Source organism: Fistularia commersonii, chromosome 30, assembly GCF_037954325.1.
Source record: "Fistularia commersonii isolate RoL2024-O1a breed Wild chromosome 30, RoL_Fcom_v1.0, whole genome shotgun sequence".
NCBI lineage: Eukaryota > Metazoa > Chordata > Actinopteri > Syngnathiformes > Fistulariidae > Fistularia > Fistularia commersonii.
The window spans coordinates 6,451,119-6,523,207 of NC_141313.1; the positions used below are offsets into that span (position 1 = coordinate 6,451,119).

The 72,089-nt window shown below is 40.0% G+C and overlaps 3 protein-coding genes across 4 annotated transcripts in view; 2 read left to right on the plus strand and 1 right to left on the minus strand.

The window, feature by feature from the left end:
* The first annotated feature begins 228 nt into the window (after positions 1-228).
* On the plus strand, positions 229-30,922 carry fam91a1 (family with sequence similarity 91 member A1). 2 transcript variants are annotated; one of them, XM_086178518.1, is made up of 24 exons: positions 229-539; positions 2,298-2,382; positions 3,038-3,189; positions 5,478-5,535; positions 7,643-7,710; positions 7,991-8,104; positions 8,700-8,790; positions 10,993-11,055; positions 12,346-12,452; positions 12,600-12,638; positions 16,502-16,614; positions 17,173-17,282; positions 17,897-18,009; positions 18,327-18,413; positions 18,595-18,724; positions 20,956-21,104; positions 21,647-21,781; positions 23,324-23,437; positions 23,561-23,633; positions 25,602-25,748; positions 26,171-26,272; positions 26,918-27,041; positions 27,134-27,203; positions 28,118-30,922. In XM_086178518.1, exons 1-24 carry the CDS (start codon positions 468-470, stop codon positions 28,301-28,303), a joined length of 2,502 nt encoding a protein of 833 aa, XP_086034644.1. In that variant the 5' UTR covers positions 229-467; the 3' UTR covers positions 28,304-30,922. The 2 variants fall into 2 exon arrangements, with proteins under 2 accessions (XP_086034644.1, XP_086034645.1); XM_086178519.1 differs by having other exon boundaries at positions 17,900-18,009.
* Positions 30,923-34,602: 3,680 nt separating this feature from the next.
* lratd2a (LRAT domain containing 2a) lies at positions 34,603-38,648 on the plus strand. The gene has a single exon (XM_086177951.1). The coding sequence runs from the start codon at positions 35,017-35,019 to the stop codon at positions 35,836-35,838; it is 822 nt and encodes a 273-aa protein (XP_086034077.1). The 5' UTR covers positions 34,603-35,016; the 3' UTR covers positions 35,839-38,648.
* Positions 38,649-68,715: 30,067 nt separating this feature from the next.
* Positions 68,716-72,089, minus strand: part of trib1 (tribbles pseudokinase 1) — a 7,422-nt gene continuing 4,048 nt past the window's right edge. The window contains exon 3 of the mRNA XM_086177599.1: positions 68,716-71,245. Coding sequence (XP_086033725.1) covers positions 70,771-71,245 — 475 coding nt within the window. The 3' untranslated portion in view covers positions 68,716-70,770. The remainder of the gene's footprint in view (positions 71,246-72,089) is intronic.

Here is a 72,089-nt window from a genome sequence, read left to right on the forward strand (position 1 = left end):
CTGCAGGTAACCCCTGTCCCTCCCCCCATTATCGATCCCCTTCCGGGTATCAATGCTTGCAGAACAACACCACGATGTAATTAAATTACCTGACTTGGAAAAAAGAGGGGATGTTATTGGGGGCCGGGTTGTGCTTTATGCAACACCGGCCAGGTTCAACAACATCACGTTTTTTTTGCCCCGCACCACAGCTCCATTCACGGCCACCGTCACGCCTCGACAGGAAGTGACGACAGTAGCCACGAGCGTGACGAACGGCTGGTTCGAAAATACAACAAGGAAGTGAACGTTTATTGTCAAGGAAAATAATCGCCGGACAGAACAGCTTTCCAAATCGGGTCCGGTAGTCGTTCTGCGTGGGTTTAGGGTGCCGACGGGTGGAGGGTGAAGTCACCGTGGACTTGCCCGACAGCCCGTTACTACTCGACTCTCGGGGATTCTGCTTCCAGCCAGCTAGCTAGCTAGCGATGAACACGGACGTGGAATTTCACATCAGGCAGAATTACCCGTGGACCAAACTGCCGGCTAATGTCAAACAGGTACTGTGTTTAACACCGATGCGGGGGGAAGGGTGAGGAGGGGGAACCCCGCCGTGTGCCAGGAGAGTGGGGGGTGGGGGGTGGGGGGTGGAGGCGTGGATGTGTGTGTGTGTGTGTAGGGGGGATCTGAACCCGTCAATGTCATCGCGGTGAAGCAGCTCTTCCCTCCGCAGGGGTCTCACACACTCACCATCGTGACATTACTGCCTTCAGCGTCACATGACAGGATGTTTGCTAGGTAGTGCAACATGATTGAACCGCGTGGATGTCACTTGGAAAACACGATCAGTATGTTTTAGGCTATTGACATACCGGGAGATTGCGTCTATATGCATAAAGAAATGTCTTCCCACTTTGCATAACGTTAGCAGATATCTATACAAACCCATATTGTATTTTTGTACAATTTGGCTGAGCCGGTTAAAAAAAGGAACAAAAACACGTGCAAAACAGAATTACAGAGCTATGCAGCAAGAAGTCATTGGCTCAGGCTATTGTTTCAGAGCACCCAGCAAGATTGGATTTCCTGTATGTAACATGATTTGTCGGAGAAAAGCCGAGCAAACTGGGAAGTATCTTTTGGTCAGTGCACATACTTACATTGCACCAATGTACGTATTATTGCACTTCCAATTTTCTGCACTTTTCTGATTAATTTCTTTTTTTTTTTTTGGTCTGACATGAATGCCAGTATAAAGAAACAACGTGAAAAAGAATTACTCATTTTCAATATACCAGTCAAATTACTGAGATGATTGTGCACAGATGTTTGCATCAACATAACCCAGTAAAGGTACGAAGAAGTCATTCATTGTATTAGCATCGTTTATAGGCTTGTAATTGAAGGGTATTTATCATCCACTTGCATATATTACCAGCATTTGGCAGTAAGCTTTGTGTCCAGACCAAAACACATTGATCCAGAATATGTGTGACAGGACTGCATCAGCCAATATCATTTGGGAAATTGAAATGAGCGCTTTTCCTGTTGCTGCAGTCAGAACTCTTCTTAAAACTTAAGTAACTGAAAACACTCATTAAAGAAAATATGAGGGTTCATTTATTACAATTGTGCTATTCATAAATAATGTAAATTTAATGCAAGTTGGGTACATCATCGCTGCTTATTAGGCAGTATCACATTCTGTGCCAAATTTGGAATTAGATATGTAATAAAACAAGTATTCAAATGATATGCGTAATTTTAATTTCTGCTGTGGGGAAAACACTGAGTGGAGATGAATACAACTAAAAATGTATTTTATTACCATTGCATTTTTTTTGCTTAAAAGATTATGCAGACATTTCTCTTTGCACAGTTGCAAAGGTCTCGGTCCTTAAAAACACAGCGTAAAGGAAAACAAAATGAGAGCTCCAATAAAGAAGACTCAGGTATTCAAGATAAAATGGCTGTATCCAAACATTATTTTTACTGAATGAAGTGTTTATTGGTAGAAGAGTCATAAACATTGGATTATCCTTTACTAGAGTAGAGATAGCCTCAAAGAGATGCTTGACAACACAAAAATTAAAGATGTTGTTTTTAAGACTCACTGTTTCAGACTGGTGTTTATATATTGCATATTCAAAGCTCTTGTTTTGAATGAATCCCACATACAGTTAATCTTTAGTAAGCATTCCAAAATAGAAAAAAAATCGTGTTTTCCCTATGGAGGTAGTACTAAGGAGGAGGTTTTATATGTACTTCAATTTGTTTCATTGGTCCTCACTATTTTCTGTTTGTTTTTTTATGTACAGAGTCTGGGTAACTCGCAACGTGAATATGAGAAACATGTGCTGCTGTACAGCATCCGAAACCAGTTGCGGTTCCGCAATAACCTAGGTGAGTGTCTATTCCTACAACAGGCATGAGGCCCATACAGTATTCCGTAGACAGACTGCGATGTTTGGCATGAACGGGGTGCTACATACCCTGAAAGTGGAGGTCTAAAGTAACACAGAACAGGCTGAGATACCTTTAGCTTGAGCATTAGTCCCAATGACAGGCTGAACTGTGTGTATGGGTTATTAAGTTCTCCTTAGGATCAATGTGAGATATTGTCAATACTTTTTTATGATAAATCCTATGACCATAAAGTGTATAAAGTCAGTTGGTTGAAATAGGTGTTTTTTTTTCTACAAGTCGGCAAATTTATAATTCAGCCATACAGGTTTTAATTTGTTGCTGCAGCAGGAAAACTAATAAATCCCCTCCATGGTACAAATTAGCTGTTGTATCCTGCACACAGTTACAATGAATGCATCCATCCTGAAAGAACATGATTGTCCTACTAAATGTCATTAGAGTAACTAGATCTACTTTCCAGATAGTTCTGCAGTGTTAAAATCATCTGCGTGAGGTTCAGGATGTTGTTTCCAGTCAATATTTCCTTTCCTAATCTAAGATGGTTCCTGATTGTCCGGTTGAAAGTATTATTAGTATTATTATCATTGCGGTATCCTAATAGCTCTGTGTGTGTGTGTGTGTCTTCGAGCAGTCCGCCATGTGAGGAAGGATGAGCGAAAGTATTATGAAGAACTGCTGAAGTACAGCAGGGACCACCTTATGCTGTACCCCTACCACCTGTCTGATATCATGGTCAAAGGCTTGCGAGTCACTCCGTTCTCATATTACATTGGCATAATGGAGGTAAGCAACCTAAATGCAGAACTGAAGTGTTGAAAAGGGTGTTTAGATGTGGCAGAAGTGTCTTCCTTTTTTAGAACCATTGTTGTGCAATGACAAAGTTGTCAGGAAGCTACTCATTCCCTGGAACAGGTTAAAACCCATTTTTTTATCATGGAATGCCACAACAGAATCAGCTTTTTTGCATCCATAACAATTATCTTGGTAAAATAAGCCACAGTAAAACAATCCAATTTTTTCCTGCTTTTTCTTCTGCAAGAGATTCTGTTATTGTTTTTCTTTCACTATGTAGCCTCTGTTAATCACTTCCTTGTTCCTGTCAATTGGAAATTAATAATGTCTTCAAATTTGGTAAACTACTGCAGAAACACAGAACAGGTATTTACACAGAACAGGTATTCAAATGAATCCTGTCAGAATCCATCAGAAGGATCTCAGGTTCTTGCAAATTATTTTATTGTATGGCTGGAGGATGTTGAAGGATAATGAATGTCACAATATTCAGAAATGTTTTTTTAATGCAATCCTTGGATTTTAATATAACCTTAGGTCTTATGTTAATAATGCAAGATACTATGAGTACATAAAAACATAGTAAGGTGCAATTCAATATTATTATATTGATTTTGCATAAATTGAAATGCAGGATGCAGAATTATTTTAAAATAAATAAATATATTTCCATCAGACATAGCAGAGGTATTGTTTTAATAATGAAGTATTATATAATCACAATTTTTGAAAGACTTCTTCAGGTAAATTCCTTGTTTTTGTTGAGTTTCTCTTAAATTGATGTATTTTTATTTCCAATTTTTAAAAATACATTGTTGTGCTCATTTTATCGTATTTTCTTCCTATATTTAATTATTTTCTAGCTTTAAAAGAAGAAGAAAATATCTCTTTTTGTAAAGAAGTTCTAGTCCTTATGCCGTATTTATTGTGTTGTGTATCAGACATGTGCTTTTCCATAGCTAAGCATAGTATGATAAGAAACAAATGTCAAAGCTGACTGCTGAGGATCTGAAAATATTACTTTTTCTGCCCCATTACCGATGTTGAGAGTTAGTCACTAGATGTCAGTCAGCGCCCAGTGAAGCCTCATGGGTGCCGTCTTAAGGACTTAGGGCTGATCCCAGGACAAACACACCAGAGTCTTTACTCTGCAGTCAGGTTGGAATTTATCTGCATTACAGCCATAAAGCTCAATCTGTTGTTTGAGCCCGACTCACTATGAATCAATCACCTAAATTTGACCATCCATTATTCTCCTCGCCTGAGTCAGTATGGACACTGAGCCTGTGTGATCACAAGGATTTGATAAGTAATCTGTACTGCTTGTCTTCTGAGATATGTAGTGAAGGGAATTATGTGGTTTTCTCAATCAATTAGAGCTGGGGAAGTCATCAATACATCTCAGAATCATTCAAATTTGAAATGTATCTTTTTTTTTTTTTAATGCCAAATATTTTAAGGTAAAAATGTGATAAAAAAACTACAGGGAAACGAAATCACCCAAAAAAATCACAAGAAGTAACTGGGTGTGAAATATTAAACAATTACAAGATTATGATCGGAAAGTTATTGTAGAATTAAAATTAAAAAAACAAAAACATTTGTTTTATTCATGTTTGAAGGGTCACTTAGCTGTGTCAGATTTCTTAATGCAGCCTTTGGAAACCTTCCATTGGCATATAAATGAAAGTGGATTTAAAACACCTCTTCTTTGGTGGGGACATACTCAGGTGATTTTTTTTATTTTTCTTTTAGGTATTCATCTTGTTTTTTTCCCCTCACCAAAACAAATGAGGTTTATGCATATTTATATTGAAATACTTGGCTCTGAATATTCATATTGCCCAGGTACCTCTGCCTTATTTTTGTCAATTTGCCAAGAAATTACAGTTACCTTTCCTCTGTCAGTGTTTTGCTTTTTGTTTTCTTATTCTTTTGGATTGCAATTTTTTTTATCCCAACAGATGTGACTAATTTTGTTCCTTCTTAGCTTATGAATATGAATAAAGACACTTTTTACCACTTCCCTCAAAAAGCATTCACCCACTTTCTGATGCATATTAAACTAAACCAGACTTGGCTTTGCTTGTGGACACAAATTTGCCAAAGGCTATGTCATATTTTCATAATCCGTCTTAAGCACTTAAGCAAAATGGGGAGGACAAATTAGCACGCCTGCTGAGATCTGCTAATCCTGTTATTAATCAGAGGCAGGGGACATAAAAAAAAGTTTTAATTCTCCCTTTCCTTGTCTTTTTTTTTCTAATTTGCACCTTCAGGACATTATGAACAGTGAGAAGAGTTATGACTCGTTGCCGAACTTCACTGCTGCTGACTGTGAGTTTTTTTTCTCTTCCTCTCCTCTTTTACTTAAGTGGAGTAGCCTGTTCCTCATGTCTCCCATGCCTTCGGTCTGTGATCTTCATCAGTGCTTCATCTTCCCTTAGCGCAGGCGGTGGCGTAGCAGTCACTGAGAAAGCTGCCCAACCCACAGGAACTTCAGGGATTTGACTGATGGTAGTGAGGTCATAGTTGGGGCGCTTCAAATCCAGTCTAAAGAATTTGTATTGGCAGTTAATTTACCCACATTTGAATGTAGAAAACCATCAGCGCAAGACTGACAATATTTGTTCTTTTCGTTTTTTGTTTTTTATAAACTACATCTCCAGTACAGACTGTCAATAATACTGATAAGAATTGCACTTCATGAGAGCAGAAAATACCTTGAGATTAATAACATTTTTACAAACCTCTCCCAATCTTTAAACGTTTCCTCCTCCATCAAGAGCTCCTGAAAATTGGCATGTTATCTCTTGTGTCATCCTGCTGACAATTCCATCTGTTCAAAAAGTAAAAAAGCAAAACCAAATTCATTTAAAAAAAAGCAGCCATTGTATTTATTACATAACTAGAAATGCCACAGATTCCTTTGGTGTTTGTTTTCAATTGTAGCTTCAATTGTAGCTCTTGTTGTGTTGCAGTCTAGTTAATTGAATGTTCCACAGAGCATTGACCCTTTCTCTCTCTCTCCACTACTTGTTTATCCTTTTTGGTGTTCTTTTTGCGTAAGCATGCTGACAGTAGAGGCTTGGCCCAGTGCATGCCTGTGCCAGTGCCAATGTTTTTTGTTATGTCCCCATGAATATGAAGGAGTCTTCCTTGGCCCAGAATTCAACCCACCACCCACGCCTCCTTACATGTTTCATGCATATTTTGGTTGGTATTTTTTGTCTAATCCTAGTGACAGTCAGACTGACTGTCTAATATGGCAGAAAGTGCCCCCTCCTTGGCAGAGGTGAACAAACAAAACCCTGGCATTGCCAAAAACTAAGTGGGGTTTGGATCAACTGATTATAAATCCCTTTTTCATTGCAAATCAATATTGCTTCTCAGACAACAAACTGTTGCCCTTGGAATGTTCTGCCAAGCATAGTTATTATTGCCAAACAGGCAGTTTTAGGGTCTTTTGCCTTGGTGCTGTCAAGTGACACAGGCTTATTGGCTGGTAAGTGGCTGGCAGAGCAGGACCTTCATACTGTGGGGACAGAAGGCTGCCGGCAGGTTGGTAGAGCCAAACTCGGCAGGGGCCGCTGCTCCAGTCTCCCTGAAGGAGGCTTGGAAGTGTGTCATGTTGAAGGGGGTGGATAGAGAGGCGGTGGGAGAGCGTGTGATTGAGTTTAACGTGGGAGGATGTTTATGTGTGTTGTGTCTGAGTTTGTGAAGCAGCAGGAGACGCATGTGGGATTTTGCTGCATTAGGAGGCTCAACATCCTCACTGGTCCCACTTGGTTTGGCAGCTGTCCCAGCTCATTCCGCTCTGCCCTCTTTAAGACTCCTGCCTGATGACAGGGTGGAATGTGGAACTAAAACTTGTACCGTTTTGCATTGTACTGATTATAAAACTTTGCTACATGGTCCAGTGAAGGACAAGTCAATATGGTGAAAAATGTATGTAATTATACAATTATACAAATAACCATCTGTTTAGCTGTCTCTTTAGAATCAGCTCTCTCCCTCGTGTGTGTATACACACACACACACACACACACACACACACACACAAAAATGTATGCATAAATATGTATATATGAAAATCTGGGTTAATGTGATATTTAATTGCTGATTATTATGCATGATCCCGTCAACCCTCAAGTATCTCGGTGGACCGACAAGTGCTGATGTGTGGGTGAAGTTGTGACAGGTTATGTTCTCTGAGACACGGTGTTAGTGTTCTTGTGGGCCTTATCCCTCTGGAAAATCCCTGTCATATCTTGTGCAATTTATTTCAAATATTAGTTCCTAAACATGAATATATACACTTAGTAAAACTCATTTTGCCACTTAATTGATTTGTTGTAGTTTTCGTGGTGCAGTATTTACAATTTTTCACCCAGTTGTGGAGGCATCAATAAATGTCACTTACCCATTTCCCATCATCCCTCAGGTCTGAGGCTGCTCGGTATCGGAAGAAACCAATACATCGATCTCATGAACCAGTGCAGGTCCTCCAAAGTGAGACATATTTCTAATGAGCTTGTTTTGTATTAAATTATAGTATTCAGAATCTGGATTTTATGTTCCTGGAATTTCTTGTTTCTTTTGGTAGCTTAATGTTATCATTAGCAACAAACCAGCATAAAAACTGAGTATGAAATATTTCCTCTTTAAGTTTTTTATGACAGCCATTCTTTGTCACAGGTGAGATTTCAAATTGATTGCCCTTGTTCTAATTGTTATTCATGTAACAGCAATTTTCTTTACTCAAAATTAACTCTTGGTGTCCATTTGTCAGAAATTCTTCCGCAGGAAATCTGCCCGTGACCTGCTGCCAGCGAAGCCGGTAGAGATCTCCGTTGAGCCGTGGTGGGTAGCACAGACAGGCTACATCACCGAGGATGACATTCGGGTGAGATACAAGCTTTCTGCTACACGAGGATGTTTGTTAAGATGTTCTATTTGTTTTGCGACTGATTGGAAATGGAAGTCATACTTTGACTGAGAGGATGATTTACATCAATGCAGTCAGTTTCTTGCAGTTTAATCTCCCATGTTTTTTCTTTTTTTTACATTTTGCAGCGATTTTGACCTGTTACTTGAATTTGTCTGTCAGACACAGACATCCCTGACTATTTCTGAAACTATTCTGGCAATAGGAGGATGTAATTTATTTTTGTGAAATCCTACCCTCAACCCCCACCCTACCCATCAGGCTAGGACTGCTCATCTCTTTAGCCACTGCACTGCTTATGAGAATTTAGTGGAAGGAAATTGAATATTTTCATGGCAACAAAATTAAAAAAAAACTAAAAACAAAAACTGGTAAGTGCTGCAAATAGCTACGGAACCCACACTGCTATAAGATACAAACACATTCATACTCAGAGACCCCATTTTCACTGCTTCTCACTAGAGGGGATGTTTGACACTCATGGGGAAAAAATTACAAGTAGATTTTCACTAATTTACTAATTTTGTATATTTGTGTGTGTGTGTAATTACAGATCTGTTCTCCAGCAGAGAAGAAAGCCATTGATAAGATGATAGATTCTGGTCCCCAACTGGCAGGATCAATGGAGTACAATGTGGTGTTAAGTAAGTTTTCACATATCTTAAACCCAACATAATAAAGTGGAAAGGTTATTTGCTTTGCAGTTACGTGGAATCAAGTTTTACTTGTCTCTGCATTTCTGTTCCACCACTTAAAGTCTCCAATTGTGATTTCTGTGTTCATTTGTCAGTTTCTAATTACACAAAAGCTATCCAATCATCTGCCTTTTCTATAAAATAAATTATTAAGTTGTTAAAAAATTGCCTTTAAATTAATTATTCCAAAAACAATGAGGTTTTTGTCGTTTGTGTAACTAAAAAAAATGATTTCCCCCCTTGTGATTGTAAATGTAGCATATGTAAAATATAATACAGACCAGTGTCGCACTATGATAGCATAAAGTGTTTGCAAAACCAAATAGACCTCATTTATGCTGGCAGATAGCTTCTGGATTTTATTTTATGTGATTTTATTAACACCATGTTTTGACATGTATGTCTATTTTGTGCATCGAGACCAAGCTGAGGCGCCATAGCTGTGCATCGTTTCACATTTCTTTACCCTGGTTGAAACAATAACAAAAATTAGAACCAAAATTTGAAGATGGTGGGTTGTAGCCTGAAACTTAAGGAATCAGGGTGAAAACATGGCCTTGGGGGATGCTGAGGGTGCCACCATTTTTTTTTTTTTTTTAGCCATGGGCAGCACCGTGGCAGATTCCTCCTAAAAAACAAACACACAAAGAGCATATTAAAGCTAAAGATTACATTTACACCTAGATGATGCTGCCTTAATTAAATTCTCATCGTGAAGACCCCTGACTGTGATACTTCTGATCTAGTCCCACTCCATATGCAAACTATATTGAATCTCACGTAGCATTAGTAACATTGTGAGATAGAGAGTTCACATTATAGTATACAAGGTCTTAGCTAGACCTTGCCTGTACTCTGTCTTCTTCACCCAGAAACCAATACAGTATACTTGTCAACTCCAAAAGTCAATACGCAAATATTTGAGCTTTTCAAAACTAAATGAAGACAACTGAATGTGGAATTTGAACTTAAATCTCAACATATGTTGTGTTTTTTTTTTTTTAAATAATTGGCTGTAACTCACAGCGTTGGTTGTTTTTTCTGTTGTAATTGGCTGAGAGCCTCTTGTTTGTCTCACCACCTCAAGCTGTGTTTATGGGATGTGGCTGTTTTCGCAACAATGCCAGAAACTGTCAGAATAAAAGATGCATTTAGAGTTAGAGACTGCGACATTTTCCTCTCGTGATCCGAACTGCATTCAGTGATCAGGAAAGGCCAGCATTAACACTGACATTTCAGTGATAACATTATAGTAACCTGATGATGAAAAAAGTCTAATACACATGAGTCTGGACAGATATCTACAAGATATTGAAGCGGCTGACCGAGGCAAACAACCGCAATGCAGTATTTTTCAGCTTTGATTTAATCTCCGTTTTTTATTTCCGACTGACTGAGCGCTGGAAAAGCATAGCCATGTCTCGCCAGTCAGGCGCAGCGTTATGGGTCTCTCTTGGAACAGGGTTATGAATTGACAGGTGCAGTGCGCTGCTCTATTGCTTGTTAAAAGTCATTCTAGCTCATCAGTCAGTCGGCTCTTGCTGTTTCCCTGTAATCAACTTGAACAAATAATAATCCATCCAGACCATCTGAACAAGATGGTATTTACTTAAATAAAATCAACAGAGCTGGTCAAGTTTTTGCTGGATTTGAGTGATATGTTGCCAAGTTCAAACAGTAATAATCACAAGCTTTCAAAGGGACCAGTGCAAGTTAAATTAACATGTTAGATCCTTGGATACTGAAAATATTTTGCCATAATTTTCTCATCATAAGTGGGCGCTGGAGACGCTGGTGGTCAAGATGCATTGTAATCCAGGTGCAAACACTTGCACTATCAGCAGCCACTTGTGATTAGATTCCCTGAGATAGATGTTGATGTCGGGTTGAACGGGGCCTCAGAGAGTCGTGCTCATCTGCTGCTGCTGCTGGAGTGGTGACTGAGTTGGAACAAATACAATTAAATACAGGAGAATCAAGTAGCTGTTTGGAATGGAAATTTATTGGCTTGGGTTATTCTAGCACTTTTTGCAGCTCCAAAATGTCCATTAACTTGATACTTTGTCAAGCCATAATGAGTTTCAGGATGCTTTTCAAGGACTGAAGGACAATTATGGGAAATGTATTATGATGTTTGATTTGTCACTCCAGGCTTGTACAACCGAGGCTTCATCTACCTGGATGTTCCAATTTCTGATGACAGTTGTATCTCAGGTAGGATGTTGTGCGTGTGTGTGTGTGTGTGCGTGTGTGTGTGCGTGTGTGTGTGCGTGTGTGTGTGTGTGGTTATGTGTGTGTGTGTGTGTGTGTGTGTGTGTGTGTGTGTGTGGGGGGGGGGGGGGTTCAAGTATATGTCATGTTTGGGGAAATTCAATCGATTTAGATGTCTACATTTTAAGTCTTCTCAAATCTGGGACAACAACAAATTCCTCATTATGTGCATAATTAGAATTTAAATTGTTTATTTTATGTCAGGTTAAGGTGGGTGTTATTTTGTGTGTGTGATTTTCAAATTCTGTCCAATTAATTAAAGGCAAATGCCAAGTTGGGGGAAAGTTTGTAGTTGCACACGAATCTTTTAATGATGCTTGCATTGGTTTTGAAGTTTTGAAGGCCATTCTGGGTCAGGTCAACCCAAGTCCATTCAAGTATGCCGTTTAAAAGTTGTTCGGCTCTATGTCATGTTTTCTCATGACAAAATAATTCACATTTATGAGAATCATCATCATCATTTTGTTACAAAGGCATGATTTGGAATTAATATTGCCAATTAAATATACAATCAAGCTGATGTTTTTTTCACAGACGAACCATCTGCGCGGGTTGCGGGGTCATGTGGTAGACCTGTGGCCAGCTGCTTAACTCTAATTAATTCCGGCTTACTATATGCCTTAAAAAAAGCAACGCCCTGCCGTTTTCCATAATGTTTTTAATGAAATGTTTTAGTGCAAGCCACAGCATGTGACATACTAGTTTTCTACAGTGCTGTAATGATGTATTCGATGACTTTCAAAGACCGTTTTCTATCAAAACCAAAGGTGACCATTTTCTGTCCTAATAGCAGTAGAGATAGATTTGAAATAACTTTTCAGGCAGAGGTGGTATCTTATCTTTCCGATTTTTATAAAGAGGTCATGGGAAATAGGTGAATTTCTCAAAAAGTTGATATGGCTCTTTAAATATCCTCGCTATTTTCCACTGAGGTTAGTCAGAGGTGGCTCGGAGGATAAAAGCACAGCATCAGCGATTCATCCAATTCACAGTGGTTGGAACATGAGTAAGTGTTAAGAGCAGTAGAGCAGCTCTTATCTGAAAATCACATTCACATTCATAGCAATGTTTCATATAAATATCTTTTTGGGGAGGAAAAAAAGGCATTTATCCATTCCATTGCAGCAGAAAACCATCACATATATATATATATGTATAAAATAAAAAAATGATGTGGAGATTTCACATCATTTCATTAGCACTTCATTTCATTACCAAAATTCTGTTTTTCAGTGCCCCCGTTGGAAGGCTTCGTTATGAACCGTGTTCAGGGCGATTACTTTGAAACGCTCCTCTACAAAATCTTTGTGTCCATTGATGAGCAAACAAACGTAGCAGAGGTAGGCTGAAGAACCAATCTGCCTGTGCTCACTGACCTACTAAGTATGTGTGCGTGCGTGCATGTGTGCGTGGATGGGTGTGGGTGAGCTTTTCAAATCTGTCTAATATTACTTTTTGATGCCCCTCCTTCCACGAATCTCTCTCAGCTGGCGAATGTGCTGGAGATCGACTTGGACCTGGTGAAGGTGGGTGTCCTGTCGCTTGTGCTACTTTAAAAGATAGAGCAGCATCTGCAGATGGCAAATGGTAAACAAGAAGTCCAGAATATGTGGACCTGGCTTCCAAAGAAATTAGATGATTTTCTTAGCCTCTAGTCTCTGATCCAGTGTTTGGTGGGGAGATTGTTTATGTTGGTTCCACATTCCTCTCAAAGACCTGCTGTGCTGAATTGTTGGCACACTGCGAAGCAGGTGAATAGCAAATTAATAGTTTTGCAAATAATGTTGGGAAATGTCAGCATTGGCAGCTCTTATTGTAATCTTATACATTTAGAAGAAAGCTGTTCAGTGATATGTCTTTTTGGTGGAAAAAAACTTTAATTTAAAAGTAAGGTCATCAGAAACAATTTTACTTTTGATCATTTCATTGCAGTCACAGACGGACTATCTTTTAGTTTCGTCGTTGGCATTTTGTGTTATTTTTTGATAGTTATGGGATAAATGAAATGTTAAAAACAGTTTAAATTTCAAGGAAATAAACAGGCTGAATGTCATGAAACTGATATAAAATGGTGTGAGTATTGAAAAATGTTGATTATTGAAAAATGCGAAACATCATTTCTGATTTAGTTTTTGCCATTATGCTAATTAAATTACTTATTTTTGCTAATTTTCCAATTGCATTTTCCCCTCACGAAATATACTTCACTTTTCTTTTTTTAAAATTCTAATCACAATCTCATTAAATAAATTGGACAATAGTTTACTTTCTGAAAAATCTGCAACAGAATGAACCTTAAATAGTGAAAATAAATCTTTGGAAAAGTAGGGAGAAAATATAAGTCATCAATTGAAAAATAGTACTGTCAATGCTGTGACTGGCTGCTTAGTGTAATTGCATCGTATCGTATGATTGGCTGGAGACCTGTCACTCACTGAGTTACACAGCAAAATGATACAGAAAAAAATGTTATATCTATTTTATCTGCAGTGCGCTCACTGCGCTGGATATGTTTTCTTGTGTGCTGTGAGTGTGCGAGAATTGCGCAGTTTCGCAGCTTAGAGGAAACATTGCCTACATCTATTACCATTTATGTTATTTTGTATTGTTTAGCCCTTCAATCAACACAATGCTCAAAAACAGATGATTTAAACTTTTTTTTAAATAAAGGGCTGAATATCATCTATTTACGGTCTGGTGGAGAAGCTGGCTGTGACTCATGCACATTGTCTCAGATTTGATTCGTCATTCCCCGCGACACTCCCAGATGGCTGAGGAGCCATGTTGCGTTTGAATTGTTGCTCGAGTTTATACTCCCCTGCACCCCCATGTTTCCAATCAAGCCTCTTTCAGACACAGAGCTGACTCATGTTTAAGTGTCTTGACCCTCGGTGTGACGACCTGAGCTCAATTGTCTCCTCTGTCTCCTCTTACTCTGGCTAGTGTACGCAACACTTATAAAATGAGGAAAGGGGTTGAAACCAACAGTAGCAGTTGTTCTCACTGAGAATCCCTGCAACTTTGGAGAGGATTTGTACAACATAGTGATCTCCTTTGTGCTCAACTGTTCCCACTGTCACTGGAGGTTAACTTGCTCCAATGTAATGACTACCTCAGGGCTCGAGTCACTTGAACAAATTACTTTGTTATGTCCCTTTGGAGATGAGGAGGGCAAAGACTGACCTTAGATTGGAACTTCGGGGCACAGCAATGTAGAAAGCAATCACGCCTAACATTGTTGACTGTGGTGGTCTGTTTATTTTGAATAAACCAGCAAGCCAAGTTGATGTCTGCACATGGTGCCGAAGTAAAGATTAAACAGATGGAATAAGAGGAAGATGTTGCCTTTTCTTTCCCCCTGCTGTTGTTTTGTTTGCAGTTTGAGTTGTATTTCCTCAGTGAGAGGAACATGCCATGGCTGAATTTATGGCATACGTCAAATAAGTTCCAAAAATCTACTTTCCCTCCAGTCAATGTCCTCAATGTTCAGCACATACCTCCACTTCAGAATTGCAGGATAATGAGGATCGCTATCTCTTGACTAGGCGGCGTGATGGCTTGTCAGATGTGGTTTGCCATACCAAAGCAGGTTTCAAAAAATGGGATTCCGAACATTATGTTTTTTCAATGTTCCAGAGCATCATTTCACTTGTGGCTTTTAACATACTGGAAAAGCAGAGTCATATTGTGTATCTATAACAGTTAATACAGAAGTTTCCATTACTATTCAATGAGCATCACATCAGACAGATTGATAGAAACTGATGTGCTCCAACTACAGTAGGGTCACACTCCTCAGCCACCCTGGTAAGGTCTATTCAGTGGTGCTGGATAAGATGGTCCGTCGGGTCGTTGAACATCAGATCCAGGTTTGGGAAGTGTGGTTTTTGTCCTGGCCGTGGAACAGTGGACCAGCGGACCAGCTCTATATCCTCGGCAGGGTCCTTTAGGGGTCATGGGAGTTTGCCCAGCCACTCTACATGTGTTTTGTGGATCTGGAGAAGGCATTCGACGGTTCTCCGCGGGTAATCCTGTGGGACATGCCCTGGGAATATGGGGTACCGAACCCCGCCATATGGGTTGTTCGGTCCCTGCATGACTGGTGTCGGAACGTGGGCCACATTGCTGGTTGTAAGTCGATTCCTGCGAGAGCTGGACTCCGCCAGGGCTGCCCTTTGTCACCGATTCTGTTCATAAATTTACGAACACAATTTCTAGGCGCAGCCAGGACGTCTAGGGGATCCAGTTTGGTAGCCACAGGATCTTGTCTCTGCTTTTTGCAGATGATGGGATTCTGTCGGCTTCGTCAGGCCATGATCTCTAGCTCTCACCGGAACGGTTTACAGCCGAGTGTGAAGCAGCCAGGATGATGGGCACTTCCAAATCCGGGACCTTAGAGCTCAACCGGAAACAAAGGGGAACCCCACTTCGGGTCGGGGAAGAGGTCCTGCAGTGGAGGAGTTCAAGTATCTCGAGGTCTTGTTCACGAGTGAGGGAAGGATGGAACAGGAGATCGACAGGCGGATCGGTGCAGCATCTGCAGCAATGGAGACTCTGTACGGGTCTGTCGAAGTGAAGAGGGAGCTGAGCAAAATGGCAAAGCTCTCAATTTACTGGTCGATCGTTTCCACTCTAACCTATGGCTACGAGCTGCGGGTAGTGACCAAAAGAACGAGATTGCGGATGCAAGTGGCCAAAATGAGTTTCCTCTGCAGGGTGGCCGGACTCTCCCTTAAAGGTGAGATGTTAGTCATCCGGAAGGAGCTCGGAGTAGAGCTGCTGCTCCTCCGCATAGAGAGAAACCAGATGAGGTGGCTCGGGCATCTGGTCAGGATGTCGCCTGGACACCTCCCGGCAGAGGTATACCAGACATGTCCATCTGGGAGGAGACCATGGGGAAGACCCAGAACATGCTGAAGAGACTGTCTCCGGGCTGGCCTCGGAATGCCTTGGGGTCCCGCAAGAGGAGCTGGACCATGTGGCAGGGGAGAGGGAGGTCTGGGCCTCACTGCCCCGGCTGCTGCCCCAGTGACCCGACTCCAGATAAGCGGGGGAAGATGGAAGGATTGATGGATGATGTGAACTTTAAGATTTTTTTGTAGAAATGTAAACTTGAGGCTCATTCTGGGACACAGTCACTAAAGCTGAATAACATTATTAAATCCCAACCTTTTGTGGGCTCCTTGTTGCTAATTGCTCCATTGCAGGATATCCACCTTCTTCTTTTGGTAACTTTTGATCAAACTTTTGACAACCTCACAAAATGCAGTCAAAAATAGGGATATTTATGGAATAAAATAACGAGATTTCTGAAAATTTGTAACCTGATAAGCAGCATTTTCCTGTTCGCTTTGTCACAGTGTTGTCACGTTTCTGCTGTCTTCATTAGAATGCAGTGTCCATGTATTGTCGCCTCGGTTTCGCCGTGAAGAAGGGTCAGGTCTTCAGCTCAGACCAGCTCCACCCCACCTGGAAGAACGCCCCCTCTGTCAACAGATTGAAGTATGTGCTGCTGGCTGTCCTGCACTCTATTGAAAGAACTATCTATTGAATGAACAGCGTATTTAATTAGCAAAATATGTTTTGGTATCCCTGTCTGAGCTGCACAGGCATAGTTTTCTAAGCAGAGATAGGAACCCCGCTTGTATTATTCACAATGAAGGATTAAAGTTGTGGATATTAAAAAACGGGAACTCCAGAATTCACTCTTTCAACTAGGACATCTCGCAAATCCTCCTTTCTTCCCCCAGACGATGTATTAAAAGAACAACATTGAAGGATGTCTGGGTGATGCTCTCCAAACTGAAATAAGTCAAGGACAAATCACTATTTCCTCAACTTATTTTTGCAGTCAAGCAATTAATGCCAATGTTTTGACTTTTTTCTCCATTTGATGAAAATTGTAAATGATCTGTCAATATCAATGCTCATAAAACCACTGTACTAAAATAACTGAGGGAAATACAAAAGATAATGTTTATGTTGAGAATTGCATGTTGTTGCTTTCAAATGCACAAACAGCACATTTAGGTGTTTGACCCGCGGTGTCTCCTATGGCAGGAGTACCATGGACCCTCAGAAGATGCTGCTGTCCTGGGAGCAAGGTAGTCCTGTCATGGAGGGAGGCTCCTCGGCCACTGACACCGACACCACCAGCCTGGAAGACCAAGGTCTGATTGCTGTCTTGTCCCATGTAACCTCTGACCCCTGAACTGGCTCAACATCAATTTGACCGTTCCAACAGAATGCCGATTTCAAGCCCAATTGTGACATAAGATTTAATATCTTATTTCCCCATGGGGTCAAGCATTTTTAGCTCCCAAATACACCCTTTAAATGTGTGGTTAGAAACCCCTCACAGACTGCACTTTATGCAGTATTTTCAAGTTAAAACAAGATGGACTCTAGTTCACTAAGCACTTTTTCAATGTTTGTTCAGAAGTGTTTAAAACCCCAGCTGCTTATTTGTCACTTAATAGTTCAGTCTCGCCCCTGAAAATAATTTTTATGATTCATGATAAAGATGTCTAACTTAAATGTAATTACATTTCTTTAGCAGATGTTCGGGTGTGACACATCAACATGAAGCTAATGGGCTTGCAAAACTATTAAAGTGTAAAAAACAATTAAATTGCTTTCTGTGCATTGCACTTTCCATTTCCTAAAGCATACAGCTCACTGTCTTGATGTTTTTTTTTCCTCTTTTTTTAAATGACTTGACCTGAATATTAATGCATCGTGTTCCATCACAGAAGGTTTAGTCAGAGATTTCCTGTCTTTACAGCAGACACTGGAAGTGTCAGCAGCCTGAGCATCCCGGCAGGGCCAACCAAGAGGATCGCCTTCCTCTTCGACTCTACTCTCACAGCCTTCCTCATGATGGGAAACCTGTCTCCAGTTAGTAATCGGATGTGAACATGTGCCAATACACACACATTCACGCACACACTTTGTGGCGTCGTGGCTCATGTGCTTGGTTTGATTCATTAGCTTGTCTTCTGCTGCTGAAGTGTTGGTGAGCAAGACACTAAACCACTAACTGCTCCCCAGGCTGGAGCAGCCTGCTGCTAGTGGTTCATCCGTGATGGGTCAAACAAATTTCCCTGATATTGTTATATATATATGACTGAGCAAAATGAAGGCAATTCTCTCTTTAAGCTACTGATGAAAACATATAGAACAAACTGAAAGTGTTGTGACTTTTTCCTCATCAGAACCTGAAGAGTCACGCGGTGACTATGTTTGAAGTGGGAAAGCTCTCTGACGAAACTCTTGACAGTTTCCTGGCTGAGCTGGAGAAGGTGAGACCAGTGGTGGAGTTAAAAAAAGGAAAGAACATTTGATTGATGTATTTTCTTTAAGCCTTGATCAAAACCCAAACCAATAGAACTTCATAAGCCTGTGGTTTATAGCTTTTGAATTACAGATCTGTATTTCCAAACGCTCACATAAACATTTTGCCCTGGTTCCTCTGTTGTCCAGGTGGAGAGCACTGCAGAGGGAGAGGCTCAACGGTACTTTGACCACGCTCTTACTCTGAAAAACACCATCCTCTTTTTACGCTACAACAAAGAACTCACTCAGGACCAGGGGCCTGATATCCCAAATATAGGTAATCACAGTTTTTTACACCAATATCCAGTAGGTATCCATAGGTAGCGTTAGTCCTTAATATAACTTTTCACTTAATTCAAATATTCTGTATTAAATTAATTTTTAAGTAGTTTTCTTTAAAAAGCAGCATATTACTACTACTATGTTTGTAAAAAATTATGGAAAAAAAACTTGTTGGAAAAAAAACATTATTGTACAGGGGTATGTGAAAAATTTAAAGGGGAAGTATGCAAAACTTTGTAGGATAAAAGATATGATGAAATAATTATTTACTTTGACATATGTTTTCAGAACACACTTACTTAAGGTTGTTTTACATGTGATTTTCTAATATGAAGGAGATGTTGTAATGTAGCTTGATATCTGAAAAATGCTTTATGGACTATTTTGTATTATTTTCTTTCTGTGTCATTGATAAGCTTCAGATGATCCTTTTGCATGCTGTACACTTTGCTTTTCTTGTAATTTTTTTTCGTTTTTTTTGTGATAGAAGAATGGTTACAATCACCAGAACATAGCGTGTTTTTTTTGAATGTTTTCAGTGACATTATCAGGTTCCAGAACTAATCATCTAAGAATTCTTCCCCAATTAAAGTTTTGAACCTTAGTAACTCCAAGGAAGAGAAATTCAGAGTGCTACGGTGCCGCACTCAGCAAGTCAAATTCAGCAGGGTTTTCGCCTGCATACCGAAGCATCAGGTGTTGTGTGGCACTGGTCTGCTGGGGTCTGTAGGGGGAGCAGCAGATAGTTAGTGCGTAGCTGCCACTGAGCAGACAGATGCTGTTTGTTTGCTTTGGCTGCGTGCCACACGTCTGATTGTATTATCTCTCAGTTGCCGTCCGCTGCTGCTGCTGCTCCAGGCGTCTGCTGGGCAACGTAAGCCTGCCTACCGAAGCCGCATGAAGCAGCAGTCATACGAGGGGCCCACAACAAACAGCTCAAATATAACCAATAATTCAATTGCTGTTAAATTCCTTGAACAAAGCAGTAGATTAGTGATATGATGTTTAATTTTGAGGTCTCTCATGGAGGTGGATTTTCATAAGATTACTTTATCAGATAACTTCTTTATAAAAATACTCTTGGTTAGAGATTTAATCATTTACTGTTTCACAACTCTGGTTATCACACTCCAGCTATCTTCAGTGCAAGCTCAAAGCTAAAAATCCAATTAACATTCTGTAGAATCGTGCGGCTCACCAAGAGATTATTATTCCATGTGCACAGCCTCTGTAAGAATGGTCACTCATACAACATATTGTCAGAAAGATTGTTGTGACATAACTGAGCCAAAGCAATTCGACATACAATTTTAACAGCGGGCACTCATGACTGTGGCTCCTGTTGATTTTCCCCTCCTGCTAATGAGTTCTGCGTAGCCTGACTGCGACGGCTGCTAATATGTCTGTCAAACCAAGCTGACAGTTATCAAGAAAAGACTTATAGAGAAGTTAATTTCTAGTCAGAACTCAATTTTCAGCAAAAAGCTATTGAGTAAACCCTCCGGACTGCAAAATATCTGCAGGTATCCGTCCTGGCTGAGCTGAGAACCTTTAATTTCTCTTCCTTAATAGGCTGATTTACCCCAGCTGTGCCTTGAGCAGGTATTGTAAACTCCTTTTGCAGGTATTTGAAGGAATAGTTGAAGGGACATTTCCAAAATTGAATCATTTTAAATTTGTATAATCACACCATCAAAAAGTGATCATTAAAAGAGGCCTTGATAATGAATCCATAAATCTTAAAGATGTTGTCTGGCTCTTGTGGATTATCTCGCATTTTATTTAACAAGGCAAAAAAGATGAAACCTCATTTACTGGCTATTTCCAAACACGGTTTATTTTCTTATAATACTGATTTATTCAGGTCATCTTCTGCAAACCCTCTTTTTTCTAAATGTCAAAATCTCAATTTTGATAATTTGATTGCGTTCAAAGTAAAATATAGAAACGAGGCAGCTGTAAATACCATCATGAAATGACCTTAGGCAGGAAAGGGAGGAAAAACAAGAAGATGAAAAAATTGGCAAGAAATCAGCTCAGAAGTACTTAGGAATGTTAATATTAGCCTTCTAGTAGGCCTGCTTGAATTGACTGTCTCTCCATGAAGCTCCTTAGTCCATTCTCCTGAATGGCCTTTAAACTATTTTTAAATACTTTGACTCCATTACTGTGTATTTTGTGTACCAAATCTGACAATGCCTCTGCACCCTGTTTCACCCTTCTCAGGTTTCCCTTTGGACATGTTGCGGTGCGAAAGCCTGCTGGGTCTGGACCAGGCCACCTGCAGCCGCGTCCTCAACAAGAACTACAAGCTGCTGGTCTCTATGGCGCCTCTTAGCAATGAGATTCGGCCCATCAGCAGCTGCACGCCACAGGTACGGCACCTGAAGATTACAGCACATTACAGAAGATAATGTAAATCCAACTGCCCACTCTGTGTGTCTGTGCGTGCGTGCGCGCTTGGATGCATCTGAGAGTCTTGCTTTCTGCAGGTTATGTTTGTACTCTTGCTGCGTGTACACACTTGTGTTCCCAGAGTGATTTGTGAGCATGTATGAGTTTGGCACACTCAGCCTACAGTTGTCCTTAACAACGGGACTGCGGGAGTGGGAGGGGAGGAAGGGGAAACTCATCAGCAAATCCTCAGACTGGCAACACTCCAGCTCTCTGGCTGAGCTGAGAAAGACAGAGGGAATGAAGTTAAACTCTTGTTGTGCCATTCATGCTGCTGTTTATTCTCACACCGCTGGGACTCTGGAAGGCGGAATGAAATGAATTGTTTTCTTTCGCCTGAAGTCATGAATCGTTGCTTCAGGTTTTATACTCCTTTAGCAGAAACAAAATGAATGAGTGCTCCTTCAGCTCCCCCTCTGTACCTTGTATTGTTTATATACGTTTGTCTACTTCTTCCCCGCAGCACATCGGCCCCGCCATCCCTGAGGTGAGCTCCATCTGGTTCAAGCTATACTTGTACCATGTGACCGGCCAAGGACCGCCGTCTCTGCTGCTTTCCAAGGGCTCCAGGCTCCGCAAACTGCCCGACATATTCCAGGTTGGGCCAAATAACACCTTATCGGGTGGGGGTGGGTTGTGGCAGTCAGTGTAGGTTCAAAGTCAGATAAGAAAGTATGTTGGGAAGAGAGTAAATATAATAAATCAAACTCTGTAAAAAGATCCACACGTGGACTTTGGGTCGGATCTCTGTCCGAATGACTGCAGGTTATTCATTTTTGTGGTGCATTTTGAAGTTCAGACTTGAATTTCTGTCTAAGGGGACAAGTTGAGACTCACAGCACGCAATAGCAAAAACTTCAGAATGTAGAGATATCAATATCCCTTTGAACAGTTTCAATATCTACCTAAGAATTGAAAATTACAACTTAATGAAACTACAAACATACTTCATGAGTGGAGGAAAGTAAGGAGCAATACTTCAGTTCCACACAACCTCCAAATACTTTCAAGCGTTTCAGGAACAGAAACTACTGCAGTGCTGGACTGAATTGAAATGTTTTCATTTCTGTGACAGGGTTTTCTGGGTTACCATTTTTCCAGTAACTGCTCATCAATTTCTTACTTATTTCAATGTAGATTGCTATTGTAGTCCATTTCCTGATTTATTTCTTGTGACTTTTAGGTAGTGTTTTATTGATTTTAATTAATGGCTAAATGGCATTTTCTCATGACTTTATCAACAATCCAGTGAAAATACTTGCAAATGAGCAAAAAATTGATTAAAAAAGTAAAGTGGTAATGAGCCATGTCTGGATGAATATAGTGACATTATGTGTCACAAATTCTGACTGGGATGTAATATAGAGGATTTTTTAAATTACAGAATGATTGATTTTAATATATTGTCCAACTTTAGAGACAAATATTACATTTCAAGGTTGGTCCTTCTACCCATTCAAACGTCGTCCGAAAACAAGACAGATATTACGTTTCACCCACAGCTCCCTGGTCATCTTGGAATGAAATGGAATATGAGACAAAGAGAATTGGATAGCAGAAATATCCAGGGGAAGATGGATAATATCATGCAAATGGGTCACTTCCTGCGCCCATAACAAAAAATATGCAGTGATCTTTTTTTTCCTCCAGCATAAAAGTTGAAGAATTCTTTGGGGGCAGGGGGAGAGAGTGGGATAAGACATCAGGTTCAAAACTATAAACCAGGGCTTATGGAATAAGGGACAGTCTGGTTTAAAAACTTGTGTGTTTAAAAAGAGATAAATAGACTGAGGTTAATGATTCGAGTAAGTGAACGTTTGGCATCGTGGGAGGCTGATCGTTGACTCCTCTGAGTGAGGCGGAGAGGAAACTCTTTCTCTCTAACTTTTTTACTTCTTAGACAAGAAAATTTCTTTGACCAACAGTGGGTGTGAAGTTGTGTTTTTGATAAGATTTTCCACTTTTACAGACTCGAAACTCACCACGACTGAATTGTAAATTCATTTTTGAAGTGCATAGTTAAATTCCATAGAAAGGGCCGTTTGGTATTATTCCTTTGAAATATTATTTACTTAAATTATGAAAGCAGCCATTTAGCATCAGACTTCTCAACCCACTTCTCAATCTCTTCTCTCGCCAGGTCTATGACAGATTGTTGATCACTTCCTGGGGTCACGACCCCGGCGTGGTCCCCACATCCAATGTGCTGACCATGCTAAATGATGCCCTGACTCACTCGGCAGTTCTTATCCAGGTAGGTGGCTGGTCTTTTTCTTTCGATTCTTTATCTCTGACTTTGAAAATTATGCTAGACAAAAGCTCATTCCCATCGCTGTTGTCTTTAGAATATTCAAAAAATGTCCGGTCTTACCGGCAGGGTCACGGAATGCACGGTCATGGAGAGACCGTTCACATACCGTTCCCTTTCGATGAGGAGGATCTGAAAGGAGGTGAGTGGATGCTCCGCTCTGCTGCTGTTGACCTGGAATATTTCTATCAGTCCAGCAGATTTCAGTCAGTCTTGCCTCTTTTTCTGTATCAGGCTGTTTTTCTCGACATGAGAAACAGAAAAGGAGACTTGAGAATCTGCAGATAAAATAAGAGATTAATTCACTATTACTGTACATTTTTGAACAGCGGGACATTTGCCCTTTACTAAAGTGAGTTTTCTTGAAATACACTTACTTCTGCCGGTATCTTAATATAAACATTAATTTTGACTTCATTAAGAGCCTTCATTTTTTTCTCCCTTGTGTTCAGCCTTGGAGTTGTGTGTCCTTCCTCACTCCTATTAACAATCCCAAAGTCTGTGTTTGGTGAAGATTTGCAGGCTAGAAATAGGGTTGTGTAAATATACCTATAGTGCAGAACAGTACAGAACAAGTATTTGATATGCTGGTAATTTTTCAGCTTTTCCCACTTACAAAGCATGACGTGGTCTGTAATTTTTATCATAGGTACTCTTCAACTGTGAGTGACAGAATCTAAAACAAAAATCCAGAAAATCACATTGTAGTAATTTTAAATAACGAATTTGCTTTTTATTGCATGACATAAGTATTTGATCACCTCACTAAGAATTGTGGCTCTCACAGACCTATTAGTTCTTCTTTAAGAAGCCCTCCTGTCCTCCACTCTACCTGTATTTACTACACCAATTTGAACTTGTTACCCTTGTTACCTGTTTAAAAAAACACCTGTCCACACACTCAATCAAACTCCAACCTTTCCACAATGGCCAAGACCAGAGAGCTGTGTAAGGACATCGGGGATAAAATTGTAGACCTACACAAGGCTTGGATGGGCTACAGGACAATTGGCAAGCAGCTTGGTGAGAAGGCAACAACAGTTGGCAAAGTTCTTAGAAAATGGAAGAAGTTCAAGATGATGGTCTCACCTTGCGGGGCATCAATGATCATGAGGAAGGTGAGGGATCAGCCCAGAACTACACGGCTGGACCTGGTCAATGACCTGAAGAGAGCTGGGACCACAGTCTCAAAGAAAACCATTAGTAACACACTACACTGTCATGTATTACGCAAGTCTGCAGTGTATGCAACGTCCCCTGAAGCATGGAGATGGAAACCTCCTTCTTTGGTGATGCTTTTCTGCAAAGGGGACAGGACGACTGCACGGTATTGAGGGGTAGATGGATAGGGCCATGTGTCGCAAGATCTTGGCCAACAACCTCTTCCTTCAGTAAGAGCCTTGAAGATGGGTTGTGGAAGAAGCACCTCAAGGTTCTGGAGTGGCCTAACCAGTCTCCAAACCTTAACACAATGGAAAATCTTTGGAGGGAGCCGAAAGTCCATACTGCCCAGCGACTGCCCCGAAACCTGAAGGATCTGGAGATCTGTATGGAGGAGTGGGTCAAAATCCCTGCTGTAGTGTGTGCGTACCTGGTCAAGAACTACAGGAAATGTCTCTCTAATTGCCAACAAAAGTTTCTGTATCCAAAATTAAGTTGTTTTTTTTCTGTATCAAATACTTATGCCATGCAATAAAATACAGATTAATTACTTAAAAATCATACAATGTGAGTTTCTGGATTTTTGTTTTTGATTCCATCATTCACAGTTGAAGAGTACTTATGATAAAAATAATTTGTAAGTGGGAAAAGCTGAAAAATCAGCAGTGTATCAAATACTTCTCCTACTGTATGTATTGGTCATATATATATATATATATGACACACAAACACATATGTAAGATTAACTAAATAACTTTCAATCAAAAAATCAATATCGGCATATTTGTCATGGAATAGATAATTAACAATTCCTTAGTTGAGCCATATACTCCTTTCAACCGTAAGACTACATTTTTCATTTACTATTTTTTTTAACCCTTGCACTATCCTGGCAGCAAATAGAGTTTTGTTCCCACGAGTGTCTTTCCTCTCACCTTTTCCTCCGCAGAGTTTTCCTACTCCAACATGTGCGTGCACAAGTCGCTCCAGAAGCTGAAGGAGTATGTCGATCTGGAGCATCAGTGCGGCTACATCACCATGCTCAACTCTAACAACAGGCATCGCCGCAGGGCCAGCGACACTACCGAGTGCAGAGGTGGGACCACCATTTAAAAATTAAATAAACTTATGATAATGTGTGTTCCTTGTCACTGTGTTCTTACGTGAACATTTTAAGAAAAACAGTCATTGGATCAGTAGCCGTGTTTGTACCTCTGATGCATTTGGATGTTGATGGTGCAAATTAGGTGATTGCTGGCTCGTATCTTATTCACATAGCCTTTGTAAAGGATGTGAATTGAACATTATTAATTACAAAAAAAATCCCTTCACCATAAATTCCAGTTTATATCATTTTAAAATCTTTCCCTTAAAATGATATATTTGGAAAAGGGAAACCATGTGCATCAAAAGAGGCATTTTAACAAAAGGTCCTTCAGATTGTAATCCAAGGTTTGATCAGCTTCCTAGAAAATCCCTTGTGTCTGCGTACTAATGGCGGTTTGTCACTTCTCTAAGGAGACACCCATCTAGGTGGAGGCCTGGATACCAATGGCAGTACTGAGTCATTTGAGCTGGTGTCGGAAGAGAACAATGGGGAAGGCAAAGTAAAGACAGACAGTAAGTCTACTGTTTTTGTTACATAATGAGGGTTCCCTGCACTGCCTGGAAAACGGCTGAGCAGATTTCCAGTCAAAGGAAACGCATGGGAGACGAGACAAAAAAAGGGTGTGGGGACATTGGAGATGAAGGAGAAGCGAAATGTCATGTAAAAAATAGATGACATTATTAGAGAATTATTCCTTTCTCAGAGGGTTCTAATGTTACCCACAAATGCTCCAATACAAACAAAGAATTTTAATGTAATGTAAAAATGGATTCAATTTTTTTCCTGAAACCAGAATGTAACATCCGTGACAGTTATCTTTTTTTCTTAAATTGATGTAAAAATGTTTTTTATCGAGTTCATTAATGTGAAACTACTAGTTTTTCCAGGGATCTGTAATCTTATCTCATTTTTTTTTCAAAGACTACCGGTAATTTAAATTCTGCCAAGAAAGGTAATCATTTTATATTTTCATTTGACTTCTATGCTAACTCCTCAAAAAAAGTGTGCGGTAACTCTGTTAATGTATTTAAATACAGCTGAGCAAGTTCACTTAATGGGAGATTTGAGAAAGAAGACAGTAAACGTTGCAGAGTGATAGGTTCTCCAACTTCTAGCGTCTGTATGACATTTGCTCACTCTCCCATCTCCTCTCTCAGCTCTGTCATCCGAGGATGAGTGGGTCCCTCTGGAGCTGTGCTTCGGCATGCCCCTCTTCAGCTCCGAGCTCAACCGCAAAGTCTGCCGAAAGATTGCCTCACACAAACTCTGCAGCAGTGAGAGGTGATTATGACAGTTTTGTTGAAAAGTGTTAAGAAAATAAGGTTAGAACTTGCGTTGGAATTTAGTGCTTGTGTTTTTTTTTTCCCCCCCAGCCTTCGAGACCTTCTGCACTCGAGCCGAAAGCTTTCACTGAAGGTATTGAGCTTCGTTCAGTCATTCCAGGTAAAGATATTCCTCTTTCTATTCCCCCTCGAGAACACCATCACATTACTCTGATGTAAAACAGCACAAACGTATATAGTCGGCCTCTTCCATTTTCAACAATTGGATTTTCAAATGAAATTTACTGTAAATAATCAGTTTTGAAATAAAAGCTGTGAAGACGAGATGTTGTGCCTTGCACTGTGTCACCTGGCCGCCAGGTGCACTCGGGCGAGTGTTGGGTTCCAGGGGCCTCTTTGGAGCTCTCATGACAGGGCAGCTTTTCACTTACAACGTGAAACAGGATACTGAGAAAAGGCAGCAGCCAATGATAGCCAGTGGCTGAACCTGCGGTTGGCAGAAAGAAAACCACGCACAGTGTAATAGCTCATGTTTCTCGCTAGAAGCACCTATAATTTGCTATCTAGTTAGCCTATTTGATTCATGAGCTGCAATTGTGTCACATGTTTTATGCTGTTTTACTTGGTTTAACAAAAAGTTGTTTTTACAAATCATAATTGTCAAGTTTTTACAGTTGAACTTTTTATTGCTTATCATTTCTACCACTCATCTTTTATCATGACTTTTCAATTAAAGTTTGCCTGTCAGTGTCACCAGCTTTTTTATTGATCATTGATCAAGTAATTCTGATCGTATTTATTGTTTTAAACTAACTGTTTTTTTTCCCTGCTATTTTCCATGTCACATGCACTGTTGTGCTACTTAATGTGGGTTTTTGTTGAAGCCTCGAGAAAACGGGGGGCACTTGTACATTATCAGGAAGCCCAGACTTTTCCAAAGGTGGAGCCACAAGCTGTAAATCAACATTACTGATCTTGGTCGTCCTTTTTCTAACCCAGCGATTTTAGCCTTGACCCACATGTTGTCTGCTCTGCCTGCTGTTCTGATCTATGCGATTGGCCCTTTCTTGGCAGGATGGCAACCAGCCCTCTGACCCCGACAGCGGCGTGTCAAACCCTCTCAGTCAGCCCCCAGCGGAGTCCGGCGTCCCCCTGCCCGCCCTGAATCTCCTCTACAAGGACGGTCAGCTGAAGGAATGGAGCGGGCGGGTCCCTCCTCCCCTCGACATCTCGGCCCTGCAAAAAGACCTCTCCTCTTAACCCACTTCCCAAGACGTCTGCTTTCGGTCAGAAGAGAAATATCACAGAGGAAATTGGGATTTGAGGTCCAAATCTGCCTCTTCTTATCCGGTCATGAAAACTTACCCGCATTCATACTCTTCTTCATCAATATCAGTCATGGGAAAATTACCTCCCCGACCCCAGCACTTCTTTATATACCGATCATGTGAGGAATCAGCCTTCTGACAGTCTTGCCAACACTTGCTATTCCCCCCTGTTATTCCTTGTATTTGTAGCAAGGCAGCGTTATCTGTTGGATGGTGCTATTATCTCAGTAAATAACAGTGATGCAAGGCAATGACTGATAATCACTGGAAACGCAAGCGCTGATGCCCCCCTGGCCCCCCAACCATCAATCATTGGATGTTTTTGATCAGTTATGTATGTGTATGTGTGTGTCTATGTATACCTATACACACACACACATACATAAAGTCACCCAGATCAACTGACTTCTCCAGAAATCGTACCCGTTCTAGGACCAAGTCTTCGCCCAAGTCTAATTGGGCCACACCCTGAGTCTGGATCCAGACCTGCTGCCTCCTGTGTTGTCTCACGTCAAGTGATCCGATGCATGATAATGTTGCACAAGTTGTACCATAAACGTACTTTTCCTCTTCACTTATAATCAATTTTGGGGGCATTTATTGTTTGCACTGTGCAGGAGTTCCTGTGGATGAAGTTGTCAGTCAATTATTTTCAGGGTTGTTTTTTTTTTGTTTTTTTTTAATATTAGATCCCTCGTAGTGAGACCATAATTTTTAGAACTCATGTTTACCAGGAAGAGTTTCCTCTTGGAAAACTAGTAAACACTAGAAAAATGTTGCATTATTTCTCAGAGCAGGAAAGCACCAAAGACCGCTGTCCCATATAATGATGTTTCCCTGCCTTTTTATTTAATTGCCTTATTCCTTTCAGCCAATCAGAAATTTCCAGCTTTTGGATTATGTCATTTTTTTTGTATAGTTTTCAGCCTTTTAGACAGAATTTGCAAGTTCTCACTTTATAAATGAGCACACAATTGTTTATAAAGTACAGCCTGATAAATAGTGGAAGTATGGAGCAGATAAACATGTTTGGGAGTCGAATAACAATCATATTGATAGAGTCACTGAAATTCCTTCTTATTTTTAGTCCATAAGAACTGTCAGCAAAATGTATTCAAAGTCTCAAATGTACAAGTACTCGTTATGCAAAATATCCTAATTGGGGTTCAATTGATCATGTATATTTCTGACTAGAGTTAATTTTGCTCGGCATTTATCTTTTCAGAATGGCGTTAATGTCGTCATGTGACGACATTGTGTTGAATATCCAGCAACATTAGAAAGGTGTCGGACAAGTTACATTTCGTTTTCAAATCTGACATCTGACTTCAAACCAATAAAGTCAATATCAGATGAAGTTAAAACGCCAAAAGGAAACATGGATTTTGGTTACGAAGGGATGCAAGTTGAAAACAATAGAAAATCAGTGTCAGCTGTTTTCCGAATTTTCACTGGTCGTCCTGACAGAAACCCTACTTTCCATCTGTCTGTGTCCGAACAATCCTTCGGGCCTCCTGGCCGTCTGCTGAACATTAATATCCAACAAAGCAATCAGATCTCCCACATCCGGGCATTGATCTGTAAAGTTTTTTTTCATCATCAGACATGTTCGTGCACGAATAGATGTATTTGAAAGGTCGACAATGGTCAACTTACTTGAAGTATCAGTTAGGCTCTAGTGTATAGCCAATGAAACCAACAGCAATGGGCTTTGGAATACCAATCCCCACCTCTGCGATCGAATTCAGCCGAGTGTGTGACTGATAGAACGGAGTGGAAGCATTCAGGTCTGTGTGTCACTACCAGCCTGCGTCTACCCAGATGGGCTCCAGGTCTGCAAAGGGCACTTTCTGTTGACCCGCCACTCTCTTCAGGGGGCTCTGTTTACACCATGTTTTTTTTTTTTTTTTTTTAATTTAAATGGGAATTTGCCTTGTGGCTAAGAGATCCACGTGCTTATCTCAGAGATTTAATGTCCCTGAAAAAAAAGTTGTCTAAACCCATTTTGTTTGTGAAGTGAGCAAAGTTCTTCTCTCCCCCAAGAGGATTCTGCAGTATTTGACCCACTTGTTGTGGTTGTTGTTTCTGATAATGTGAGGCTGAAATAGAAAAACAAGCAAAAAAAAGACATGAGGTCCAGTTGAAGCATGATGACTGTGTAGAAACTGTTGTGTATGCGTGTGTATTGTACACCTGACCCCTGGTGTGTTTGCATACACGCCAACCTTTCACAATAAGAGTCTCCATAATCATGCCTGTATGCGGTTTTAGTTCCCCCCCATACACATTCATTGCAGTGTTTAAAAAAAGTGCTGGTTTATCTATCAGCCTATATTTTAGGATATCTTTGTTGTAGCTTGTTTAATGGGTCCGTAAATATTACCTGAATAAGATAATGATGATGCTCATTGAATTAAATGGGTTTAAAAAATAGGAAAGTGACATTCCTTCAACAAACATTTCCTCCATTCTCCTCCAGATATATGTTTTACTGAAAATAAATATGTAAAAAGTATATGACAATATTAATAAATATGTAATAAGAACAGAATTTTCCCTCCCTTAAATGTTTTTTAGTGTTGTTTTTTTTCATTATTTGTTCACAGTGTTTTTTATTTATTTATTTTTTGTTTTTATTCTTATTTTCCCAGTTTCCAACCCACTGGCTATGAATTTTAGCAAATGACATTACGTGTTTTCCCTGCCAGGTGGAACAGATGGCGTGCACGACACAGCGGTCTGGATGCTTTGTCCATCTGCCTCAAGTATGCACCGGCTCGCTCATCCTTTTAGATTCAAATGCACATTGACTCTGAAAAATGACTATACCTCTTTCAAATCTGAAACCTTTGAAGAGCTTCAAAAAAAGACAGAACAAGGGGGAAAAGAGGTATACTTTGCAGGACAGAGAAACTGGCCGTCCTCTGTAGACAGGTGGAGACCTGCCTAATTGACTATGTCTCTCAGGCCTCTCTGCTCCAGTAATTTAGCAGCAGCACAAATTACATAGTGTCACTGGGGGGCACCTGAGGCGTAAACTGGGTCACGCCACTGGAGGATAAGAAGGTCCGGGAAGCGGTCAAATGGGCTGCCTGTCACCTCTCAAAGCAACCCAGATTTTTGCACCCTCAGCTCCACTGATAATAAACTGTAATAGATCCACTGGATTCATTTTGAACATTTGTCTTTTTCACTCTTTTGTTTTGTGGTTGAACTGAGGCTGTGGGCTGAGGAGGAGAGTGGGATCGCGGATGTGCACGGAGCAGTATGCGCATAATATCGAGCCAAAGCTGTTCAAAGGTCAGTGAATGCCCGTGTTTACTCACCGTGGTCTGCTGCTTTATCTCATGTCTAATGAAGTTTGAGTAAAAAAAAAATCGAAATGAAGAGAAATAGGTTTTCAGTCATGTCACAATGGGAGTCTTGGTGTTGGCTGTCACTCCTTTCAAGCCTGAGATTCTATCAGAAACTAAAACTGCAATGAAATTAAAATGGTTGTGAACAACAGTCAACAACAGTGAGAGATTTTGTTTGAAATTTAACCAAGCACTGTCTTTCACAACATTATTTCAGAAGGACATATTTGGTACTGAATATTCATCACATGGATAATAATAAAAATTCAACTGTTTATATATCTAGCCACTAGAGGAGAGTGTCTTGAAATAAAGTGTTTTTGTCTGAACTTAATCAAAGTCGAGGAGGCTTAAAACTTTTCCTGATTGGAACCTGATGGAAATTCTCTAATGCAAAGAAAAATCTATGAATTTGGGAAAGCTTTAATATTTAGCAGAAAATTCACATAAAATAAGAATAAGTCATCTGAATAAGAGACAACAAAGATTGTTAATGATGTTTATAATAATTATTGTTTTTATTGTGAGATTTCCTTTTGCATTCCTTCAGTGAATTCTATATTTTTTCTTGAATTCCTGAACAAAATATTGACATTGACAAGGTTTGTTATCCCCCAGCTAGAAATTCAAACTGCCTCCTCCAAAATGACTGCGGTTAGAGGGCTCTCTATCAGCAACGTGCTCTGTTTGAGCGGAGTAATGTTATGCAAAAGACTATTTATAGGTTGCTCATGTCTATTGTTGGTAATAACAACCAAAAGTTCACACCCAATGGGCAAGTCAAAAGAGAAATGAAGCTATTTTTCTTCTTAATATCAAATGAAACCGAGGCATTTAATAGTTTTCTGTTCTTTACTATTGTGAGTTTGGGAAGCGCAGGCCTGAACAGTATGGAGTCGTTCAACCAGCTCCACCAGCTGCTCTCTCTCAGTGTTTCACACATTCCTATGCAGGGGGCATTTTTTCTGGAGTGTTTATCATTCTGTTCATTTTCAGTGAATTTATCGCTCAACGGTTTAATTGTTGAATTTGAAGACATCGATTCATCGCAGGTCAATTCTGCATTTTTGTAACCGAGGAGCCTGAAAACTGAATACGGACGAAATTGGTTGTTTTCCTTTCGGCCAGGTGCCGACCTGGAAACCACCATGAAACAAATGTTAAAAGAAAGAATAATTAAGAACGATGTTTTTGAACCCTTTGACCCAGGTTGAGTCTTACTGACCCCGGAAAACATTTAATCTGGATTATGCCTGGTTGAAAACCTCTTGTGATCCTCTACGGCTATAAGGAAGCTCAGTCTGGTTAACCCAGTGGGCACCGGCCGAGGGCCATCTTGATAATCTGCTGATTCCATTTCAACCGAACAGGTCTTTCTACCTTCTTTGCAGTTGAGAATTTCCGACTCCATCATATTTACCATGATATACCGTCCTCGATGGCTCTGCAGGTGTAAACTGCACCACCAGTGGTTCACCAGAATCTCCAGTGGGGTCAAACCCAGGTTCACCGCCTGCGGTAACACAGCCTTTTTCTTCGTCGAGCTGCACATTTTCTGTTCTTATTTGTAGTCAGCTCACACACCTCGATCTCTTGCTCACAGCCACCTGCAGTACAGGTGTTTTCACCGGGCTGCTGCAGTGTGGGCCAGTTCAGGCACAACAACAAGGACATTTCTTTGGCTCCTGGGACAATTTGGCCCCTGGTGAATGAAAAAAAGCCATGAGCGATGGTGAGTTCAGGGACAGTGACAACAAACACCGTGGGGGTTATATGGGAGATTAAGAGTGAGACTGAGAGTGAATAATAGCAAAGTTTCACTTCAGAGAGAATCATCAACGCTTGGATCTTGGTTCTTTGAATTAGACCACAGAAATGTGAAAATGTACATAGCATACAACAACAACCAGGAGTACTTTTTGTTAAGATAATATTAATGATGATAAAGGTCATATATTTCTTTTTTTTTAATTCTTAAACAAACCAAACAAACAAAATATGGAAGTATTGGTTTCACCAAGCAAGGATTCAGTTAATGAACAATTCAGCATCACTGATTTACTCCCTGAGTTCATGTTATTTGACAGGTTATATAGTTTCAGTTGTAGTGGTTAACATTAAGGTGAGTTAATGACCCTGCATTTGTGTGTGTGTCTTATGTATGTGTAGGTTTAGTCATTTATTCTGATCATCCTGTAATTCTATGCTTTATTTATGCTATTATGAAAGCCACTAATGCAGTTTCAGCATTTTTTGTCTTTTTTATGCCTTAACTAATTAATTTGTGGACGACCATACAGTTATGGGTTTTAAAACTAATATTTAATGCACTGGAAATAGACTGCATAAACTTGATATTTGATCATGGCTCAGTTAAAATATATACATAGCATTTGGACCACATTTATCCATCAATGAATATTTTGTGAGCCTTATTTTCCACCTGGAATGGAAAAGTATTTCTGGTAATACTTGATAAAGGTCGCAATTCGCTGAGTGAGAGCTGTGGATTTAATGTGAATTAATCGCGTTAAACTGATCAAGGGTGACATTAATTCACTCGTAAACCCTTCGCTGCAGAGAGGCTGCTAAGACCCGAGATGTTTGTGGTGTCAGAAGAAAATCGATGGGACAAACAAAGCATTTAAATAATAGACCGATGGGCACTTTTATAGACTTAATTGATTTTATGTTACAGCTTATCACTGCAATAGTGTTCACCAATTTGGGACTTCTGGTCAAATATCTATTCCATAATCTTTTGGGCTGCAAATAAATAGAACGCAACAAGTGCATTGTGTAACAAACAAATATCAATATTAGACAGGAATAGCATTTCTCTCCCCCCGTGTCTGTGCGTGTGTGTGTCTCTCTCTCCTGAATCCCAGGAGCGTCTTAAAGCTCATTACGAGCGTGAGCGCAAATGACGCGCACTTCCGCCTTCCGCGGGAGCCGCCGGAGCCGCGGAGACGATGCTGAGCCGCAGAGCCGCCTCCGGACCGCCGGCTCGTCCTGCTCGCTCCGCGCTGCCGCTCGACGCGCTCTTCGGAACCCAACTTTCCGCGGGGAAGCGCCCGGAGCCGTCGGGCCCGGGTCCGGGGCCGAGCCCGGGTCGTTTTGTTTTCCGTCTCGGCTCCACTTGTTGATGGAGCTCCGGCCGGGCGGACGCTAGTAGAGGCTCACCGTGCGCGTTAAGTCGGCGGGGGAAAGTTTGTATCGGGGATGTTCGTCCGGTGACGGTTCGCGGTCGGATCGCGGCACCGGCTGCACCGGGGCGGTGCGCGGCGGCATGGGGAACCAGATGGACAAACTGTCGCACTTAAGTTACGCGGAAGTTCCCACGGTGGACCCGAACGGCGCGGACGCGGAGGACGGTCCGCGGATCGGCGTCTCTTACATCTTCTCCAACGACGACGACGAGCTGGAGGACGGCGGCGCGGGCAACGGCACGGAGCGGGACCCGAACCAGGAAGAGAAGCAGTACGACCGGCGCGACGAGGTGGAGTGCGCCGTCTACAACCGCGACGAGTGCATCTACGAGAAGAGCGCCAAGTGCGCCAACCTGGAGGTCTACTCCCCGGAGAACCTCCTGAACAAATGCAAAGCGGGCGACCTGGTGGAGTTCGTGGCCACCGGCCAGTACCCGCACTGGGCCGTGTACGTGGGCGACTTCCAGGTGGTGCACCTGCACCGCGCCGAGGTGAAGAACAGCTTCCTGACGGACGCCGGTCAGGGCAGGCGCTGCAGGATCGTCAACGACCTGTACCGTTTCAAGGCGCTCAGCCCGGACGTGGTGGTGCAGAACGCCATGGAGCAGGTGGGCCTGAAGGACCGTGAGCTCAGCTGGAGGAACTCCGAGTGCTTCGCCGCCTGGTGCAGGTTCGGCAAGCGGGAGTTCAAGATGGGCGGGGAGATACGGATAGGCAAGCAGCCCTACAGGCTCAAGATTTTCCTGTCCGACAAACACTGCCGCGCACTGGAGTTCCAGAGCGTGGAGGACGTGGTGATGGAGAAGCGGCGGAACGATCACCTGGGCAGGACAGCCGTGATGGAGGAGCTGGCCGCGCATTTCAGCAGCGTGGAGGAGAGAAGTGAGCCGTGTACCGACTGATACCCCCCAACCCCCACCCTCCCACACCCACTCACGATCGGAGAGCCTTTTCAATAACCCGAGCATTCCCCCCCCCCAACCCACCTCGCTTTCAACCTTTTTGCAAGGCATCAGTCTTTACGTTGGCGTGTTTTTGGCAGCACATAGTTTATAATGGTGTCATTAAGGCTGTGCAATGTATCAATATGTCAAATATCTACCTGTGACAGCATTGTGCAGTTTTTAAACATATATATATATATGTATTCATATATATATATGCAGGAAAAGTAGTCTACATTCAGACATGGATCATTGTGTGGCAGAAATCCTTTAAAACAGGTGTTATTTTTCCTCTTGATGGCTCATTAAACTCAAGTGGGCTTCAAGGGGGATACGGTGAATAAAGCTCCTGGAATCGGGATTATTTAGAAAAAGAAAATCAGCAACAAACTGTCTAAAATCAAGAAAGAGGCAAGGGAGCACCTGAAAAAAAATCTTTAGAAAAATAATTGAACCTTGAAATTGGTGTGAAAGGTGCAAAGATTCTGCGAAAAAGTGAAAAAAATCATTCACTGAAAAATACATATAAGCAAATTCAATGATCATTGGAATGATGTTCTGATCGGGGATGCTGATAAAATTATTTGATTTGTAGGTTTTGTGTCTGAAATGTGATTTGTGAAGTCTCTAAATAATTTGATTTATTCTGTTGTTTTTTTTAATCATCCAGACCCTGGGTGTTGTTTTTAATTATACATTTTGCTCCATATCGGGAGAGGAGTCTTTTGTGACATTATTGCCTTAAAGCCACGACTCCCGGCTTCTAAATGCCCTCAGCAAGTATGGTTTTAGAGAACTGAGGGGAGTCGAATCGACTGCCAGTAGCTGGTAACTCACAAACAGAATGTATAGTTTTCTAAAAGCTTTGCATGTCCGTCTAAAGCTGTGGAGAATCTGTCAGCAGAGTGAATGTCTCTCTCTTTGTGTCGTGCCCTGACGCACTTTGGTTCGGAGTCTCCAGCCAGACAGACAAAGTGTCACTGCACATAAGCAGCATTCTGCCTTCAAGGGTCATTTTTCAAACCAGCATGAAACAGCCAGTGTTAGAGGCTGAGGTGAACTGATGGGACTGTTTGAAAACTACTCTCCATCCTCTGTCGCTTCTTCAATCAAGTCTGTTGCGTTGAGGCTGCCGTCAGAGCCCGACTGATACTGTCTTATTTTTTCTGGGAACCTATAGCAATAAAAAAAAGCAAATAGATAAATTAGATATTCTATCAAATGTCATACTAGAGCTAATTTCTAAACAGGATGTGGTATGCTGACCCGGATGTCAATTTCACACCAGAAAGACGTCCCACGGACAATCACACCCCAACTTCACATTTCAAAGTTGCTTCTAGAATCAACCATTTGCCTGGCGTGTGTGGGTGCTATCATCTGGAAGGCTTGAAGTGGTTGGATTAAGGCTAATGGTCAATACAGCAGATAAAAATCAATCAAAACAAAGAAAAATGCCCCCATCGTAAAGTTACGAGTCCAGCTGGTGCCTGCTTCAAATATATCCTATATAAAATATTGATCTGTAGAGATTTCCTGCCAGCCAATATGCACTGATCATAAATTGTCTTTGAAAGGCTCATATCAGTTGATCAAATTGGCCACTGATAACACAGGATGGCTCTAAATATAATATTTACATACACAGAAGATCCTTGAACAGATCAGTTGTTTGAACGAGTGCAATCAAGAGTATTTACCGTGTATTTATATCTCCATGTGAGTGTTTCTACACATTTGTTACAATTAAATGGAGTTGTTTCAGAATCTGTTGTCGGAAAACTTTTTTTTTTTCTCTCATTTTTGAGACTATTGTTATCATCATTACATTGGAAAACAACTTTTCTGATTCAGTCTGATCTGCCCAGAATTGCAGGTCAGAACGGACAATTTGATTACATGGAAAATAATTTCTGACTGATTCATAATTACAACCTTGACAGGATGACGTATGTTAAGTCATATCAGTCTGGACTGGCACAACCCATCCTTTTAGAGGTTGTGTGGATTTCAACTAACTGCTTTTCAGTGGTAAATTGAAACAATACCACCTAATATGCGTGTGATTTTGGGGTGCTGGGACTACGGTCACAAAAACAAATTCCTGTCTCAAAAGACAAAAAAACCAACAACAAATTAAACAGAAAAATAGGAAGTTGCATTGTGCTGCCAGTGGCAATTAGCCTTCAGTTTCAGACAGCGAGGACAGATTGTTTTCTGGATTGTAACATTTGTCAGATTTAGCAGGCAAACTGTCAGTTCAATAATATTTCACTTCAGAAAATTCCTGCAACAACACAGGCTGGTACTTCCGAGGTCAAAGACACGATTTAACAGAGTCTGGTTATAGTCTGTAATAATTGCATTACAATGATGTTTTTATGTTTCACATACACGTGATTACATTTTTTCAGCATCAGTAAGCTCATCTATAAGGTCCATGCTATTATTTTCATACTCTGACAGCTAATTAAGATTTCCATAATTTTCAGCATAAATACAAAAGACAAATATATATATATATATATATATATATATATGTGTATAAAAACACAAACATATACCAATTGCACATATATTTATGGGTTATAGGTAGATTCCATTCCATTCCATTCCAATATGATGCAGAAAAGGAAAGTATAACATTTGTACAAGTAATGGATGAAAGATGTTCTCATGAATTATGGCTTTACATTATATATATATACATACATACATACACATACACACACGCACAAACATATTTATGTACATATATATATATATATGTATATGTATATATATATATATATATATATATATATATATATAGTCTAATGTGTATTTCTTTTGGAAAAAACAGTTTAAAATCTTACATCTTACAGGATGAACATGACCTCTGGCTCAGACACTGATATTGATCTATTAAATGCCCATATAATGTGACAATTACACACACAAAAAACATGAAATCCTGACAGTTTGGGCGAGGAACCAGAAAATGTTCTCAAGGCTGCAAGCAAATGTTTGGGAAAAAATGAAACAAAACAAAAAGCAACAACACTATGTTATGAAATAAAACAATAAAAAAATGTGTCCTGTGGATCCAGAGAAAAATACAAGTGCATTTCATTCAGAGACACGTTTTAGCAGACTCCTGCAGCACAGCATAATGTGAAGGAAGTGGTAGTGGTTTGTAAGTTCCTGTCACACACCAAAAAGCAAAACTAACAAAAATCCTTTGGCAATCACTAGAGCAATACTTTTGGAGCAGATTTATACAGATTTCAGTTTCTACGCAACACTGGGGTGACCGCTAACATCACATGACTTTAAGTGGAAGTAATGGTAACCTGCTTCACAGATGTTAAAGGGAAGACTAATTGACATAAATACGATTTGTTGTGCATGACAAGATGGCACAGCGGTTAGCGCTTCAGCCACACAGCACGAAAGGCCCTATGCTTGATTCCAATGGCCTTTCTGCATGCAGCTCAACGGCATGCAGCAAGAATATTGGGAAAATTGCTCCGAATGAACAAATTAATATTGTCTATCTTTGTATGCGGCCCTGCGATTGACTCACCTGATGACAGTTGTGACTCTGAGAGCAGGATAAGCGGCAGAAGATGGATGATTTGATGTGTCTTTCTGCTAGTGTTGTCAAAAGAGGATGATGAAGTTTACCTTCATCACAATTTCTAACATTTTAACCCTGCGCCTCTTTTCTTTAAGTAGCGCAATGTCTGCTGGGTTGATGACGTAAACAGGTTGTTTGCGTTAACTTTCGCTCAGCGTTACTTACGATAATAATGCCACATTGTGCTGCTTTTGCGTGCAATTTCAATTCAAGGGGAAATAAATTGGACTGATGCTAGTCTACACAGCTTTCCAAGAGAAGGAGCGGGAAATTGCTTGTGGATGTACACAACTTCCAAAAGATCCGAGGCTATGTTCTTATTGCATCTTTTCGAATGCATTTGACGCATTTAGTTTAGCTTACATTGTGAGCTAGTTTAAAACTCAAGCCAAACGCTGCGGTTGCAGTCTTTCATGAGGTTTCAAACGTTCCCTGGCGAAACCAATGAAGCCCACTTGAAGAAACAGGCAGGAGATGCCGGATGCTTTCCTTGGAGGATGACAACAACCTGCTATTGCAGAAGTAGCAAGTGCTGGCGAAAGACCGGCCTCCGGCGCGATCACGGAGGAAGCTGATGACGAGTCACCCTGCCAGTCAACACAGCGGTCCGTAAGTCTCCAGTGAACAGCCGACACGCTAGCTCTCCGCTAGCATAGCATAGCATAGCATAGCATAGCATAGCATAACATAGCATCGCACACCTGTGAGTTTTTGCCGACTGTTTGTTCATCTTCATTTTGAAGCTCATTATGTCTTCAGCGTTATCCTCCTCGCTCACGTCTCTCTTGGGTTCAAATGAAAGGGGGTTCATAAATTACATGTGTTTTTTGTACCGCCGGTAAAATAAATGGGATCAAGCCCAAGTCAATCTCATGACGTGACTACCCCGACAGTGTTGCGACTTAAACAACAATGATGGCCAACCAGGAGTGTTCTTTTTTTTTTTTTAATTTTATTTATTTATCTTTTCACAATTTATACAGATAAAGTTGTCGATAGATCTATCGTTGTTATGTAGCTTGTTCAAATATTGATCAAATAGTGCAAAAAAATCACCGGCAATCCCTTTGAGAGCACAGCTTTGGCTGTAAATGTATAAAAAGCACTATATTTAATGTCTTTGGTCTCAGAGCACTGTATCATTTTCTCAGGGTTTAAAACCTGTGATTTTGTTTTGTTTTTTTTCCGGGATCCAAAGTTTTACCCTGTTGCATGTTCAGATTTAACAGAATCTTTTCTTAACCATAGTGCAGTGATTTTAGCAAGTTTGAAAAGGTTAAATTACACAACCAAGGTTTCCATCATGCCTGCGAAATTGCCATGCCAGCTTTGCGCAATTCATTCATTCACGGCTATGAAAGAGACGCTGTGACTGAATGAGACCTGGGGTAGGCGGCGTATTTTCCAGTGGGCTCAATTGGACTTTTGTCGAGACTTTTAGAGAGAACCCAGTCAGTCTTGCTTTGCAGCACTTTAATTAAATCCAGGTTTTGTAGCTTTGGCACAGGCTGTGGCCTGAATATAGCTTTTGCAACTGTTGCAAATTAAAGTGTCAGCAAAACCAGATAACACCTCGTCACTTTCTCCTTGTGGTATGCTGCTCCATTTAAGCTGTTAGTCATAAACGAGCTAAACAACATATCTCAAACAAGACTGGAAGTTAATTAATTGAACTTAGGAAGTGGATTTTAAGAGACGTGTCATATATGAAAATATGAAAACTCTTTATTTTCTCATCACACGTCTACCTGTCTGCTTCACCAGCACCGTGCTTCTGTTGCAGCCATCCTCTCCATTCATCTTTAAGGTGTTGGCACTTTTTAATTTCATTTGTAAAAATCTTGTCAGGATAAATAGTACTCACTTCACATGAGATCTGCTGACACATAATAAAGGATTCATGCCACGATCCAGTGAAGAAAGAGTATTACAGTATTACCTACTACGACTCCTACATAAACTTGTTTTGTAATTAAGGTGACACATAATTTATGAAAATACTTTTCTCATAATGTAGAAAATGGTATTATGAATTATCTATTTATTTAATTTTCTTAAATCATTAGTTCAGTATTAAATCTTACATTCTGCCATTCTAGAGTTGTTAAAATGGTTGAATTTCTAAATGCAGTCACCAATTTTATGACAAACAATAAAGTTAAATATTCAAAGAAATCTACAATACACATTAATTGCCATTTGAACAGTTTGTTTGCCATATTAAAAAAATCTTGTGGCTAGTTGGATTTTCAAACCATTTTACTGATTTTTTTTTTTAAATATCAAAATAAAGTACATATCGAAAAACAGTAAATGAGAATTTACAAGTTCAATGGAAAAATTGAATTTTCAAATACTATTATATGCCTGTCGGTGTTGCCTATATGCTTGGAATGTTAAGAATGAAGTGCTCACTGACTTTAACTGAGGTGTCTCTTTGGTAACCAATGATGCAAGTATAATCTGGTAAACTGCGGCCAAGGAGGTCTGCATAGACCGCATGCAGAAATGACATAAAATGACAATAAGGAGCTTCTAACACAGCATTGCTTCAGGGGAGTGAGGAGTTAGTATGTCTGACCTGATAATAACCAGAATGGGTAAATATCCTGCTGACTGAAAGTGGCATTACAGAGATGAAAAACTACATTCCAAACAAGAGGAGATGAGCATTTTAGAGAAAAATAAAAATCACTTATCCATATATTTTCAAATAGTACATGCAGGCAAGTCATCCAAAAATCATTGTTTTTTTATATCCTAATTGGACAGTATTTTCTTAAATTGAGTGGAGTTGAAGTGTACAAGTCTCCCAGATGTACATTGTGTGCACAATTATTAGGTAAGTGATTATTTTGACCATATCATAATTTCATCCAGAATTTCCAACTCCAAGCTGTATAAGCTTGAATGCTTATTGGATTTAATCTATATGTGGTGATGTGTATTTGTGTAACGAGGGCGGGTGCGGCGTAAGGAGATCACCCCCCTATATTACCCTCTACCCTGTCCATTCTCATCACTCCCAAAGAGAACCTCCAAATTTTTATGTCTGTCTCCTGTCTTTTCCTCAATGCCATTGTCTCTAAACCAGATATCATTGCTGGTCTCACCACTGTCTTGCACAGGTTTCCCTTCATTCTGGCTGATTCTCTTCAAAATATATTCCAAAAAATATTTATATATATATGTATATGTAGATAAACCGATAGATATAAATGTATTCTGTATACACACACAGACATACCCGTTCTGGCTAAATTCCTGAATCTTATCTTGCAACCACACTATTAATGTCCTGGGACCCTGGGAACCCCCCTTTGGTAGCCCCTGTTAAGGCATGTTTACAGCCGTGCAGTTACAAGACATTAAACTGATCAAAGCAGCTAATGCTCACCGAGCCCTGACGATGGCGGTGATTCACCCACTTCATTATGCTTGTGGACTAAATTGTCTGCAGTTCGCCTCTAGAGATTTCTCTCTTGCCCTGGAAAAAGAACGTGTTATTTTTAATTATCTTTTTGTTTTTGCTGAGTAGCTCTCAACACAAACATGAATTTCCAGCACAGATCTTTCATATGATAGGTGACACAATTTTATATCCAACCGTTGAGAAAATGTCCGTTGGTTGTGTTTTGACTGATGTGTGGAGAGTGATGAGAAGCTCGACCTTCGAGTGTAAACAACCGTTAAGACAGGCTATCACTCCTGGTCTGCTCCTTTGTATCCCAAGTTAGAAGAGTTACTACTGCAGCATCTGCAATGTTTCGTTCGTGCGGTTGTTTCACTGCATAAGGGCCTTAAGGCACAGATTGTTTGTATTAAAAGCCATGTATAAAACTTGAATATTCTGTCATTCATGGCAGCGGAGAACGAACACAAGTGTATGTTTGGTGTTGTGATCTGACGATAGATATTTTGCCATCATGTCTCTGTTGCCATCACTGTTCCTCATCACTAATCAAATCAGCGAAACATTCCTCTGGGTTTTGTCAAGCTCAGCCTTCCTTGAGCCTATTAGACCAATTTTATATTGAACCATGTGCCATTTAACAAGACGAGAGTGCAACTGTGCAGATGTGACTGCAGCACGAGGCAAATATCCTGTTGTGTGTGCAGTACATATACAATTCTTCACAATGTCCCTGCAGATCTCTCGGCCTTTTATATGAGGTTCTGGTTCTCCAGATGTGCTGTACAATGGTGGAAAAAACAGGGTCTCTTGACAAAGAAGCGTTAACAGATTTGAATATGACCTGTTTTTGCTTGTGGATCTAGTGTTTTTGTTCACTTGTAAAATGGCCTGATGTAGTGAAAAGCAGACTTAATGGGCGTGACAGAAAGGAAAAGCAACTAGAAACCCTCGGAGGATGGAATATGTGCCTGTATTTTTCTGCTACCTTAATGCATTTCAATATTTTACAACATATTTTGGTTTGCCGGTAGTTTAGTGCTGGGCAACAAGCAAAAATAAATATATTGATATTCAGATTTATTAAAATTTATGTCAGAAGGTCACACGTCAAAAAGGCTCCAAGCATCATGAGAACAGGCTTGATATCATTTGAATTTAATGCATTGTGTTGTTTTTGTTTCTAGGTGACTTCAAGGTATCTTCTTGATGATTGCTAAGAACTGCAATGCTAAAAAAAAATTGCTTTTTTGTTTTGTGGGAAATTAATTGAAAACAGATTAATTTCATGTTAATACTCAAGTAATTTTCCAATGATAATGTTGGGTAATTTTTGCAAAACAGCAAAACAGATATTTTTGTTATTACTATCGAAAAAGACAATGGTTAATGTCAGGATTGGACAACATTTGATCTATCTATCCTATCTATCCTATCTGTCCTATCTGTCCTATCTGTCCTATCTGTCCTATCTGTCCTATCTGTCCTATCTGTCCTATCTGTCCTATCTGTCCTATCTATCTATCTATCTATCTATCTATCTATCTATCTATCTATCTATCTATCTATCTATCTATCTATCTATCTATCTATCTATCTATCTATCTATCTATCTATCTATCTATCTATCTATCTATCTATCTATCTATCTATCTATCCATCCATCTATCTATCCATCTATCCATCTATCCATCTATCTATCTATCGATCGTATATAAAATATACTGTTCAGCCTAAGCTGTACATACTGGTCACAGATAATGCTTACTTTTACAATGGAGCAGAACTCCTCATCCTACATCAGCTGTCTCATGAGCCACTCAGCCTGATGGGATATGAAAGCTTGGATTTGCCAGAGGCAACTGGTTTATAATCATCTGTCAGCCCACAGGTTGCTACAGCCACTGTATACTTTTCATCTTTTTAATGGTTGGTGACAAGGTAATTTGTGTTGGGAGAGAACAACAATCTGGAAAGTCTTTCATTTGTATGAGTGATAATGTGTGCTTTACCTACATAGATTCTAACAAACTGTGCAAACCTCCATCCTCACATACTGTAGTGTCAGGCGGATGCATATATACAAACAAAACAAATAAAAATGCTTTGGCTGAGCTTGTTCCTGATTCACCCACACAAGGGGAATTTGGCTTCGAAGAAAAGTAGAGGTTCAATTTTTCCAATCTGTTATCCAAACATTAACAAAAGACTTTGCACACCACTGGAAACCAAATGCCACACTGTGTTGTTTGTGTTCACAAAAAACATTTAAACACATTAAGTTTTCAAAACAAGATCTAAAATCTAGGATATTAGTCCTTGCCTAATGTGCTCAAGGTGTCTCAAGTGTTCTTCGGTTTATTTGAAATATGGACAAACCAAATATCTCTGTCGAGGAGAAAGATGATGACAATATTTTTAAGACAAAATGCAAACCCGAGATAATGTAATCTATTATCCACGAAAGAAATTGAGATGTAAATACAGGAGCTTCAAAAATAATGCTAATAAAAAGGTTTTGGTAGTCAGCAAAGCCCTTTCAAAACAGCCGAAGCACTGAACAATGGACCAGCACTCAACTAGGAAAAAAAAAAAAATTAGGGACAGCAAAACAAAAAAACCCCAAAACAAATTAGAGCGAAACAATGAAGCCCTGGAATTCTGCACGTCTTCCAGTCATCAGAATGAGGGTCATACTCAAACATTTTGTAGTGTACAGTGCAATCGCTTAAGGTGCTTTGATCAAACATTTGAGGCAGGAGGTGATTGGCTCTGGTTCATTTCACAACCGAGCCAAGCATCTTGGGTGAGTTCGTCTTCCTTAACTTACTGTTAACAAAATTAATCAACTTAAACTAGAGACTGACTAACTGACCGGCATCGGTTTATCACCTGAAAACTATTAATACCTTAATTGCGAAATGCCTGATCAATATAGCTGTGTCTTTCTTCATGCCCAGAAAAATTTCTGTTGTTTTCGATGGCAATATTGATTAGTTAATCATTAATATGACATGAAATATCATATTTGTATAAAATACTGGCCACAGAAGAAGTTGTTATGTAAAATAACACAACTTTTTTCTTTTAATTATTATTTCTGTCGAAATATTGTTCAAAACTTGCAAACTGTGTAGCATGCGGCAATGCAAATGAATTTTGAATTGCCTGTTTTGAGGATGCTGAAATATGATCACATAACACCAGGTCCCAAGCAAATCTCACCTGACAGATTTGATTGGAAAGTGGGTGGTCGGGGCAAAAGTCGTCTTCTTCATTTCCTGTAGGCTTTTCCCGTCAAGGGTTGCCACAATTAATTAGCTGCCTCCATCTATCCCTATCCTTTTAATGTTCCTCTTTCACACCAACTAACTTCATGTCCTCTTTCACTACATCCATAAATCTCCTTTTTGGTCTTTTCCGTGGTCTCTTCTTAGCAGTTCAAGCCTCAGTATCCGTCTACTGATATATTCACAATCCTTCCTCTGACTTAAATGGTCACGGCAAAAGTAAACTCAAATAATTCAGAGTAACCATTATATAGGGGGGAAAAATGTGAGGACATACTTTTTGTAACATATAAACAAAACAACAAAAATGTTAAAATGCTTCTTGTTCACAAACAAAGCATATTTCTTATATTTATCAAATCCCAATCAGCATAGTTCAATTAGAAAATCATTTCAAACAAAGGCCTTTACTTTATGTCTTCATGCAAGTGTTCTGGCCCAGTGATTGTGGAGACATTCATCTGCTGCCATTGTGTTGATGATTTATTACATGGCTGGCACTGCATTTCCACCAGTGAGTTGTTAATGTCTAATACTCACACAACACTCCCTAGGATTCAATTTGTCTGCCTCGTTTCCCATTTTCTGGGAAACCTGCCTGGTAATTTTCCCCTAAATATTGCCTGAAACTGCATTTGAGGCTCAGAGTCAAGAGGCTCAGCTGAGAGGCTGGAGACACACAACAGGCAGGTGGCCTCATTGTCTGGCCCGCCTTTGTTTATCTGTGCTGTTGTCCCAGTCTTTCCCTTGGTAGCACTTGCCTGCTGCAGTTATTTCAACAGACCATTGTGTGTTTGTGTGTGCGTGTGTATGCATGATCCTCAGGAGTTTCATGTTAACTGTGTTGTTAAATTAGTTCAACCGCATGAGGCATATTTACTTTAGCAGACAGGTTTTTAAAAGGTTTGCACTTTTGACTTGGACAATTTGTATTCAGCTGAATTTGGATCATGTGTCAACGTGTTTGCACTTTATTTACCTTCATTCCAAAGTTCGATACAATAGAATAAAGTGCATGCACAATGTTAAGATATAGGATGCATGGCATTAGCAAAGCCTTTTACGTCTAAGTTAATTTGCCTGTAAGGCCCTTAATTAAAGGACAGAAGTGTGGCATGTACGTTTGAGGACACGGTGGCAAAAGTTTCTCCTTATCTGCATACACAGCTGCAGTTACTGGCAGGAACCCAGCATCAAGAAAAACTCTTTAGCCTTCTCTAAATCTTTTTTAAAAAAGCAATTAGCAGGCCTAATTGGATCATCTGTGCTATTTGACTTTTTCATTTGAACATGTATGTTTGTTTGTATTCTTGTATATTGATTACTACTGGGGACAATATACATTAAACATTGTCTGAACGTGATTATACACACACACACACGCACAGATGTAGCTCTCTATAGATATATATTATGATGACATATAGCTGCCTCCCTCCCACACAGACTGCTTTATACATAAATATCTTGTTTTTCAATATTGTTGGGCCCTAATAGAGATTTCTCTCTTCCCTTGAAGCGCCTTCTGAAATGCTTTCAAACAGGACCAAATTAAAGATGAGATGGACAGTCAGTGGATGTCAAAGGTTTGTGCGGTAGAATGTATGTACAGCCGAAGCAAACAGACCCAAGATGAATTACAACCACAGCATTATTAAGAGGTATTTTGCATAAAGTGCAGACTGTGTCAAGTGAAGGTACATTGAACAAGCTGTCCTGCTGATACATAAAAATCATCAAAACAAGCTGGACTGCACATATTTAGCAGTGTGGGAAGTTTATGTAAATATGCAATATGTTCATACATCTGCTACATCTCAGAGAGGCCGATGAGCTGCTGCTGCTGCTGCTCTGTCTGCATGCCTGCATTTACATCCTCATTGGAAGGTGCTGTTGAATACACTTCATTCTGATCTGAAATCATCCCTGTATTTTTAGACTCTTCAGATGGCGTTTAAAGTCAAAGCAAGCTTAAGAGGAACGGTAAGATGCAAGGGATTTTGTATTTTGCCTCTCCTAATTGTGAGGCTACGGTGTCTCCCTAACAAATAAATTAGTGGAGACATAGATGAGGCTGCCTGAGTAATTACTTGTTCAGAGCGCGACGCTCTTGATGGCATAGAAAATTGCACTGTGCCATGTTACCAATTTTCACATTAGTCATGAATGCATATGAGTCTTAGAATGTCATCTGCATTCGTGGTTATTTTCAAACAAAAGAAGTTTTTGATGCCTGTCATGTCATATCAGCTACATTTACCCCAACAGCTGGAAATGATCGATATAAACAGGGTAAAAACACCACCTTACCAGTCCTGAAAAACATGGAACAAGCAAACTATCAAAAAAAGCTCATGCTGTCCTAGAAATTATATAGAATTAGTTTTCCAGTCAGACACAGTCATTAACAGTAACATTGATATTGGGAAAGGCAAAGTCTTGTTATATATTTAGTTGTTTGACCTCAGATATTCCCAATTTACTTCCTAACCATAGCGTTCTTTATTAAGATAATTTGTCATACATGTGATTATTGGTAAAGTAATAGATAGAAAGTACAGCTACATAAATCAATAGCTGATACATAAGACTGTTCATGATCAGCTAGATTGTTCTCTGAAATGTCCTGAAAAATAATCTAAAGAATCCAAAGTATTCAGTCAGTGGATTAAGGGGAATTCAATCTTCTGCAAAAAGTCTTCTTGACTGGATTTCTTTGCCCTTCAGACCTCCTGTTTGATTAGTTTAGAACAGCATATGATGCAAATAGGCTCTAATGACGGACTCTCCTGTGCCACTTTCCGTGTACAACATCTTCGCAATGGGAAGCTGATCCCTGCCGCTTTTTCATTTTTTGATTCAACCCCCGAGTTCAGAGTTTAGGGAGTCTGAGCTGATTCAAGATGGAAGTGCTGGTGGCGTGCAGAATGATGAGACTTTGAATCTTGAGCTTGCTAATAAGCAGCCACTTGACTGCCCCGTGGCAAAATCAGCATCAAGATGTAGTCAGTCTCGTTAAGGGTTTTACCTTACCTGTCCCTTCAGAGAGGCCATTTGTTCAGACGGAGTGTCGGCATGCTGGGCTTCCTCTGCTAATGATTCTGGAGGCGGTGAAGGTGCTGTCACTAACAGCTTTGCCAGATGACAGAAATCGCTCCCCTGGAATGGTACAAGCATTTCTCACTACAGGGAGGTCAGCACAGCATGTTACATGACATATCTATATTGCAGATATGAAATTTTATTTTCCCATTTTCCTTGTTTAATTCTCTCTTTGTACGAGCATTGCTAGCCGCTTGCTGAGAAAAAAAAAAAAAAAAGATGGAGTAAGGCCATTGTCGGGATATCAATTCATTCTCTGTCTCACTTATCAATTACTATGTTCTTAGAAATTTCAAGTTTTTTTCCACTTATGCTTGCTCTGCAGTCAAGTTTCATAATCTACAGTGGCTCTTGTGTTCTACTGTAAAATTGTCAGAAATAGAGAAAATAATAGCACTTGAAGGTGGCTAGGAACCAAGTAATATTCTTCATTTGGCTTTTACATATTAAAACGCAAAATGTGAAAAATTTCACATTTAAGGTTAATAGTTTTAGCTCACTGACCAGAAAAGTAGATGTTTGAGATAAGTGCCTCTCAAACGCATCAGGTGATTCATCTCTCTTCTAATCATTTCCTTGTTGTTGTGACAAAGAAAAATTAAGTACTTCACTAATCAGACCATACTTTTGGAAAATGTCACCACAAACTGCTGCTGCGTGATGCGAACGTTAAAATAAAACAATCTATTGAAGAGACAGTCAGGAGAAATTCCACTTCCCACTATGTTGCAGTAATGTTACATACTGCATGCCTTGGGGCAGCTCGGCTGGTAGCAATATTTCATGATAAAGATAAATATATTCCAGATACATACATAAACACAACTATATACTAATGTTGTAACTAAATAATGCTGCTTTAATATGAATAGTTTCTTTACTAAATGGGCATTTCTTTTAATATGAAGAAACACCTCTTAGCATTGGCGTCTGTGGACTTTTTAAAAAAACAAGACTCCCTTCCAGCTACTGTAGGGGTTGGCAATGAAAACAACACTAACTAGTTTTAATGCAAATGCTGAAAGCAACCACGAAACACAGGTTTCACCAGGATTAAACAAGATATAAATTGAACGACTAACAGACTGTATTTTAATTTTTTCCATATTGTGTTTTATGCACACGTGGTAGCAAACAAGAACAATGTTTTCTTGATGTGCGTCCAGCTCAGAAGCCATCTGTATTCTACAGTTACATGATTCATGTACTTCAACGCATCATCTCCTGATCTATGTTGACTCCCAATCTTACAAATACTTAAATGTTTTAAATGTTTCAATGTTTCAAGAGCTGGAGGGAAAATAACACACTGTCAATGTGTGTATGTATTTATTTGTAGCGCAGGCTCGTTTTTCAAACGCTGGACAATCACACGTTGACCGTCAATTCCTCCCGATGCCTTCATGGCCCGACAGTCACCAGGTTTTGACAGATCAATGGTTTTGAAATCATATATGAGAAATTTGCAATGGCATCTTGATTGTTTTGCGACGCTTAAGCTGCTAAATGCGTGAGATGATCACAGAACCAGGATGAAATACATAAAGCAGTGATGGGTTGTAATGCTTGCCGTGTTTGACTTGAGAGTCAAATATAAGCCAAAGGAAGGTTGGGTACCTTGGTAATCTGATTCATTCTATTTACCAAGAGAGAGCAGCTGTCCAGGTATACTCAACTTTTTTTTCTTTTTAGATTCACGGTATGTGAGAAGCCACGAATAATGAGCTCACACTCACAAGGGGCTTTTTCATCACTGTCAGGCCAGTGGGTCGGTTATAGCAGAGGAAATTGCAGGACATGGAGAGGCTTGATGATGATAATAACAGCGGCACAGAAAAGAAAAATGAACAAAGTCAGTATGCGGGGATTCAAGAGGCTCATTCTGAGTAATACAAGGGTGTTTAAGCAGCGTGTAATAACATATGATACCAGGGCGCATGGTCATAACCGCATAAAGATTTCAAAACCTCCAAGTGTTGTAGTACTACAGCATTTCATTTTCTTTTATAAATATATAGACACCTAAAATAGTTTGGTGATCATATTAAATTTGTTTTGAGATTCGATTTTGTTGCTGTAATTATCTTATATCTGTACTACTTATCTTGCACACGGGGTTGTCTTAGAAAGCCAACCTCAGCTGACACTGAGTGGGAGGCTGGGTTTGCCCTGGACCTGTCAATCACAGAGCCACATGTAGAGGCCTACTACTATTTACTCACCCATTCACACCTACAGACGATTTAGTCTTTGGTTTACCTTTCGCAGGTTTGGATAGTGCAGAGGCATGGGGAGGAAAGGTACGACATTATGTAACAACAAATTTTCTTTTACAATCTAAATGCTGTCCTGTGAAGATAGTTAATTGATGCTCTATGAGAACATCTCTTTTTTTCAAAAAGTTCGACAGTATTGAATATGCATGCTAGTTGTTGATGTGAAGTTATGGTTTTTATTAATATTGACTCTTTGAAAGTTGTAATATGCACATACAGTATCTTTCCATCATATGAGACAGAAAGAATTGTTAGTACATTTAATACAGAGTGAATTCTGTCAAGTGGAAGGAAAAATAAATGCTCAATATTGATGTGTCCTTCTTTTTATTCCTGAAATTTGTAGTTTCCTCTTTTGTTTAAATTGCCATTTGTTCAATGCCGTGTTTGTGTGAGGCTGATTTCCATGAAACTAGATGGAAGAACCTATCCCCGATACGGATTTGTTTTTTTGGCGCTTTTATTATTTATTCTCAAGAAATGTAAAAAAGAATAGATAATGCTCCATTCATGATGATAATATCTTCAGATGTGTACAATTGAGTATTTATAAGAGTTTATCTTATACAGTCTATTGTCTTGAGAATGTCTGTGCAGGCTGATTACTCTTTTAGTTTAGTCTTTGAGCCGATCTCGGTTCTATGAGAAACAATCAGCAGTGTTTATTCTGTAAGTACTTACATTACAGACATTACATTACCGTCATTTAGCAGACACTTTTATTCAAAGCGACTTAGTACTTCTGTATGCAATTATTGCATTATAATGTTTCTCAAATCTACCAAGATTCATGTATCAACATCATTTTTTATGTGAGGAAATAGCATTCATATCTCTTGACCTGGTAACAGCGAGTAACGGGGAAGCTGGTTGAAATTGCAAACCCATAAAAGGCAAGAAAAAAAAAGTCACTTTGCTCTATGTATTTATTTTTGCGCTGACCAGATAGAAACTTGTTTACATGGGTAACACAGAGAAAAGATTTCGTGGTTTCTTAGCTGTCTTTGCATGCCTGACACTGACACTGGACAGGAGGCAAAGTGAGAAAAAGACTAACATCCTCCACCACCCAGGGCTCAACCCATCAGCCTCTGTCTTCAGCAGCTGACGTACATGTCAACCACAAGGGTCCTCGTGTTTGCTGAGGTTAAAGTCACCTGTCAAACCGGAGAGATGGCTAGCTCCACTGAGGTTAATTGCTGTCTTCTTGTAGAAGCTTGACAAAAACCTTGCTTCGTGTATTTGCACAGCCTGTTGCTCCTGTGATGGCTGGAGAACCTGCAAAGGAAGTTACGCGCCTGGTGCAACGGTGAACAAGGTGAAGACAGAACAACGAAACGATCAAAGGAGTTGATGCTATTTGCAAAACCAAGCGATACAACCCAGAAGATCTTATCCTTCACCATAACACTCAGAAAAGTCCACTTCCAATGTAAACGTTGTGTATAATGAACGCTCGGTGAATGCCTGGTATTTCTCGGCTAACTACGGGCACGTATGACGGAATAGGTGCTTTGAGATGTGACACATGTATCTAAGAAATAATCCCTGCAGATGTTACAGCTCTCGGCCAGTGAACTTCCAATCATATTTCAAGGCCAATTCTATGGTTGCCAGGATACAGACCTTCATACGAAGAGCATAATTCCAGTCAGGCTTTGTGAACAGACACTTGAGCCAAGTATCAGCCACGTTTTCCCCCATTCTCTTCTTTCACGGCTCGATTTTTGACTGGTATGATTCTACGTCAAGGCATTCGAAGCTGAATCTTCCATCTTTTCCTTTCGGCTTTTCTCGTCAGGGGTTGCAACAGCAAATCAACCTCCTCCATATAACCCTATTCTTTGTATCTCAACGTCTTCCATCCAGTCCCATTCTCTGTATCCTGTATATTGGAGCTGATTACGTTTCTCAAATTTTCCCTTAGTTGATACACAGAAGTGGTTGAGATCAATAAACAAGAGGTCCATAGGAAGCGGATTAGGATATTTTAATCAAACTAAAGTCACCAAATCACAGTCAGACAGAAAATAAATATGGGAAATGACAATAACGTATGCCTTCCTTCATACAACAACCTTAATGTCAGACATTGCTGATCTACTTAACAAATAGTTTAGAGCTCTATCAGTAATTTTTTTTAAAAGAGAGGTGAAACTACTCACCGACAAATGGATTGATAACTATTCAATTAAAGTCAGTCACCAGAGGACAAATATCACCATTACACTCTTATTTACAGTTTTTAGAAAAAAAAAAACCCTCTGTATGCTCATTTAAATAAACTGTATGTTTAATCCACTACACCTGATATCACTTTTGACTTTCAGCTTTGTAAGTGCTGAGAAGCCATGTGTTTATTTTGACATTGAACCTCACCTGTGGGTTTCCTGTCACGGCTACAGCAGACCTCTGCTTAGTCCTACTTCTTTAATCCTCACAGTTGGGTTTCCGTGCTGGTGAATCATTCTCAAGATCCTCCTCTAAAGCTCCTATTAAAGGAATGTCAGTTTCCGTTAGTGGTGTCAGACTGAGTGACTGACCTCCAAAGGCAGTACACATGGTACCAAATCTGGTTCTAACTTGATTAATTATAGGCCAGGCCCAGCAGTGTGTCACAGTAGGGTTCTTGGCTGCCTGAATGAAATCAAGGTCATACTGTGTTGGGAATGCATGTACGTGTCCACTATATTCCTAATTTTCTCCACTTCAAACTTATCATGAATTCTACTAAAGCTGTGAAACATCAGTGTTGCAGCTGAATTTACCGTTGAGGAGTGATACAATATGTTCTACTCCCAAACGGACAGAATGAATCATTATTGATATAAACACAAAAAAAATCACATAGGTTAAAATTTTTAGTAATTTATTTTTTGCCATAAATGTCATCAGACACATGTTTAATTACCTACGGCGTGAAAAATGAGAGGAAATAGGTTCTCTGCCATCCTGCATCAGATTAGAATTTTCATCAGACTACTCATTAAACTTTTGTCCAATCACATGCAACTACGATGTTTTTACGATTTATCCCGGCCCATTTGTTGTCAACTGATGTTGAGGAGTGAGTCATCCACTGCTGACAAATGCTGTTAGAATGCTGTTTGCAAAAAAGGAAAAGTGTAAAATCACAAAAACTGTCCCAAAAGAAAATACACAGAGGAAGGGCGTCATAAAGCTGCCTCGTATCAACAATGTCTCATAAAGTGACGGCACATCTGTTTTTAAGGAAGTGAACAAATTATATTTAGTTGAGAGATTGGATGAATGTTTAATATTTACTATATTATATAACTATGATATCATATACTATAATATTACTATAATACCCCACTATAACATTATATACATATATTTTGACATGCATATCTGCTGTTCTCATATATGAGTGTTCTCACTCATATCTGAGTGAGGTTTTTTTTTGTTTGTTTTTTTGTGGCACTGCTGTTTTAAGTAGAAGTTGTTTGACCAGCTTGGTCCTATTTGCTCCGCACTCCTTCAAGACAAAAAGTCACACAACTGGTTATCCCACTCCAATATTGATTTTAAGGAAAAAAAGGAAACAAAAATAAACTTCTTCTTGAGGTAACATGTCTGAAAAACATGTTTGTGTTGTGGTCATACAGACCTTTTCTTTAGCACATGAAGCTAAAAACTTTTTTTTGAAGAGTTTTATGGTCTGTCTCACTTCTGCAGTGTTAGATGGAAGTGAGGCTCAGACACCTCGAGCACCGGTGATGCTTCTGAGATGGGTGAGCTTAAAGCAGGTGCTTAAAGCAATGGTGACATTGTGGGATGCCAATACCCTGAGATGGGACGCCTGGCTGGACAACACTTCAATAGGCGGCTTAGCAACTCACTCCATCTTTCAGTGGGGAGTGATTGTTACAGACGAAGAGTGAGAGAGAGCGAGAGATATTGTGAGGGAGAAGAGTAATGAGGGTAGTGGACTTAAGGTGAATAACATCCAAGAAACAGGCTAACTGGTGCGGCATGATATAGATTAAATGTGCAAAGTAGCGAAGATGAAGATGGGATACATAACTAAATTAATATTTATGACAAATGCATTTTAAACTCCTTACACAGCATATTTTCCAAACATCATCAGTTATTTTGATGACTAGTTGATCTTTCAGCACATACCTATTCAGTTTTCTGTTCATATTTTTCATTGTTGCTGTTGCATGGTGATGAATTGAATAAATGGCTTCTTATCCTAGTGGTGTAAAACAGAAAAAATGATCCCACCAGCATTGCGATACACAACTGTATTGGAAATGGAAAGCTGGACATATTTTAGGAATACACTGCATGGCTGCTTCATTTGACAGTGCAAGTGCTAGTGAGAGGGTATATAGGAGCAAGTGTAAAGAATGTGGGGTGGATTCTGTGAAAGAGACATCCAGCAGGGTTAAGGACAAAAAATAATCATGTTACACTTGTAAACTTCAAAACCAGACCAGACACTAATAAAACCACGTGAGTTTTAGGTATGCCCTCTGTACTTCCAGTCTACCTTAGTAATGGCTTTGCGAGTTCTCTAATGTGTTGAGTTGCTCTCAAACACAAACGTAATTACGGCATGCCAGCGGGCAGGCATCCTCACAAAGGCCCAGCTTTCAGAGGCCGGTGATCAGAGCATACCGCTCGTGACCAGGAGAGGCAGCGACGCTGAAATGTAATTAAAGTCACCCGCTGAGTGCAGCTATGCAAACGGCTCTCCCATCTTGTGACACCACCCTTTTGTATTCTTATTGGTTTCAATCTTGCACCATTTTTTTTTTCTCTCTCTTGTGTCCTGCTTTGGTTGGCTCCCTCTCAAACCTCGCCTGCACCGGACTCTTTCTCTCCATCTGCCCAACATTCCACTACATCCATCATTTGTGACGGCAGCAGCAACCCCTTATGTGCCGAATAGGTGGAAGGATGTGTCGCAGCTCGTATCCATGCAAGACACATGCAGGTCGTGCATGCACTACAATATGGGATTTTACGGATGCAAGACACTTGAAGAGTTTTGATTACAATGGATCACTTCGATTTTTATTAGGCTGCGCTCATAATAAAAATGTACGTACGTCAAAACTCTCAGATTTGTGGCCAATTTTCTCTCCAACAAAGGGACGGCCGCTTCATATTACTTGCTATGTGTGCATGCTGCAGAATATGAGCTTATCTCCGGCTAAGCCTTTGTGCTATGTAAAAGAACGAAAGATTACCCCCCGTTCAGCTCCCCCCTGTTCATAACCTCTTGGCTCACCCACGAGGAGCTCTGAGTGGAAACCAAAGGAGGAAGCCATTGTGCAACCGTGTGAATTGTTGAATTAATCCAGCTCAAGCACTGTATGTTGATTGACTACTGTCTATGTTTGTAGCCCATGAAAAGATGTTAAACAAAGCAGGCGCTTGCTCGGTGAAGTAGCCATGATTCCTCCCACTCTTGGACAAATTACCAAGCTCATGAGCAGGGATGTGAGAGGAGTTGAGTCAATGGTAGGAGAATCCTCAACAGATTAAATGCGACTGCGCGCAGCGTGCCAGGAGAACGTGTGTGTTTAATCCCTCCTCTGAAGATCATTGAAGTCCGGTTCCATTTGACGGATCACAGGAGTCAGGTTGTCCCAGGAAGCACACTTCCATTTTCTTTGGAATATCTAAGTTGTTGTTTTTTCTGCAGAGGTCCAGTGCACTCCATTACAAATAAAAGGAGTGACTTCAAAAGCATTTTAGCATAGTTGGAATTGTCTTCTTCATTTATGTTACACGTTAGGGTTTGCTGTTATGTCATGTGAATTAATGAATAGAATACGACAAAGAATAAGACACAATGAAATGTTACTCAATGACATCAACCACCGAAACAGCATTATAACACAAAGACATTACATTAATAAAGGGTGCTTTTGTCTTGATGGGTTCAGTGGAACATTTATTAAAAACAGACCATTATTCCAAAGCGTTGGAGTTGCAAAAGCACAATCTCACCTACTCGTCCTCCATTTCATAGTGTTTTATTTTTATCTTTCCATAGAACGTGCGATTAAAGTAAGTAATCTGCCAATTGACATGAAAGCAGCTGAAGCAGGAAACATTTCCCATCATCCTTTACTTTGGTAAATAGGTTTCCTGAGTGTTCAGGTTTAGAAGTAGGAGTTAATGTTGCAGATCGAAGTATTTTCTCTGACACACAATGGGACCTACGTGTTCGACATCTAATTCGCAGGCAGCAAGTTGGCTAATGAGCATTTTTAGGGTATCAGAATCATTACAAAAGCTCAGCGGCACGTAACACCAAGCTTCAGCCTTTGTATACTCATTTAGCGACTGTGGGCTTGTGTGGCAGCACAAATCCCCTCACACTGTGCTCTTTGTTTAATTCCTAGCTAATCTCTTTGGTTGAAGCACTATTTCTGCAGCCATCAGTTAGTGAGAACGCTGATTTATTATTTTTCTGAACTTCAGTAATAAGCAGCTTATGTGTGCAACCTCATTTTACGTTATATAAATGTCAAGTCTCTCAAAAGGGTTTGGTATTTGAACTCGGGCTTTCGCCACACGCCAGTATTGATAATATGTCATGGGATATTATGTAATCTAACTAACATCATTACCCGATTGATTGGTCGGTGAGTGTATGTGAGAAACTGATTTGCATTTTTTTTTAACCATGGCAATTATATTGTAATAAAAATGCAAAATCGATGTTTTGCAGGAAATGGACACAGACACATCGTCACCGAGGTCCATTTTTTCACATTTTTCAGAAAAACCCTAAGTGAGCCTGAAGTTGAGTTCGGGAAAAAAAATTTTTTTTGTCCAAAAATGTCTTAGGCTATCATTTTAAGAGGGTGACTATGGATTAAGATATATATCATATGATACTGTAGTTTTTGTCCATCTTCCTCATATTCCTACAAGCCAAACTTGCGATACTATTTCTGTCTGAGTTAACGGTGTCGTGGAGGAAATTATATCTAAGATTATATATCATATGTTTTGCTCATCTTAAATCTTCCAAGACATTTGCATGATGAATCTACTCAATGGAACAACACTTTGAGAAGAAACTGTTGACCCATCCCTGATTTATCGTTATGTATTTGAAAGGTTGACAGCAGCCTTGTGAGTAACGGCGTCCAGAATGTAGCGGAAACCGTGTTGTTCCTCTTGAAGCATTAGCAGGTGCAGTTTAATATTAACCCCGGAGACGGAGATGCAAATGTACTTGCAGAGATGAAGAGAGCAATTTCTTTTTTTCATGTTGTTTTCAATCTTGATTCTACCCTGTGTTCAACCCAAAATAAATATGCAATACACGTGCTCTTGCAAATTTATGCAGGAGTTCCATGCTGATGTTATTTCTCCTTTAAAATGGACAAATGTTGGGTTTCACGGAGTCACAGGGTGGGATGGAGCGCTGCTGGGTTTGGACAGTCATCAAATGTCAGCAGCTCACTCTGTGATTCTGCAGTTTTTACCCTTAGATCTTCAAAAAAAAAAGATTTATTCCAACAATGGCTGTGTGAGATTGCCTATCAGTGTTTGCCTTGTGTTTGTGTGGACAAGCCGTCTGTAGTCTTTCCTGGCCTTGAACCGTGCATGCTGAGAAAGACATTGATTTTTTTTTTGTTGTCTTTTTCAAAAATACCGGTGTTGCATGTCGGAATTAAATATTCAGAAAATTAAGAGCTCCTTTATGAACGGCAGAGTGCTTTTAGATGCAACTTGTACAGTTCGATGACAGCAGCTGACTGCATGGAGGCTGCTCGCACAATAACGCACTTGTTGGAAACAACACATGAAAAAAGACAGGAAATGGTATGCTGTGTATACAGAGCACTATAGAGGCTATTACAGCACAAATAGTGGATCTAATGTGGACCTTACCCTGGACATAGAGTGCAAACACACTGTATATGCGTCTCTAAAAAATTGTTTCAACCCTTTTTTGGCTCCCTTTATCTGCACGAGACATTTATTGTATTTAAAGAAAAACTATCTTTTAGTATCTGAGAAAGGTGAGCAATCCGTTAGCAATCACTTAAAAATTACCATAATAACCACAAAATATCAATAATTCCCCAAAGATAAACATTTAAACAACATTTAACATTTAATTAATCGTAAGTTATCTAATGTTAAGGCAGAATTTATATAAAAAAATGTAAAACAGCAACGCTTTTGTCAAAAACGGCAAAACATACACATTTATCTTTTATCTCAATACTACGAGTGTCTGTTCTTTAGAGGCTATCACAGAGAAGATAATGGATTTAATGTTGGGGGGTTATCTGAGATGTAGAGAACCAACACGCGGCATGTTTGGTTTTCCAGATCGATTCTCCTTTTGTTTGGCTTCGGTCGCCCGCAGGAGGTATCTATTCTTAATAAAACTCCACAGCAGATGTCCTGTGAAATCTGAGAGGTCAGCTGGAACATTTAGACAGATAAAGAGGAAATGGGATTCGAGTGAAAGTTTCTGCTTTTTACTCTTGCCGTACAAATATGTTATTAATGGGTGGAGTCAGAGGGGGGTGTATGATATTTTGAATGACAGTGAATCAAATCAGTTGAAACTGGTAGAACAATACAGCACACTTTCATTGCTGCTTTTTTTATCCTAACATATTGAACAAGAAGCCCAGAGAGGCTAAATCATTAGATTGATATTGGAATTATATCTCCATTCATAATTCAAACTGAGCCTATAATTACAGTATAACTCCTTCTGTTAAGGAACCATTATTTCCACATTGACATTCCCTCCATGAAGCTGTGTCTGTTCTCTTGCAAAAATGGTGCTGTTTGTTTCTGTGTGGAAACAGACTGCTTTTATCACCAAAGAGGAAGAATCAAATATTACACATGTTGTTTTACAACAAGTTTTTAGGAGCTGGATGGGTATTTTTACCGGCTAATTTAGAAGCATCATTAACAGACTGAGTCAATGCCAGGAAACGCTGATTGATTCCAAAGACAGATTGGGGTTTTTACCATCACACCATATAAATCATTTGGGCTGTTGCTGTTAAAGACCCGGTTATAAACTCATGAAAAGATTACCCCTCTCGTGCTGTTTAATTTAAGTAGATAAATTTGGTGAGAAATGCTGCACAGGGATTGGACTTTTAGGTTGGGGCTCTCTGTTGGTGATATGTTTCTGCAGAGTTCAGCGGAAATGTCGTTGCGGTTATAAAACAAGCGAAAAAGAACAGGGTCATAACCCTGTTTTAGCTTCATCTCAGTGCATTTAATAAGGAATTTGGGTTTCATGTCAGCATATAAAAACGTTCGGTTATTAAATGCACTGCGTGGTTGCCTGAACGACCACCTGGATATAGCGAGTCTGGAAGAAACCATTAAATTCCTCCTTGATCAGCAGGTGCATGCAGGCACACTGAGGCAGGACGTGCACTGATGTGCTCGGAGGGCTGCTGCTCCGCCTTCCTCCTCTGAATGCAGGCTGGACAACGTGTCACATCCTCCTTTGAGATTTAGATGCATGGGACTGGTTCAAATGAATGCATAAATAAATAAACAAACAAACTACAAAACGACCTTGTGACAAATCACAAATATATGAAGGAGAATCCCTGCAAGAAATCACAGAAAACGAGTAAATCGTCACGAAAAATCAGAGGAAAACTGTCATTCAAATGCTTGACATTTAAATGACATTTCCTGAAAAGCCAGGAAAAATAGCCAGTATTGCAATAATCTAATATTATTGACCATCAAAAGTGTGTGTGTGTGTGTGTGTGTGTGTGTGTATGTGTGTGTGTGTGTGTGTGTGTGTGTGTGTGTGTGACATCTTTTTCCCTGTAGAATAGTATGGATGCCATATAACACCACACCCCTGAACAGTGACTTCCATTGTTCTTATTGTTTTGATTCTTCCTTTCTTGTTTTCTTTTAATGGTTTTAACAGTGAGACTTCATGTTTGTAGAAATGCGTTTCCACATTAACCTTGCCAGTGTGGATGTGATCAATATTTTCGTATTGTTTTTCTAGTTTCACCAGAATTGCCTTATCACATTAATCAATGTGTGAAGGACGAATATAAAATCAAAACAGCCGGGGTATGAGATGGCTGCCCTCCTCTGGATGGCGTTTGATAATCATGTCAATGAATGTCCTGCAAAAATGTAATTACTAAAAGAGAAAATATACATGTATCTGATGTCCATCCTTCAATACATTAAAACATCTTTTCTTATATGAAGCACAAACTGATGTAAGTAATGACAGTATGCAGAGTTCCTTGTGCCCACATGTCAGGATTAAAAGAACAGCACAATGAATATAACATAAATGCATAGGTACTTTACCACATAATTAAAAGGAGTAAAATTCAGTTAATCTGATTCACACACAGGGGATTTAGTTATTCAGATAAACAGGTGAGGTTGAATGGATGAGTGTGCTCTGGTGTAAAGCACTCTGAAACCACAAGGTGTGAATGCTTTCTATAAGTTGAGACCATGTAGTTGATCAGCTATTTTTTAAGGTTAAGAATTTGGATGACATTGCAGTGAAAACCCATGTCCTTTGAAGCAATTTCAATCTCAAAAGTCACAAAACCCACAAAAGATGCTTTTTTTTCCATTTAATGAATCCACTTCAAACAAGAGCAAGTTGGGACTGGAAAGAGTGGAAAAAAATTACCTGTTGGATCTTCATATTTTGTGATTGAATGTATTTAGTCCTCTAAACACACCATGCAACGCCCGGCACTCACGGCCATGCGATCAGCCCATTTAGGTGCCTTCACAATAATATTTTTCTGATTCACTTATTTCAGGATGGAAAACAATCCTGATGATAATACAAGACCCCATGGGGCTGCTATAGTTTGAAATAACCTCATCAGATAGATGTCATCCCCCCGCCTGTGATAAGAGGTTGTTGACCCAGACAACACTCATTTAACTCCCCCAGGAGACTTGTGCAGTCAGAGAAAGATCAAACTTTCTACTTTTTATAAACTGCCTAACCTGTCAAACTGAATATTTTACTTAAAATGATGGAATAAATTGTGGTCAGTGATTAAAAATGAATGGCTTGGAAAATAAATGATGTTTATTCACCAGTAACGGTATTAAAGTGGAAGGACAACATTTGTGTTGATTGATGAATGCGAAAAAAAAAAACAACCATGTAACACATCTCCCTTCCTAAAAATTGGTGAAAAGAATATTGAAAAATGCAACCAAATGTAAAAAATAACATACCGCTAGTACTGCTACTAATGTTGACAATCATAAATCCTGTTTCTCATCAGTGTCACATGACACTCGTTCGAAAGCCATATTATAGACGCTGTAGATGCATCACAAACACCGGCAACTTCATCACATGATACAACAAAATCCAAAACATCGTCCATGCAAATAAAAAAAGGCCATAAAATCCACAGCAAATGACACATATAAAACCAGGATGACAATAAATGCAAAACAATTACAGCAGCAAAAGTAGCTTTGGTTAAACATTAGAGAAAATGATGCCTATAAAATCTGTCAATAAAACCCCAGTAAAATCTGCTAATTTGGTTTTTCACTTTGGGGAAAAAAATGTTCTCTAGTACGGTGTTCTCAAAGACCCTAAATTAATAAATATATAGATTAATAATAATAAAACTCATCAGCTGGATATTAGTATAATCGATAATGCCCATTTTCGGATCAGTTACCTTAACTAGTGTTATGGTTTTGCAGTTTACCTCATGTCCACTAGAGTGCAGCAGAGATCATTAGTATAATTCACTCCAATGAATTACAGGAGCGACTGATTCATGATGACAGATCTAAATACCTGCCTTATTACAATGGCCTCATAACCGCTGAACTTTGATCAACACAATACCTGAGATTCTTTCAGGGTTTTTTTTGTATGTGTCATGTTGAAGAGCAGCACTGTTTCCATTACATCAGTGGGGATTTAATTCTGTGTCGTAGTTTTCCAGGAAGAAGCACAACAATTGACTAACATCTCATGGAGTGGAGACTGGGCAGGTGCTGCACCGTCAGATGTTATAAATTGATTCATAAATAACCTACATACCATTTAGCTTCAACCTAGACCATAATAATCAACCAAGACGGCAGACATATCTTTCTTTTTTTTGCTTTCTCTGTCGGCGTCTTGATATTCCACAGCTAGAAATATTTGTCACCGGAAAGCGAACCTGATTTTAAAGAAAAATTTGTTTTGTTACACTTTAATACTTGCGGTCAAAACAGAATCTGAATTGCATGATATGAAAATGAAATTACGACTGAATTCCAAAGTGCTCTCTGAGTGCTGACGTCCAGAAGTTTTAGTTTGCACGCCTCGAGCAGGTGACTGATCCATCCGTCAACATCATTTGAAATGACAGTCTCTCAGTAGAAGACGCACTCGAGTCAGTTGATGCAGCAGGTGAGCCAACGATTAGGCCGACGGACTCTGCTTGGGCCGCCGATCTCCGCTGCATGTTGGCTGTACAGACTGATAAACATTTACTGGCTGGGGAGTAGCTCTCTCTTTCCAGTGCTACTCTGCTTGGCAGCTTTGAAAGGTCACCTTTTCCAAATAGGGCCGTGTCACCGAGACCACGCCTCTAAAACCGACACACATTCTGGCAGGCTATAACCCCTTTCTGTGCATGGGATGAGATTATGAACATTATATTTCACCTCAAGGTCAATCTAGATATTATCTTTTGCATCACCACCTCTGAAACCGAACATCTGTTCCTGTTCTAATGGTGCCCAGTCAGGTGGACGAGCATCAACGTTCTCCGGCAAAGGTTATGGTCAGATAGTCATTTCTGCATATGAGGGCTACTCAGAGTGTGAGATGACCCAGATGTACCTCTGCGGCCATAATATGAGCCTGGCTGAATCCCTTGAGTGCTTATCCTCGGTGCTTTAATATTTCTCTGTCTCCTTTACTGTAGTGCAGCCTGGAGCTGGAGTAGCACTGTAGCCTCCACATCCCTCGAATTTTCTTTGTAGTGTTTTTTGGACAACGGCGACCCATGTCACTAAGTGATGGCCCCCTGGTCTATGTCTACACTGACTGCGCTGTGGTTGCATGATAGATTCTGACATGTATCATAAGCACATGAATACAGCCTTTAAAAGGAGATGTTTTCAAGAACGCTTATTGGTTCTTAGTCCACAGATAGATAGATAGAAATACCAAAATGACAAAAAGTATTTACGGTATAGTCATTCTTTGTCTGTACAACTTATCCCTGCAGTCGGGGTCGTTGGCAGGCTGAGGCCTATCCCGAAAGCAAAAGCGCGAACCACTGCACCAAAAATTTTAAAATTTAGATATATATATTTAAGTTCCCTTTAAATTGACAAGACCACCATCTTGTCAAGTGAAGTAGAAGTTAGCGGGCAAGTTGATCAAGAGAGAAAATAGATCCTGCTGCAGCTTCAACAACGAGGTGTGACGGTTATGTTGAATACTTTTGAATTTTTCTGTTTTTTTTCATGTTCCTTATTTTGAGTGCTGCAAGTGAAACTCCACTCGGTTTCATTGAATCTAACAGCAGGTAGAGATCTCCACGGCTGACTCTAATATTCAGCAACCAACCCCGATAAGAAGCTGTAAAGACAAAAGGAATTTTTTTCAGAATTTACGACCTTTAATTTATTACATGCGCGACCCTCAAAGAAGTTTTGCAGAGTACATTTTGTTATCTTCTTTCACACCTGCTTTTCTTCCGTGGTTTTGGTTATTCTGTGCCACATTTAGAGCATCCGGAGGAGAATATTATTTCGGGGGGGAGAGGGGGGGGTGATCTTTGCCATTTCAAATCTAATTATGTTCCTATTCTCATTGTCCGGCAGCAAAATCCCGTGCTGATGCTGACGTGGGGAGCTGTCAGTGCGTCAGAGGTCAAGAAATGGGATTTGCTAATTTCAAGTTTTCCAATAGACTCTTAGTTTCAAAGAATTTGAATACCCTTTTACAGTTAGTAGTAAATAAAGTAGTACAAATGATATATTGTGACTGCATGACTGGAACATTTACATTGAGGACTATTTAGCATTACATGCTGCTTGTTGCTGAAGCTGGAGGGCCTGCGGTGTGTGTGTGTGAACGCACGAAACATTGCATATGAATCTCATAAATATGTTTTTAAAATGTATTTTATGTGCACTATTTTCCATTTTAACATCTGTGACTAATTTATCTGTTTCCCTGTCAGTGTATTGGCACACCTTTACTTGGATAAGGTCTGTGATATTTGACTGGAGTATAGAAATACATTTGAGGAACTGCACCTAAAGTCCTTTCAGTACTCTGTAATTTATGTGCAGTTTCTAAAATTTACTTCTTTATTAACTGAAGCCCACTCAGGCCAGAATGTTACCATGGTGATGGATTAGGTGTAAACCTCAAATAGAGAAATCTTTCTTCAAAATAGCAAGACAAAAATCAACAGGCTTTACATAAGAATTAAAAGTTAAGGCTTTAAACATTTCTCTTCTCTCTGTCTTTCAAATGAAAATTAGATTGTTTTTTTTTTTTCAAAATGTACTTGTTAAAGAAAAAGAAACAAAGCTATTATTGACTATCTAAGAATGACATTGTTTACAACCAGCTCATTAGCATAGTCTTCCACGGTGCTTATAAAACTCAAAAGGCAGTTTGAAATTCCATCACCATTAAAATAATAAACCCCTAATATGATCGTTTTAGGTTTTCCAAGTCAAATCAATTTGAAGAACAATTCAAAATCACTTATTCATCCCGTAACACATTTGTGATCTTGTCTAGTTGAAATAATGTGATTCGAAGGCAGGTTTTCATATTTTCTTTTCAAAATCAACCTCTTTGAACATTTATCTCTGCTGATAAGTCCTCAAACATGCCATTGAGCCCTCATTTCTGTACTTTCGGTTTTAAAGGATGACTTGTCCGCTGTTGTGACATGCATCTACAACAAAAAGCCCGTCATGAGGAAGTTTGTTGTTGAAACACTTATGTTGGTTGTGTAACTTTAATGATCCCAGATTACAGCGTAGGATGAAGTTTACACACGTATCCAAGGAGCAGGATGGGAAATACACAATATCGAAGCAAATTTCGCAACATCCAACCTAGTTTCTCTTGAGAGTCCAGACCGTAACTTCAAGCTCCATAGCTTCATGGGAAGTCTTTTCAGAGATAGATGACTCTGGAGATGACAACACCGCAGCATCGACATTCACAAAGAGAAAACACGGAAATGACGTGACAAGGAAATGCCCTTGAAATGGAGCCCATTTCTTCATCATCGTGTGACATCACATTTGGCAATTGCCCTCTTCTATAGAAGGGAGCCCGTCACATACACAGTCAGCATCAAACAATGATCCTGTCACTTCTTAGTCGCCATCCGGCATCCTGATGTGACCTTAGCCTTGATTGTTTATCATGATCTATTTCGCAATCTGGAAGTGAACAGACAGGAACCAAAAAAGTCCACCTATTTAATTTATGATGTCACATTCACATGCTTCTTATCTACTACCTCTGTTCAGGTTTTACCACAGTTATTAGGTCTGTGTGAAAAAAAAAAAGTGTGGTTCAAACCTGCTACTTGTGAAACATAATTCTACAAAGTGAACTCACTCCGTTTTTATCAATATGGAACAAGTAGTTTGAAGAAAGAAATGACTGATTATTGATGAGGTGTTATGTATATATGTATGTATGCATATTTGTATATGTGTGTGTGTGTGTGTATATACTGTATATGTGTGTTTGTGTGTGTGTGTGTGTGTGTATATATACTGTATATGTGTATATGTATTTGTGTATATATGTGTGTGGGTGTGTGTATGTAAACTAATGTGTAACTTAATTAATTATTTGATTTAATTTTCACTTGAAATTAATGTCAGCCTCACATAAAACCTCTTTCTTTGTAAACTCACTAACACCCTGTTTTGAATTTGCTCTTAAAAAAGAGGTACTTAATCTCAAGTTTGAATGTGAAACAACCAAATCTTTTTCAATGACAGAGATCCATTTTACAAAGTATTTACACAGCCAGTAACTGGAATAAGAGAAAGTTAAAGCCCGTTGGCTGTCCTGCATAATTCATTAGACTCCCTAAAAAGTAAAAACATAAACAGAAAAGAACCCCTTGAAATTTCCCCCGACATTGTTCCAATTAATTATTTTGTGCTTGAAACTTTTGAACAAAGTCTCAATAAAACTTTCATGTTGTGCCGTCCTTTGATTAGCAAACCTGCATTGTTGAAGTTGTTCTCATTAAACTTTTTGCCCAATTCGAACTGAGGGTTTTTTTTAGTCTGAACTGGATAGATACAAAATATTGGAAGAATAAATAAAGAAATTATTGAGCAGATGAATAATGGAAGAGTAGAGTCGTGATACAGTCTTTTTTTTTTTTTTTATAAGCATTTCTTCATTCCTCACCATAAAAGGTCATTATCAGTGAAGAATACAATACGTTAACTCGACTTTACTGAACACATCGACTGTCTGTCACTTCTCAAGAATAGATAGACCGAATGCATGCAAAGCCACATTTACTTTCACACCAATCCTGCCCTGTGCTGCACATGCTTCCCGGGCTATTCACCTGCTGCTGTCCCCTGAGGAGGCCGGAGACGCGCCAGCAACCTTCACGCACATTTACACACAGCATGCCTGTGTGAGCATACATGATGTTTAACGCAAGCCCGGGCAACCATGCCACATAGATGCGGATAGATGAGTTAAAAAGCAGCTCCGGCTGCGCCGCTCGCTCTGAGAATGGCATGAAAATTCCCTGTTGTATTTTCCAGGAAAAGACACCGACCTGCTATTGACATTTGTGTGTTTGAGGAGTTAAATGTTACATTACGTAAAGGTCAGAGACGAGTAAGCGCTTAGAGGCAGAAACTGAGGGAGAGAGTTATTTTGCGCCTTGCAAGGTGGTGAAATTGAAAACCAAGAAAAATGAGAAAATGTCTTGTTTTCGCTCCCAGTGATGAGGAGCAGAGATCTTTTTTTGGGGTGGGGGGGGGAAACCCTTTGAGGCATGCACTTGAGCTGCCTGAAATGTGCAGGTGTTTAAAAGAGGGTGTGTTACAGAATGTAAAAGCAGCAGTAATGAAACAAGTCTAACCATGTGAGTATGAAAAAAATGTGATCTTTATTCAACTTCGCCACACATATTTCAAATATATACATATGTACAACTTGTTTCTTTTTTTTACAATGAATATATTTTTGTGTGTAACCTATATGGATTTTAATAGCCTCTAGGTCGTGTCACAAATACATAATTCACAGTGCAATATGAAGTTTGTGCACCCGTGTCAGTTTTCTCAACGTGTCACATGAATATGCGACGCATCCTACATGTATGAACCTGGAAGAAAATCATAAATCTCTTAAATAAGTTGGCTGAGAGGAACAATTAAAGATTGTCATGAGTCTTTTCCCATCTCGTACAGATGGAAGAATCGCAATAGACATTTTATTACCCCACGACAAGACGAATTAAATGGGAGATTTTTGTACCGTCAAGGTGATCGTGCCAAAAGGAAATAGCTGCAGACTTAAAGAAGCCTGTGTGGCTTGACGTCATTGAAACGCTGGATCTGCCTGTCACACTCAAAAGAAACAAACACTTCTAAAAACAGGTTACATCATGTCACTAACTATGATGACTAGTCTCCATGGATCTGCTGCTTTTAATAGCAAAAAATGAAGGGAGGAAAAAAAAAAACATTAGAGGTGAAACAGTCAAAACAGACCCCACCAGCCAAGGTCAGGGCTATTCTCTACAGACACACTGCGGTGTTGAGTCATCTTTAGACAACTAACATCAAATATTGCCTGACTGGGACTGATTCAGAACCATTCAGTTTATGAAACACAGTGATACGGGCACAACACTCAGCACGGCTCGGCTTTGTTAAAGCAACTCAGTTCGACATAATGTACCCGCAGATGAACAAAACAAACTCAGCCGCTGAGCCGAGAAAGCCTTCATTTTCTCAAATGTGTTTCCTCCCTACATGATTAATCCACAGAATATTTGGCCAGTTTCTAGAATAACCAGAATGTTGGACGCCTGGAGAAAATTCATGTCGGACCCAAAAAAAAAAAAAAAAAAATTGAGATGAAATCTCTCTGCTCTGCACTTCGAGGGCCCGAGAATATGGTGCTTTCCTCTTTGTGCTTAGGCAGGTGACCACATCTCTGGGAATCAGAGTCCGTCCTTTCTCCTTCCAAACAAGGGCCGGCCAGGATGCTAAGATTTTCTGACTGGCCACCTTCAGCCCAACACCCGGCAATTGTTAACACTCATGTGCAGGTGTTGAGTCGAGCGTAGGAAAACAGATAAAGCTCTGTGTCTCCTAGAGTGACTTTTTTTAGATGTACCCTCCTCTTTAAAAAAAAAAAAAAAAAGTACAAAAAGCGAGTCACTGCTTATTGGTCAGAATGCGTAATGAACTTTCCCACTTTCCTGCAAGTCTGACACTATAAACACCCTGCCTTCCTCAACCTTCTGCACATGGTATGAAATTTGTAAATGATATCCACTCGCTGAGACATCGCCAGATTGTCAGTAAGACACCTTCATAGTGTCTGACTGTGTGTGACACATCAGTCCTGTGTTAACTATCTTTCTCCGTATGTGCCACTGCCTGCTGTGAGACATCGAGCCCGCGCTCGGCCTTCCTTGAGCCAGTCGGTGAGTCAGTGGTGCCTCAAGCCTGGTCGGAGAGTGAGAGGAACAACATTGCGGTGTCCCGGTTTCCCACCCAACTTTTGTCTAATGCTTTCTGAAGTCATCCGAACTCGGGCCCAGAGCAAACGCTTTTTGACCCGGTTCATTTGTCTGTTCGCCTGAAGAGAACGTCTCTATAATGTCATTTCCTATAACGTGGATTCTTGCTCTTTGATTTAGCACCAAGAATTAAAAAAAAAAAAAAAAAAAGCATATACAGACACACAATGGATGAACATTGTAAAAAAAATGCCCTTAGGTAGCAAGTCATGTATATACAACAAAATACAGTACACTATGTTTTTGTAGAAAGCTTGAGAGTGTATGTATACACAACAGTACACAAATGGGTTTCTAAAAAGTGCCGAATGTAAAAATGAATCCCTCATGGCAAAACGCTGTTTTTGTTTTGGTCCCTCGGCCAGGCTCAGCTGAATCAGGTCAGTCAGCAGAACAGATCATCGTCTTCCTCCACGTCAAAGGATGGCACCATCTGTTCTGCCGCGCTCACTTCCTTTTCACCCAATGCCACTTCGTGCGACGATGGTTGCCGGTGGAACCACGGGTGAGCGAGCAACTCCGGCGCCGTGAGTCTCTCTGAGGGTTCTTTCCTCAGCAAGCTCTGGAGTAGACATTTGGCTTTGGGGGACAAGCCTTCTGGCAAACAGCACTGGCCTCTACGGATTTTGGAAAACAGCGTGGCGGGGTCTGGGTCGTGGAAGGGGTAACGGCCAACTAGCATGGTGAACAGTATGACCCCTAAGCTCCACATGTCAGCCATTTTGCCAGAGTAAGGTGCAGAACCGTTGAGGATCTCTGGGCTGACGTAGGCGGGGCAGCCGTGGGTGTCTGACATGGAGTCATTATTCGGGTCTTCCAGGATGCGGCAGTCCTCAAGGCTTTCTAGCCTCACCTGTGTCCTGAGAAGATAAATAAGATTTAATTGTCAGGACATTTTGGTTCGAACATAACCTTTTAAAGCAGGAAAAAAAGGCAGAGACAGAATCGGGGATTCCTCTCTGTGTGCCGAGTGTCTACTTATAGCAGCCGGGGAATTATGATTGCTAAAAATTGAATCTGTTCTGAGTGAGATGTCATACCCATGGCAACATCTTTCAACCAACTATAAATGTTCCAATGATTGGAATAGAAAAGATGTCATGTTGACATTCGATGCAATGCTGTCAGAGTTCTTAAGTCATCACTTCATTGAGGGTAAACTGCATGTGTGCCTGCGCTTCTAAAACTGTCTGTTTAATACTGTCAAACATTTCAGATCTGCTAAACGTAAGTCACCGATTATACCCTCCCCCCTTCCTAACTCTCATCCTGACTATAAAACCTAAATATAACCCTGGCCTTAGTGGAGTCCAGTGATGCCGTTGACAAATGTGATGACAAAGCATGTCAGTCCCCAGAAGCATAAAGGTTTATAAGTTTTCCAGGTTTCCGATCACACACTCTGCCTTTCTCAAATCGGTTCATAGTGATTTACATTGCACCTTTACGCAAGACCCCTTTCCCATGAATACACACGCGCACACTAGATACCAGTTGTCTTGACCTAAGAACTAAAGCCATCTATGCCAATCTCCAATGACTTCCTGGCACAAAAGGTCACATAAACACATACAAATATACAACTCCATCACATACACACACACACGCACACACACACACACACACACACACACACACACACACACTCCATCCCCTTTTCCTCCTCTGCTCACACACACAACTCTATATTTAGCAATGTTAATG

Excerpts from the sequence above, each read along its gene's own strand:
- fam91a1 (XM_086178518.1), top strand. The coding sequence starts at position 468 with ATGAACACGGACGTGGAATTTCACATCAGGCAGAATTACCCGTGGACC. Across the intron at positions 8,105-8,699 it reads TCACCGAGGATGACATTCGG|ATCTGTTCTCCAGCAGAGAA; the intron begins GTGAGATACAAG and ends GTGTAATTACAG. Across the intron at positions 21,105-21,646 it reads TCAGCAGCTGCACGCCACAG|CACATCGGCCCCGCCATCCC; the intron begins GTACGGCACCTG and ends TCTTCCCCGCAG.
- lratd2a (XM_086177951.1), top strand. The coding sequence starts at position 35,017 with ATGGGGAACCAGATGGACAAACTGTCGCACTTAAGTTACGCGGAAGTT.